Source organism: Tachyglossus aculeatus, chromosome 4 (assembly GCF_015852505.1).
Source record: "Tachyglossus aculeatus isolate mTacAcu1 chromosome 4, mTacAcu1.pri, whole genome shotgun sequence".
In the NCBI taxonomy this organism is placed as follows: Eukaryota; Metazoa; Chordata; class Mammalia; order Monotremata; family Tachyglossidae; genus Tachyglossus; species Tachyglossus aculeatus.
Window position 1 is genome coordinate 127,351,699 of NC_052069.1, and position 72,089 is coordinate 127,423,787.

The following is a 72,089-nucleotide window of genomic DNA, read 5'->3' on the forward strand; positions in this document are numbered from 1 at the left end:
AGCATGAAGTATGGATTGAAGTGGAGAGAGACATGAGGATGGGAGATCAGAGAGAAGGCTAGTGCAGTAGTCCAGACAGGATAGGATGAGAGCTTGAATGAGCAGGGTAGCAGTTTGGATGGAGAGGAAAGGGCGGATCTTGGCAATGTTGCGGAGCTGAGACCGGCAGGTTTTGGTGACGGCTTGGATGTGAGGGGTGAATGAGAGAGCAGAGTCGAGGATGACACCAAGGTTGCGGGCTTGTGAGACGGGAAGGATGGTAGTGCCGTCAACAGAGATGGGAAAGTCAGGGAGAGGACAAGGTTTGGGAGGGAAGACAAGGAGCTCAGTCTTCGACATGTTGAGCTTTAGGTGGCGGGCGGACATCCAGATGGAGATGTCCTGAAGGCAGGAGGAGATGCGAGCCTGGAGAGAGGGGGAGAGAGCAGGGGCAGAGATGTAGATCTGGGTGTCATCAGCGTAGATCTGGGTGTCATCAGCATTAGTTAAGCACTTGCTATGTGCCAGGCACTGTACAAAGCAATAGGGTGGATACAAGATTATCAGGTTGGACAAAGTCCCTGTCCCACATGGGGCACCTGATCTTAATCTCCATTTTACAGATGACGGAACTAGGGCACAGAGAAGTGAAGTGACTTGCCCAAGGTCACACAGCAGATAAGTGGCAGAGCCGGGATTAGAACTCAGGCCCTCCTGACTCCCAGGCCTGTGTTCTATCCACTAGGCTTTCTGGCAGTGTGATAACCTTCAACATTTTGATTTTCAGCTCCCACCCACTCCCAGCTCCTCAACCTTTCAGTACAAATCCTTGTTCTTGGCTGCCTCCCCTACTGTTATTTCTTTTAATGTCTGACTCCCATATCACAGTATAAGCTCCTTGAAGGCATATGCTCAACTGCATGGCTACAAAAGTCTTTCCTTGGTGAAGCAGCTGGAAAACAGTTCAAATTAAAAGAAACCCCAAACTAAATCAAGCTAGCTTCCTTTATACCCCAAGCATAGCTGAAGCACAAGGGATTATATCATCCTTGTCCTCAGAGAATTTGCAGTCTCAATGGAGTGACAGGCAGGCACAAGTTCATTCATTCAATCGTATTTGTTGAGCGCTTACTGTGTGCATAGTACTTGGGAGAGTACAACAGTAAACACAATCCCTGCCCACAGGAGCTTACAGTCTAGAGGGTGGAAGACAGACATTAATATAAATGAATAAATTACAGAATGCACATAAGTGCCTGTAATATATAAATGAATAAATTACGGAATGCACATAAGTGCCTGTAGAGAAACTCCTCACCCTTGGCTTCAAGGCTGTCCATCACCTCGTCCCCTCCTACCTCACTTCCCTTCTCTCCTTCTACAGCCCAGCCTGCACCCTCCGCTCCTCAGCCGCTAATCTCCTCACCGTGCCTCGTTCTCGCCTGTCCCGCCGTCGACCCCTGGCCCACGTCATCCCCCTGGCCTGGAATGCCCTCCCTCCCAACATCCACCAAGCTAGCTCTCTTTCTCCTTTCAAGGCCCTACTGACAGCTCACCTCCTCCAGGAGGCCTTCCCAGATTGAGCCCCCTCCTTCCTCTCCCTCTCCTCCCCCCTCCACCCCCCACCTTTACCCCTTTCCCTTCCTCACAGCACCTGTATATATGTTTGTACGTATTTATTACTCTATATATTTATTTTACTTGTACATATCTATTCTATTTATTTTATTTTGTTAATATGTTTTGTTTTGTTCTCTGTCTCCCCCTTCTAGACTGTGAGCCCACTGTTGGGTAGGGACCATCTCTATATGTTGCCAACTTGTACTTCCCAAGTGCTTAGTACAGTGCTCTGCACACAGTAAGCACTCAATAAATATGATTGATTGATTGATTGATTGATTGGATCCCATCTACCAGCTCTCTTTTGTCATCCTCTCTCAAGTGCTAATACAGTGCCCTTCACACAGTAAGCACTCAATATATACTACTGAATAATCAATTAACTAATTGGGAAGTAGCACAGCCTAGTGGAAAGAGCACTGTCCTGGGAGTCAGACAGATCTGGGTTCTCCTCCTGGCTTCACCACTTGTCTGCTATATGACCTTGGGCAAGTTATTTCACTTCTCTGTGCCTCAGTTCCCTTGTCTACAGAATGGGGATTCAGTAACAGTTCTCTCTCCTACTTAGACTGTGATCCATGATTATCTTATATCTACCCCAGTGCTTACCACAGTGCTTGGCACACAGTAAACACTTAACAAACACAGCAATTATTATTGCTGGTTGATTGGCTCCTGGGTCTCCTGTTCGTTCTGCAGGGAGATGAGCCTCCTTATGTGAGAGCCCCCCCCACCACTTGCTCTCTCTAGTTTCTCCTCCCACCTAGATGTGCCGCTACCTCTAAGGTAGAATATTAGTCCTGAATTCTCCCATATTTGGAGAAATCTACTGAAAGCATGACCTAGTAGAAAGAATGCAGGCCTTATATTCAGGAGATCTGGGTTCTAATCCCAACTATCTGTTGTGTGACCATGGGCAAGTCACTTAATTTCTCTATGACTCAGTTTCCTCATCTGTAAAGTGGAGAATAAATCCTACTTTGACTATGAATCCCAAGTGTGACAGGGATTATGTCCAAGCTGATGAAAGTTTATCTACCCCAGTGCTTAGAACAGTATTTAGTCCATAGTAAGCACTTAACATGTCCCATAATCATCATTATTATCATTATTATATTTGCTGTTGTCACTTCAGTACTTCCATACCTCTCAAACACTTGATTATTCACACCCAACTATGTCCCCTATGTACTTATTTTTATATTCAGGGACTGTCCAGTCTAATGATCTGGTATCTATCCCAGAGCTTAGTACAGTGTCTGGGATATAGTAACCACTAAACATAGCCATAATTAAATTTAAAAAGACACTGGTAAGACCAGGGTGGAATGAGGACAGCAGGCTTTGTGAGACAGAAAGGGAGAAGGAGAGAGAGAGTGATTTTGTGTGTGCGAGTGTGCGTGTGTGTGTATGTGTGTAGTGAAAGAGAGAGAGAGGAGAATGCTGCTTTTAATTTTTGAAGCTAATTTTACCATGAGTGAGATCCTAACCCACTTCTCGAGATCGCACCTGGACAGTCTCTAGTACTCTACCAGTCAAGCAGAGGTTACCCATTCCATTCTTAGCTTGGGCAGTGGGTAGTGAGTGGAAGGCAATCTGCTACAAGTCAAAACTCACCTGTGCTGGGCAGCAGTGGCACAGGAGAGAGTCAAGGGTGGAGACTCAAGTTTACTCTGCAGAAGGAGGCAAAAGTACACCACTTCCGTATTTTTATCAAGAAAACTCTATGGATACACTAACAGAACAACTGCAGATGGAGGTGGGGCGCTTTGGGAGATAGATGTCCGTGGAGTCGCTATGGATCAGAGACAGCTCCACAACATAAGAAAAAGTTTGCTAAGTGCTTACTGTGTGGCAAACAGTGCTCTAAGCACTGTGGTAGATACAAGTTAACCAGGTTGGACACAATCCCTGTCCCACATGGGGCTCACACTCTAAATCCCCATTTTACAAATAAGGGAACTGAGACACAGAGAAGCGAAGTGACTTGGCCAAGGTCACACAGGGGTGTTCTGGGAGAGATGAGTCCATAGTGTCACTAAGGGTCGGAGATGACTCAGTGGCGTAAGACAAGAGACCCTATCAACGTGCACAAGTGTGGCTAAAGGGATCACTGCAAGATAACACTCCCTCTTTGTTGTGTGTACATAAAGATGGAAATCTGCTATGTTGATGGGTTGGTTCCATATTGGTACCCACTTTGTTTTCACATTTGCCCCCCTGGGATCCTGATCTCGGGGAAGCTTTGTTCAATGGAGAGCAATGCTCCTCTTGATTGCTGCCTGCCAAGCTAGTCTTTCTGCTGCCTTGGTGTCTCATCAGGTGGAGATTCCAAGACCAAAGTAGGAAACAACTCGGGTTTAGTCTAAGACTTTCCCAATAGGGATGGAAAGGAGACCAAAAGGGGGCTATGATATGTTCTCTTCACCTATACATTCCTGGTCAATATCCTGTATATTCCAGTAAATTGTATATTGCTGGTGAAAGGGTGATGATGATGATGATGATGTGGATGGTATTTGTTAAGCATGTACTTTGTGCCAAGCAGTGTTCTAAGAGCTAGGGTAGATACAAGGTCATCAGGTTGTCCCATGTGGGGCTCAAAGTCTTAATACCCATTTTACAGATGAGATAACTGAGACCCAGAGAAGTTAAGTGACTTGCCTAAAGTCAGACAGCTGACAAGTGCAGAGCCAGGATTAGAACCCATGACCTCCGACTCTGAAGTCTGTGCTCTTTCCACTAAGCCAAGCTGCTTCTCTAGGGCATTCTAATAGCTACTGAAGCTTGTTGTAGTCAGGAAATGTGTCTATTGTTATATTGTACTCTCCCAAGCACTTAGTACAGTGCCCTGCACAAAGCAAGCGCTCAATAAAGACAATTGAGTGAATGACTGAAACACTAATGTAGGGAAGCACCAGATACTGAAATAAAATTGAGTCTGTCCGAGGAAGAGAAGACTTCATTGAACACAATACAATCAGTAGTGCTGCACAACCCTATGTACAAATTCGGGCAAAATCTATTGGGTTCCAATATCTCAAATTATCTTTCAAATGCTTTGCCAGGTTCACTGTCACATATTTTTGGGTTTTGTAATCCACAGAAATCTTGCTAGCTTTTCAATTATCCAACACATCCTTAATTCATCTTCCTAGACCTTTAATTTTTTTCTCCCCACATAAGCAAGAACTTTGTATTTTCTCAAGAATAAACATTTAGTTCAAGAGGATTAGGTTGGCCTTAAATTAAGAAATCACAAGAATCTGGTGAATTTTAAATGAGACCAAATGTAGTCTCCCAGCCAACTGAATAAAATTGATGCTTTTGTTGTATGACTGTAAGTTCCTTGTCAGCAAGAATCTCTTTTACCAACTCTGCTGCATGGTACTTTCCTAAGCATTTAATACAGTACTCTTCCCACAGTAAGCACTCAGAATAGATTATTGCTTGATTAGTAAGTTCATAATGCAGATCATGCAAGAGTCGTGGATGCAAAGAAAATTGAGCTGTTAATAATAATAATTGCACCATTTGTTAAAAGCTTACAATGTCCTAAGCATTAGGTATTTACAGGATAATTGAATCAGACACAGTTTCTCTCCTACATGGGGCTCACAGTTTCAAAGGAAAGGGAGCAGGAATTTCTTCCCCATTTTTCTAGATGAGGAAACTGAAGCACAGAAAAGTTAAGTCACTCAGCAGGGACATTGAAGAGCCAGGTTTAGAACCCTGGTCTTCTGACTCCCAGGCTCATGCTCCATCCATTAGGCCATGCTGCTTCTATTAAACAAATCCAAAGAAGCTGGCATAGCACATCTCCCATCATGACATATTTCTGACCAAGTATTAGAGTGAAGCCTCTCTCAGGGTCACATGTAGAGGGTACTCTTCAAGTCTCAACTATGGGAGGGAGAGTCAAGCAGAGGCATATCCATTCCATTCCTAGCTTGGGCAGTGGCTAGCAAGTGGAAGGCAATCCGCTACATGTCAAAACTCACCTTTGCTGGGCAGGAGTGGCCTGGGAGAGAATCGAGGGTGGAGACTCAATTTTACTGTATGGAAGGAGGCAATGGTAAACCGCTTTTGTGTTTTTACCAAGAAAACACTATGGATACACTACCAGAATGACTGCAAATCGAAGTGGGGCATTCTGGGAAAGCATGGTTTAGTGGAAAGAGCCCAGGCTCGAGAGTCAGAGGTCATGGGTTCTAATCCCGGCTCCACCACTTGTCAGCTGTGTGACTTTGGGCAAGTCACTTCACTTCTCTGGGCCTCAGGTACCTAATCTGTAAAATGGGAATTAAGACTTTGTGCCCCACCTGGGACAATCTGATAACCTTGTATCTATCCCAGAGCTTAGAAGAATGCTTGGCACAAGTAAGCACTTAACAAATACCATCATCATCATCATCATGTGTCCATGGTGTCACTATGGGTAGGAGACAACTTGACAGCCTGAAGACAACAATTAGAGCCAAGAGAAGTCATGTGGCCCAGTGGATCAAACATGGGTCTGGGAATCAGAAGGACATGGATTCTAATCCTTCCTCTGCCACTAGTCTCCTGTGTGCCCTTGGGCAAGTCATTTCACTTCTCTGCACCTCAGTTACCTCATCTGAAAATGGGGATTGAGACTGGGAGTCCGAAAGGGAACCAGGATTGTATCCAATCTGACTGATTTGTATTTGCCTCAGAGTTTAGTTCAATGCCTGGCACATAGTAAGCACTTAACAAATACCATTAAAAAAAAAACCCAGCAGGGCAGGATTAGAAACCAGATCTTCTGACTCTCAAGCTTGATCTCTTTCCACTAGGCCATACTGCTTCTCTGCCCACCATGCTGCTGTCCTGACCAACTCTTCCCTATTGTCACATATAGGCTCACAAGGCAGGCAGAGGGCCTGGAATGGGCCATGGGGTGCCCAGTCTGGGGGCCCAGGGGGTGGGGGGGCCAGGCCTGGGGGTGGGGTGCAGAGTCTGGTGAGCCCAGGAGGTGGGGGTCGGATCCAGGGGTAGAGAAGCAGTGGGGCTCAGTGGAAAAAGCATGAGCTTGGAGTCAGAGGTCATGGGTTCATATCCCGGCTCCACCACTTGTCAGCTGGGTGACTTTGGGCCAATCACTTAACTTCTCTGGGCCTCAGGTCCCTCATCTGTAGAGTGGTGATCAAGACTGTGAGCCCCAAGTGGGACAACCGCATCACCTTGTGACCTCCCTAGGACTTGGAACAGTGCTTTGCACATAGTAAGCACTTGATAAATGCCATTATTATTATTATTACAGCACCCAATCTGGTGGGCCCAGAGGGCATGCCCGTGAGCCCGGGGCAAGGGGGTGGGTCAGCTCGGGATCTTGGGTGGTTCCCAAGTGTTTCTGGACTGTGAGCCCACTGTTGGGTAGGGACCGTCTCTATATGTTGCCAACTTGTGCTTCCCAAGCGCTTAGTACAGTGCTCTGCACACAGTAAGCGCTCAATAAATATGATTGAATGAATGAATGAATGAATAAGTAGGAGAGAAGGCAGATAATGACTCTCCATTTCACAGATGAGGTAACCGAAGCCCAGAGAAATGAAGTGACTCACATAGCAAAGTGGCAGTGCCAGGATTAGAACCCAGGTCTTCTGACTCCTAGGCCTGTGCTCTTTCTGCTGAGCCACACTGCTACCCGAGGAACTTCAAAGGAATATCGCATCTCTTCCCTCAATCTTACGGGAGGAAAAGCAGAAATGGAATGTCCAGGTAGAACACATTCCAAATTCTGGTTATGTGGACATAGAGGCTGTCATTCTTCAGCACAGGGTTGATTCCATCCTACAGATTATCTCCAAACCTTTGGTCTTTCCTCTCCTGCTCCAATTCCATCCACTCCCAAGCCCTGGAACGGGGAGTTCAGAGTAAAATGATGATACCTTCCAGAGTTGAGGTCATCCCCAGCACTCTATTGAGCTGGTTGGAAGCTCAAAATGTCTGTCGGGAAACTCTGAAATCTGACGGGAAAGGGCAATTGTTTAGTAAGAGTCGCAAAACAGAGTTTTGGGAAAATACTTTTCACTGAGGCTAATTCGTGACAAAAAGTTCCTAAAACCATTTTTCTTCCAGCAATTCTGAATCATTTAGATAGCACTTGGTTTGGCTAATGGTTTTATTAAAGCTGTTCTCAAAGTCATTCCTCAAGCTTTTCGAAGATGCCTTCCTTTGTGATTTCCAGGTCTCCTTTAACCTCTTATGAACCCCTTGAAGGAAAGGGACTGTGTTTAATTCCTATCCATGTATTCTTCCCCAATGCTTAGCACAGTGCTGTGCACACAGTAAAAACCTAATAAATACTACTACTTTTACTTGCAGTTTCTCTGTTTTCCCTACCCACCTGACTTTTTTTTAATAATTTTTGTGGGATTTGTTAAGTGCTTACTCTGTGTTGAGCACTGTTCTAAACTCTGGGGTAGATACAAGTTAATCCCACTGGACACAGTCCCTGCCCCACATGGAGCTCACAGTCTAAGTAGGGGGGAGAACAGGTATGGAATCCCCATTCTGTAGATGAGGAAATTGAAGCACAGAGAAGCTAAGTGATTTGTCCAAAGGTACAGAGCAGGCAAGAAGCAGTGGCAAGAAGCAGCTTAGGCTAGTGGATAGAGCATGGTCCTGGAAGTCTGAAGGACCTGAGCTTTAATCCTGACTCCACCACTGGTCTGCTGTGTGATCTTGGGCAAGTCACTTCACTTCTCTGTGCCTCAGTTACCTCATCTGTAAAATGGAGATTAAGACTGTGAGCCTGACATGGGACAGGGATATGTCAACTTGACTTATTTGTATCTAGCCCAGAGCTTAGTTCAATGCCTGCCACAAAGTAAGCACTTAACAAATACCATAAAAAAAGTGTAAGAGCAAAATTAGAACTCAGGTCCTCTATCATGCCCAATCTTTCCACTAGGCCATAAGACTTCTCTGCCCAGCGATGCTGTTGTCCTGACCAGCTCTCTCTTATTCATTCAATCGTATTTATTGAGCACTTACTGTGTGCAGAGCACTGTACTAAGCACTTGGGAAGTACAAGGTGGCAACATATAGAGACGGTCCATACCCAACAACGGGCTCACAGTCTAGAAGGGGGAGACAGACAGCACAACAAAACATATGGACAGGTGTCAGGTCATCAGAATAAACAAAAATAAAGCTAGATGCACATTATTAACAAAATAAATAGAATAGTAAATATGTACAAGTAAAATAAATAGCATAATAAATCTGTACAAACATATACAGATGCTGTGGGGAGGGGAAGGAGGTAGGATGGGGGGATGGGGAGGAGGAGAGAAAAAAGGGGGCTCAGTCTGGGAAGGCCTCCTGGAGGAGGTGAGCTCTCCGTAGGGCTTTGAAGGGAGGAAGAGAGCTAGCTTGGCGGATGTGCGGAGGGAGGGCATTCCAGGCCAGGGGGAGCACATGGGCCAGCGGTCGACAGCGGGACAGGCGAGAACGAGGTACAGTGAGGAGAACTTTTCTGCTGCTCCTCCTTCAACTGATTCTCCCACCCCAACCACCCTTTCCTAGAGCTGTCACTCCTCTCTCACCCCCTTCCAATCAATCAATTGTATTTATTGAGCCTCACTTGCATGTAGAGCACTGTACTAAGCACTTGAGAGAGTACAATGGAAAAGAGTTGGTAGGTACATTCCCTGCCCATAACTAGTTTACAGTCTGGAAGGGGAGACTCTAAAATTTCAAAATCTCTGCCCTCTTGTAGAATCCATCTTCTCTAGGAGGTCTTCTAGTGTTACTCAGAAGAGAGATGGGGCAATCTGCTCGAGGCTTAATGGAAAGAGCACGGACTTGGAACTCAGAGAATGTGAGTTCTAATCTGCATTATTATTAAAATAATCTAAGTGTTTAACAAATATTATTATTATTATTCATAGAAAGCAACATGGCCTCATGGATAGAGCACACACCTGGGAATCAGAGCGTCATGGGTTCTAGTCTTGTATCTGACACTTGTCTGCTGTGTGACCTTGGACAAACCACTTAACTTCTCTGTGTTTCAGTTACCTAATCTGTAAAATGGGGATTAAGACTGTGAGCCCCACGTGGGACAAACTGATTATCTTGTATCTACCCCAGTGCTTAGAACAGTGCTTGGGACATAGTAAACACTTAAAAAATACCATCATAACAATTATTATTATCCAGAAAACCTTCCCCATCCTATAAAAGATAGACCATGTTTGAAAAATGAAATTCTCCCAAGGCTCAAAACAGATTAGAAAGAGAAGGTTTTCTATTCACCCTCCTATCCTTCAAGTCTGTATACACACTTCCACACAGCTAAACGAAGTGAACATCATCATTCAGGAGACTGGATACCTGAAGGGTAATGTCCATAACTTGTATTTCTTTCTCTATTGTACACCCAGAAGACTCAAATAATGTACCTTAGCCTGCTCTGAGTTTTGGAAAGAAAAGGGAACCCTCCCCTCTCTCCTCCCCCGACATCCTCCCATTATAAACCTGTATCCATTCATCTCTCCAAGAATGGGCTGATTTGAGAAAGCCCATGGAGAATTTAGCCACAACCCACTCATTATAATAATAATGCTGCTGATAATAACAGTAATAACTGTGGTATTTGTTAAGTGCCTGCTATGTGCCAGGCACTGAACTAAGAGCTGGGGTGGATACAAGCAAATCAGGTTGGACACAGTCCCTGTACCATGTGAGGCTCACAATCTCAATCCCTATTTTACAGAGGAGGGAGCAGTAGGCCCAGAGAATTAACAATAATAATAATAATAACAGTATTTGTTAAGTGCTTACTATGTGCCAGGCACTGTACTAAGCACTGGGGGGGAATACAAGCAAATCATGTTGGACACAGTCCCTGTCGCACATTGGGCTCATAGTTTCAACCTCCATTTCACAGATTGGGAGAGTACAAAATATAACAATAGAACAGATACATTCCCTGCCCATTCTCACTTAGACTATGAGCCCTAAGTGGAACAGGGACTGTGACCTAATTAAGTTATATCTGCCCCAGCGCTTAGAACAGTGCTTGACACAAAGTAAGCAATTAACAAATAATATTGTTATTATTGTTATTCATGGAAAGCAACATGGTCTCGTGGATAAAGTACGGACCTGGGAGTCACAAGGTCATGAGTTCTAGTCCAGGCTTTGCCATGTCTACCAAATCTGTTGTATTATGCTTCTCCAAGTTCTTAGTCCAGAGCTTTGCACACAGTAAGCACTCAATAAATACAACTGATTGGTTGATTTCAGAAGACAGTGTTTGTTTTTTTCTCATTGCATTTTGTAGTTATGAGGGGAAGAAAGACAACCGCATTCATTCATTCATTCAATCGTATTTATTGAGTGCTTACTGTGTGCAGAGTAATGTACTAAGCGCTTGGGAAGTACAAGTTGGCAACATATGGTGACGGTCCCTACCCAACAACGGGCTGTATGGTTTATATGGTGAGATGGAATAAAGAAAAGAAACTTCTTTGCCTAAGGATTATCTGCAGTGGGGAGGTAAAGTGGGAGAAGTGTAAGAAAGCATAGAAAAGGAACTTCTAATTACTTTTCATTAGATTTTTTTTATGGCTATAGTGGTTTCAATCTGATTGAAGATTGCTGGGATAACCCCCACCCCATTGCCACCCCCCCCCACACACAGACACACAGACACACAGACACACAGACACACAGACACACACACACACACACACACACACACACACAAAATTACCCAAGAGAAAGCCAAGGGCAGACTCACACGCGATCACTTTCTGTAACACATGCTAAAAGATACTTTAGATGACTAATCTGCGGGTATGATCCTGAAATGGTTAGAAGAACCCAGACGGAAACAAGCAATCAAGGAATCAAGCAATGTGCCTTCTTCTCCAGAAAATGTCAAGGACATCCCACACATGATATAAGCCACAGCTTTCTTCTCTGGAAATGACATGTGGATTGTGAGAGTTTCTTTGCACAGCGTAATCTAGCTATCAATCAATCACATTTACTGAGGGCTGACTACAAGCAGAGCACTGTACTAAGTGCTTGGGAGAGTCCAGTACAACAGAATTAGCAGACACACTCCTTGCCCTTATAGAGCTTATGTTTTGGGGTGGGGGGGGCAGAGATTAGTATGAATAATCAGTCAATCATATTTATTGAGTGTTTATTCATTCAATTGTATTTATTGAGCACTTACTGTGTGCAGAGCACTGTACTAAGCACTTGGGAAGTACAAGTTGGCAACACATAGAGACGGTCCCTACCCAACAGTGGGCTCACAGTCTAGAAGACTGTGTTATTAAGTGCAAAATTTGGGAGAGTACAACAGAATTAGCAGAGATGCTACCCTGCCCACAGTAAGCTTACAGAGCAGAGTGCTGAACTAAGCGCTTGGAAGAATCTAATCCAACAGAATTAACAGTCATTTTCGCTGCCCATAATGATCTTAGCTTTCCTTCTCATTCCGGGGGGTCTGGGGGCTCCTAGCCTAGGCCCTATGAAGCCATACACTTCTGGGTCAATCGTATCCCTGAAAGAAAACAAAGAAAGAAATATCAAGACGGCAGTTGTTTTAGTTAGATTAGGCCGCATAAAGGAGTTTCTGTGACCGCGAATATTCCCGAGTTTATTTATCTAATAAACTTCCCTTGTAAGGCAGGCCCAGATAAAACATGGAGAGTCATGCCAGATGTCTGATGGGGAGGTCTGGCCTGGGAAAGGCCCTTAGAGGCCTCAGACTTAGAGACTGTAGTCACTAGTTACTTACTACGAGTAACTAATTTCCGTATCCTTTGGTGTAGTGTTTCGATTTCCCTTCCAAAACCACAGCACTAAGGGAAAAAATATCCTCAAACCACTGAGAAGGTTGTCTTGATATACGGAGCGCAGTTCATGTCTACTTGCTCAGTTTTTATTTTAAGTTATTTTTTATGGTATTTGTTAAGTACCTAGTACGTGCCAGGCACTGTACTAAATTCTGGGTTAGATGCAAGCAAATTAGGTTGGACACAGTCCGTGTTCCATATGGTGCTCACAGTCTTAATCCCCATTTTACAGATGAGGTCACTGAGGCCAAGAGAAGTGAAGTGACTCTGCCAAGGTCACACAGCAGACAAGTGATGAAGCCATAATTAGAACCCTGGACTTCTGATTTCCAAGCTCATGTTTTGTCCATTAGGCCATGTTGCTACTTCTTGTTGATTCATGCATTCAATAGGATTTATCAAGTACATACTGTATGCAAAGCACTGTACTAAACACTTGGGAAAGTACAATACAACAATATGCAGTGACATTCCCTGCCCATGGGGAGTTTACAGGCTACCTTTCCCCCTGATGCTTTCTCCCTTTCCTTGAATTCTGACACTTGGTGATGTTCTAATGGACTAGTCTGGATTTTGCATTTCTGTATTATTTTTCTTCCAAAGTCATCTTAAAATGCAGCATGGCCTAGTGGACAGGGCAAAGGCCTGGGAGTCAGAGGACCTGTGTTCTAAACCCTGCTTTGTCATTTCTCAGCTGTGTGACCCTGGGCAAGTCACTTCACTGGGCCTCAGTTCCCTCATCTACAAAACGGGGATTTAGACCGTGAGCCCCATGTGAGACATGAATTATTTCCAACCTGATTCACTTGTATCTATGCCACTGTTTAGTACAGTGCCTGGAACATAGAAGTTAACAAGCACCATAAAGAAACAAAAAAAAAAACCATACGAACAAACAAAAAGATCAGTTTTGAGCCCTAGTTAATGTCTGCCTCCCCCTCTAGGCTGTAAGGTCGTTATGGACAGGGAACATGTCTTCTAATTCTGTGGTATTATACTCTCCCAAGTGCTTAGTACAGTGCCCTGCACATAGCACTCAATAAATACCGCTGACTGATAACACTGTATCCACCCCAGCACTTAGCAATAGTATGTACTTAATAAATATTATTCTTCTTCTTATTATTATACATTATTATTAATTAAGAACTAATTTCCCCTATCCACCCTCCTCTCTGCATCAGCAATACCATTTGCTATTTGCCCCTTAAGCACTTGGACATTCAACTCAGCCCCACAGCACTTATCTACAGATCTCTGTATTCTACTACTACTGATAATGGTATTTGTTAAGCACTTACTATGTGCCAGGCACTGTACTAAGCACTTGGGTGTCTACAAGAAAATCCAGTTAGACACAGTCCCTTTCCCACAAAAGGCTCACAGACTCTCTAATTTATTTTAATGTCTGTGTTCCACTGTAGACTGTAACCACCGTGATACCAACTCTATTATACTGTTCTTTTTTTCCCCAAGTGCTCAGTACAGTACCCTGCACATGGTAAATGCTCAATAAATGGCAATATGGATTGATTGCTCAAAGAAGCTCTCCCCAAGGGCAGAGTGCTGTGGGGTGAGCGTGGAGTGACAGGGCAACAGAGGCATGACAAAGGGGTCATAAGTTCTTTTCATATTTTAAAAAGGTAGGAAGTCAGCAGGTGTAGTTATAGCCCTCTTCCAGAGATAGATAAAAGTCCTATTTCTGGCTTTATCTGTCTCCCTGCTCTTAGAGTGCATCATATGGGAAGCAGTGTTGTCTAGTGGACTGAACTTGAGCCTGTGAGTCAGTAGGACCTGGGTTCTAATCCCTTCTCTCCCACTTGTCTGCTGGGTGATGTTGGGCAGGTCACTTCACTTCTCTGTGCCCCAGTTCCCTCATCTGTAAAATGGGGTTGAAGACTATGACCCTAATGGGGAAGAGGGACTGTGCCCAATCCACTTACCTTATATCTACCTACGCGCTTACTATAGTGCTTGGCCCATAGTAAGTACTGAACAAATAACACAATTATTAACACTATATGTGTACAGAGATTATACCTGAACTGAACAGGCTTTCTAAAGCACTCTGCACATAGTAAATGCTCAAAAATGTGATTTAAAAAATCAGCTATCTTTGTGTCTGCCTCATGTTTATCACAGGGCTTGGCACAGAGTAAGTGCTTAATAAATTCCATAACTGATGCATAAAAGTACAATAAAATATGAACAATACATGAATCCACTCATAAATGCAATTATATTTAAAAGTTATTGTACATAAAAGAAATAGATGAATGGGTTTGTCTTGGGATTGGAAGTACAAATGGAATTTGCACTGGGTGTTTAGTCTGGGAAGACTTTATGAAGAAGATTTGATTTGCCTTGTGTTTTGAAGGGATTCCAGAATTCATTTTCACTCATCAAATCTTTTCCATACAAGGAACACTGAAAATAGGTTGCCGCCTACATCCAGGAGATATAATTTCATAAATGAGTGGATACATACAGTTTTTATGTTTTATTATACACTTAAGAGTCAGTTAATATGGGATTTATTAACCACTTACTCTGTGCCAAGCCATATGATAAACATGAATAGATACAAGCATAGCAGTTTTTTTGTGAGGAGGGTTTAATCATATTTATTGAGAGCTTGCTGTAGGCAAAGCACTGAACTAATCTTGTAGAGGTCAAGCACAATCTCCACCCACTTAGGACAGGCACGCTAAGAACAGGGAGACAGACAAAACTGGAAACAGGACTTCTGATGCAACATAAGTCAATTTCTGCTAACTAGGCAGGACTTCATCATCCAATGACTACCAGCTAGGCAAAGAATCACACACAAAAAAAATCTAAAAATTCAGCGTATCTTTCTGCAGGCAATGATTCTAACATCGGATGTCTCAAAAGCTGACGTGGGACGTGTCTGACGTGAACCTTCTACATTGGCTTCGAGCACCATTTCACCCCACCGCCAGCCATCTGCCACACTTACATAAATAGGATCTCCCCCTCAGTAGCATCATCTTTGATTTATGATGGATAAATAAATACATACATATAAACTAGAATCAAATTCGTTAAAAAATACCCCTCTAAGATGCCAAAGGAAATGTCCCCTGTAATCTGTCAGAAAATCATGGAAACACTTTTCCAAGTACCAAGCATCCCAAATCAGAAACTCAACTGAGACCAAATTAAGCATCCTAACCTTATCAGTAAACCTGAATTCAACCAGACTATGCAGAATAATATCTCCTTCTGACCCTTTTCCATGGACTCTATTTCCTCTTTTCCCTGAGATAACAGAATTGCAGAGAATAATCGTTATTTGTATTCAGCTGGTTGAGACCTTGAGTGAAAAAGATCACAAAAAAAACTTGAGTGCAAATTTTGTGTGTGTGTGTTAAGTAGAAGTAGGGCTCCCCAAATCAATACCTACAAAGTCATGTTAAAATCAAATTAAGGAAGGCCTGATGGTTTTCTAACCTGTTCACCTCCAGGAATCCAGAATTGGTGGAAGGAGGCTATCGAAGTTCATCTTTTCATCTCAAGCTGTGAACACTAAAGAGTAAGCATGTTTACACTCTGAATACAGATCTGTTAGTAGGGAAGCAGTGTAGTGGATACAGTATGGACCTGGGAGTCAGAAGGACCTGGGTTCTAATCCCAACTCCAACACTTGTCTGCTGTGTGACCTTGGGCAAGTCACTTTACTTCTCTGTGCCTTAGTTACCTCATCTGAAAAATGGGGATTGATAATAACTGATATTTGTTACGTGCTTACTATGTGCCAGGCACCATATTGAACCCTGAGGAGGATACAAGCACAGTCCCTGTCCCGCCTGGGGTTCACAGTCTTACTCCTCATTTTGCAGATGAGGTAACTGAGGCCTAGAGAAGTGAAGCAATTTACCCAAGGTCATGGAGTAGATAAGTGACAGAGCTGGAATTAGAATCCCCTTCTGAATCCCAGACCTGTCCTCTCTCCACTAGGCCACACTGCTTCTTGATTAAGACTGTGAGCCCCATGTGGGACATGGGCTATGTCCAACCTGATTAGCTTGCACCTACCCCAGTGCTTAGCCTAGCCCCTAGCACATAGTAATTGCTTAACAAATACCATTAAAAAAGTTATACGACTTCTGGTCAACTTTTTCTTGACAGAAAAGGACCAAAACCTGACAAGTGAAGATATTTTGTTAAAGCTTCATTGTCTCTTCAGTTGTAGACTTTACTGGGCTGAGAATAAACTATTCCCCAACTTTATTCTTGGCACTTATGAGGCTTTGATGTGGTTATCAGAGAGCCAGTTGTTGTCAGAGAGTATTGTGTGTATAAAGATCTCACATATCAGAACCCCAGTTTGCAGCTTTTCCATCCCTTATCACTATATGGGAAGTTTTGTGTATTGGAACCCATTTCCTCCTCTTCCTTCATTTTCCTTATTTTTTCCATTGTCCTGAGATTTTCTCCAACGATAATAATAATAATTGCAGTATTTGTTAAGTGCTTACCGTGTGCCAAGAATTCACAATGGTCTTGCGAGTAGACAATTATATCCCATGTCATGCTAACCACTTCCCATTGACTTCTATGCCCATTGATCACACCAGTTGCTTCAGACTTTTAACTCCTTCCTCAATCTCCATGTCCTGCCACCCTCATCTCTTGCCCTTAATGAACTTTTCCAACTACTTTAATGATAAAATTGATTCCTATGATATCCCTAAAATATTCCTTGATCATCTCCCTCTTCCTGCCCCCTCTTCCAACTTTCTAAGCAGTATTTCAAGAGGAGATTTTCTGCCTCCTCAAAAACTCCCCTGTCTACCTGTGCCTCTGACCCCATTATTTCTCATTTCACCAAAACACTCTCCCCATTCCTTCTTCCATTCATTCATTCATTCAATCATATTTATTGATTGCTTACTGTGTGCAAAGCACTGTACTAAGTGCTTGGGAAGTACAAATCAGCCACCTATAGAGACGGTCCCTACCCGACAATGGGCTTACAGTCCATGGCTTACAGTCCATGGGCTTACAGGAGGAGACAAACAAAAAAACAAAACATGTAGACAGGCGTCAATACCATCAGAATAAATAGAATTATAGCTATGTACACATAATTAATAAAATAGAGTAATACATATGTACAAATATACACAAGTGCTGTGGGGAGGGGGAAGGGCAGAGGGAGGGAGGGGGGCAATGGGGAGGGGAGGAGGAGGAGGAGAGGAAAAAGGGTACTCAGTCTGGGAAGGCCTCCTGGAGGAGGTGAGCTCTCAGTAGGGCTTTGAAGGGAGGAAGAGAGCTAGTTTGGTGGATGTGTGGAGGGAGGGCATTCCAGGCCAGAGGAAGGATGGGGGCCGGGGGTTGACAGCAGGACAGGCGAGAACGAGGCAAAGTGAGGTGGTTAGCTGCAGAGGAGCAGAGTGTGTGGGCAGGGCTGTAGAAGGAAAGAAGAGAGGTGAGGCAGGAGGGGGTGGGATGATGGAGAGTTTTGAAACCAAGAGTGAGGAGTTTTTCCTTGATTCAAAGGTTGACAGGCAACCACTGGAGATTATTGAGGACGGGAGTGACGTGCCCAGAGTATTTCTGTACAAAGATAATCCAGGCAGCAGAGTGAAGTATAGACTGAAGTGGGGAGAGACAGGAGGATGGGAGATGAGAAAGGAGGCTGATGCTGTAATCCAGTCGGGATAGGATGAGAGATTGAACCAGCAATGTAGCGGTTTGGATGGAGAGGAAAGGGCAGAGCTTGGCGATGTTGTGGAGGTGAGACTGGCGTGTTTTGGTGACAGATTGGATGTGTGGGGTGAATGAGACAGAGGAGTCAAGAATGACACCAAGGTTGTGGGATTGTGAGACTGGAAGGATGGTAGTGCTGTCTACAGTGATGGGAAAGTCAGGGAGAGAACAGGATTTGGGAGGGAAGATAAGGAGCTCAGTCTTGGACATGTTGAGTTTTAGATGGAGGGCAAGATGGAGGGCAGACATCCAGATGGAGATGTCCTGAAGGCAGGAGGAGATACGAGCCTGGAGGGGAGGGAGAGAGAACAGGGGTGGAGATGTAGATGTAGATTCCCTCATTGGCCTCCATCTTCAGCCTCTCACTTTGCAATAGCTCCTTCCTCACTGCTTTCAAAAGTGCCCATGTATCCCTCAATCTTAAAAAAAACCCTCTTTACCCCACAGTTCCCTCCAGTTATCACTCCATTTTCCTCTTACTATTCCTCTCCACACTCTTTGAGCAAGTTATCTACATCTGTTGCTTCTGTTTCCTCCCCTGTAACTCTCTCCTTGACTTCCTGTGATCTGGCTTCTGCTCCCTTCACTCCACAGAAACTGCTCTCTCTACGGTCACCTATAACTTCCTACTTGCTAAATTCAATGCCCTCTATTCCATTCCAATCCTCCCCAATCTCTCAGCTGCCTTTGATGCTGTTGACCACCCCCTTCTCCCAGAAACATTGCCCAACCTGGGCTTCATGGACACTGCCCTCTCCTGGATCTCCTCATCTCTCTCTGGTCACTCATTCTCAGTCTCTTCCACGGGTTGCTCCACTGCCTCCCACAATCTATTTGTGGGAGACCCTCAGTGCTCAGTTCTCGGTCTCCTGTTCCCCATCTACACCCACTCCCTTCGAGAATTCATTTGCTTCCATGATTTCAGCTATCATCTCTATGGGGATGTTTCGCAAATCGACCTCTCCAGACCTGACCTCACTCCTTCTCTGCACTCTCGCATTTCCTCTTTCCTTGAGGACATCTCTACCTGGATGTCTCACTGACAACTCAATGTTAGCACATCCTTACAGAACTCCTCATCTTCCCACCCAAACTCTGTCTTCCCCTTTACTTCCTCATTACTATAGACAACACCATCCTACTTCCTGTTTCATAAACCCATAACCCTGGGAAACCAGCCCATGCACTTCACTCCTCCAACACCAACCTGTTCACTGTACCTCGATCTCTTCTATCTTGCCACCAACTCCTTGCCCAAATCCTGCCTCTGACCTGGAACTCCCTCCCCATTCTTATTCAACAGACGATCACTCTCCCCACCTTCAAAGCCTTATTAAAAACACATCTTTTCCAAAAGGCCTTCCCTGACTAAACCCTCATTTCCCTGAATTCCTCTCCCTTCTAACATCCCCTATGCCCTTGGATCTGTACTCTTTAAGCGATTAATATTCACCCCACCCTCAGCCCCACAGCACTTATGGACACATCTGTGCTTTATTTTAATGCCTGTAAGCTACTTGTGGGCAGGAAATGAGTATGCCAACTCTGATGTACATTCCCAGTGTCTGCATACAGTAAACGTTTAATAAGTACCATCGATTGATTCATCAGATGAACCAAGCCAGGCCTCTGAAAGGTTCTGACCCCAAAACTAGCCGTGGGAATTTTCTTCAATTTGGTTCCGAATACAGACTTGGTCCCGTCTAATAAGTCAAGAAGCGATGACCTGTGGGAACTTTTCTCCAGTTGTAGCTGCTGAAAGTCTCTTCAGTAAGGGGGTACTGGGGTTGGACTGGAACATGTGGTGACTAGAGCCTTAGACAGGGAAGTGTAAAAATAATAACAACATTTCAATGCCTGGATCTCACTGCTCAAGGGAGCCGTGGGGCCTTTAGGTAAATAGACATAAAACCAAATTCTTAAAGCAAAGCAGCATGCTGCACTATTTTAAGGAAGTGGGATCTGAAGGAAAATCATAATAAACTCATCCCTGTCCTTGCCACCTATGCTACACTAAAGTCACTGGGAATGAAATCAGACCAGCTGAAATGTCAAAGGGTACAGGAAGGGCAGAAGGTGAAGGCAGAGGTGAAGCAAAGAACTCAGTCAAAGGCCGAGGCTTTTTCCTTGAAACTCTTCAGGGTTTTTTTTTTAATGGTATTTGTTTAGTGCTTACCATCTGTCAGGCACTGTACTAAGCACTAGGGTAGATACAGGCTAAGACACTTCACTTCTATGGGCCTCGGTTACCTCATATGCAAAAATGGGCATTGAAAACCTTCATTCTCTTTCCTACATAGATTGTGAGTCCCCTGTGGGACAGGGACTGCATCCAATCTGATGACCTTCTAAATGCTCCAGCCCTTAGAAGTCAGTTAATCAGTTAATGGTATTTATTGAGCACTTACTGTATAAAGAGCACCATACTAAGCACTTGGGAGAGTACAATATAACAGACACATCCCCTGCCACCAACGAGCAATATCCTAGAAGAACAATGTCCTCCATGCTCCAACATAGTTATTCCTCTCACTCTTCTTGTCACATTTCTGGGGTTAGTTGACAAGAATCAGGACTTTGAAGAAACAGGCTGCTTTGGGTTGTGCCTTAAGGGGATGAAATATTACAACTGTTAGTCAGTTGACAATAAGTACGGGGCCCTTATGGTGTGCGGAGCACTGTAATAACATACAATAGAGCTGGAAGATGCAACCCTGACTCATGAAAATAGTTAATCCAATCCTGTTGTGTACAAAATAGAACCTTCCCATGATGCTAGTTGCTGCTAAAGGGTATTCTACTCCTCTCCGATCTTGCTACTAGAGAGCCTGGCTTCTCATCAGTGTTGGCAGGAGGGGAATGCAGAGTTAATCATAATGATTGTGGCATTTGTTAAACACTTCCTGAATGGCAAGCCTCTATTAAGCACTGGGATAGATACAAGATCAACAGGTCTGACAAGGGGATCACAGTTTAAGTAGGAGAGTGAACAGATATCAAATCCTCATTTTACAGATGAGGGAACTGAGGGACTGAGAAGTTAAATAATTTGCCTGAGGCCACACAGCAGACAAGTGGTGAAGCTGGATTAGAACCCAGGTCCTCTGACTTCCATTTTGCAGATGAAGGAACTGAGGCACAGAAAAGTCACATGCCCATGCCCGTGCAACAATCAGTCAATCAATCGTACTTACTGACTGGCTTACTATGACCAGAGCATTGAACTAAGGGCTTGGGAAAGTACAATGCAACAGAATAGCAAACACGTTCCCTTCAAATGGTGGAGGTGGGATTAGAACCCAGGTCCTCAGACTCCCAGTCCCCTTGCTCTACCCACTAAGCCACAGATCCCATACCCTCAAAGGATGGGAGCTTGAGATCTTAAAGCTGCGGCCAGTTTTTGCTGGAACAGTCAGTGTATTTCCTGCAATACTGCATTTTCTCATCCTGAGACTTTTCCTTGGTTTACCCAATGAAACCATTTATAATTAGAACTTATAAAAATCCTCTCACAAGATTTTACAACCTTGAGTAAGCCATCATTTAAAAGATGGATGATATTGGAGGCAGGTAAAGATTGTTTCAAAATGGAAAATAATAAAAAATAAAGATGATATTTATTAGGCACCTACCACATGCCAGGCTATATACTAAACTCTGGCTCTTGTCTGCTGTTTGACCTTCAGCAAGTCACTCCATTTCTCTGTGCCTCAGTTACATCATCTGTAAAATAGGGATGAAGACTGTGAGGCCCACGTGGGACAGAGACTAATCAGGTTAGTCTGGTTAGTTTGTATCCAGCCCAGTTTAGTATAATGGCTCACATATAGTAAGCTCTTAACAAATACCATTAAAAAAATAAAAGTTTAAAAAAAAGCAGTCAAGGCCGGATTCTTCCATCCACTCCCGGGGAGCAATACTTCCGATTTGTGACTCTGGTTGGAGAAAGAGGGATCAGATTGCTTATCCCAAAACTTGTCCTGGAAAATCAGGATTCATCTGGTCAGCTAATCTAGGACCAATTTGCCAAAGCAGAGGCACTGAGGAGTTCATTTATTCATTCAATTGTATTTATTGAGCACTTACTGTGTGCAAAGCACTGTACTAAGCACTTGGTAGAGTCTGTTCTAGAGAACCAGAAACCACAAAAGTTGGAGAAAAATGGAAGATTACAAGATTGAGACTCAGCGCAGACCTGGTTAGGAAGGCATTGAAAATAATAATGATAATAATAGCAATGATGATTATGGTATTTTTTCAGCCCAAAATATGTGCCAGGCACTGTGCTAAACTCTGGGGTAGATATAATAGGTTCAGATCAGACTCAGTTTGACAATGGGGTAAAACCAGAAACAGAGAACAACGCGACAACAGAGAATCACAAGCAACACTGACACAGCAACGTAATGTGTGTTAGAGCCAAAGAGGCCCAAAAATATTCTCAGTGCAATGATGCAACGGTGATCCAGATTAGAGTAGATGTTATGAGGCCATAAAATGACCACCTCCATAATGTGACATAAATGTTAGGGTAGATTTGGGAGGTAGCATGGTCCAATGAGTTGAGCACAGGCTTAGGAGTCAAAAGGACCTGGGTTTTAATCCTGACTCCATCACTTCTCTGTTGTGTGACCTTGGGTGAATCACTTCACTTCTCTGTGGCTCAGTTCCCTCATCTGCAAATTAGGGATTAAGACTGTGATCCCCATGTGGGACAGGGACTGTGTCCCCCTTGGATGTCTTGTATCTATCCCCAGTGTTTAGAAAAGGGCTTGTCACATAGGTCTTTGCAAATTATGTAATCATCATTTGGATGGCCCTGCTTGGTAACCAAGGTGAGATATAATCAATCAATGGTATTAGGTGAACACTTAATGTGTGCAGAGCACTATACTAAACAATTGGGAGAGTACAATATGACAGAGTTGGTAGACATGTTCTCTGCCCACAAGGTGCTTAGAGGTTAGAGGATTGGAGAGGTAGAAAGGAAAGAATTAAGTGAAGTTTATTGCTCGGTGAGGAAGGAAACTGTCTTGTTTTAAACGACCTGAATATGAAGTGGCAGGAACAGAGATTAATCAATCAATTAATCAATAAACCGTAATTATTGAGTGATTACTCTATGCAGAGCACTGTACTAAGCACTTAGGAGCATCCAATATAACAGAATTGCTGATATTTTCCCTGCCCACAAGGGGCTTACAATCTAGAGGGGGATATATAATACGATGTTAACATAAATAAATAATTTATGGATATGTACATAAGTGCTTTGGGACTGAGAGAGGAATGAATAAAGGGAGCAAATCAGGGGGACACAGAAGGGAGTGGGAGAAGAGGAAATGAGGGCTTAGTCAGGGATGGCCTTTTGGAGGAGATGTGTCTTCAGTAAGTGCAAGGATTTTTCAGACAGGTAGGAGATGGATGGGATAGTAGGGGAGACATAGCAGGACTGTAATCTCTAGACTGTGAGCTCCTTGTGGTCAGGGAGCGGGTCGACCAACTCTGTTGAACCCTCCACATTGCTAGTATAGTGCTATGCACACAGTAAGTGTTCTTCATTCATTAATTCATTAACCCCGATTAAGCCCTCTTTTCTCCCACTCCCTCTCATTCATTCATTCATTCATTCATTCAATCATATTTATTGAGCACTTACTGTGTGCAGAGCACTGTACTAAGTGCTTGGGAAGTACAAGTTGGCAACATATAGAGATGGTACCTACCCAACAACGGGCTCACAGTCTAGAAGGAGGAGACAGACAACAAAACATATTAACAAAATAAATAGAACAGTAAATATATACAAGTAAAATAAATAGAGTAATAAATCTGTGCAAACATATATACAGGTGCTGTGGGGAGGGGAAGGAGATAGGGTGGGGGGGATGGGGAGGGGCAGAAGAAGGAGGGAGCTCAGTCTGGGAAGGCCTCCTGGAGGAGGTGAGCTCTCAGTAAGGCTTTGGAGGGAGGAAGAGAGCTAGCTTGACGGATGTGCGGAGGGAGGGCATTCCAGGCCAGGGGAGGACGTGGGCTGGGGGTCTACAGCGGCACAGGCGAGAATGAGGCACAGTGAGGAGCTTAGCAGCAGAGGAGCGGAGGGTTGTAGAAGGAAAGAAGAGGGGTGAGGTAGGAGGGGGCGAGGTGATGGAGAACCTCTAAGCCGAGAGTGAGGAGTTTTTGCCTGATGCATAGGTTGACTGGTAGCCACTGGAGATTTGATTGTAAGCTTGATTGTAAGCTCACTGTGGTCAGGGGTCATGTCTACTAACACTGTTGGATTTTACTCTCCCAATCAATCAATCAATCAATCGTATTTATTGAGCACTTACTGTGTGCAGAGCACTGTACTAAGTGCTTGGGAAGTACAAGCTGGCAACATATAGAGACAGTCCCTACCCAACAGTGGGCTCACAGTCTAGAAGGGGGAGACAGAGAACAAAACCAAACATATTAACAAAATAAATAGAATAGATATGTACAAGTAAAATAGAGTAATAAATATGTACATATATATATATATAGGTGCTGTGGGGAAGGGAAGGAGGTAAGACGGGGGATGGAGAGGGGGACGAGAGGGAGAGGAAGGAAGGGGCTCAGTCTGGGAAGGCCTCCTGGAGGAGGTGAGCTCTCAGTAGGGCCTTGAAGGGAGGAAGAGAGCTAGCTTGGCAGATGGGCAGAGGGAGGGCATTCCGGGCCAGGGGGATGACGTGGGCCGGGGGTCGATGGCAGGACAGGCAAGAACGAGGCACGGTGAGGAGATTAGTGGCAGAGGAGTGGAGGGTGTGCCTGGGCTGTAGAAGGAGAGAAGGGAGGTGAGGTAGGAGGGGGCGAGGTGATGGAGAGCCTTGAAACTGAGGGTGAGGAGTTTCTGCTTGATGCACAGATTGATTGGTAGCCACTGGAGATTTTTGAGGAGGGGAGTAACATGCTCAGAGCGTTTCTGGACAAAGACAATCCAGGCAGCAGCATGAAGTATGGATTGAAGTGGGGAGAGACACGAGGATGGGAGATGAGAGAGAAGGCTGATGCAGTAGTCCAGACGGGATAGGATGAGAGCTTGAATGAGCAGGGTAGCGGTTTGGATGGAGAGGAAAGGGCGGATCTTGGCAATGTTGCAGAGCTGAGACTGGCAGTTTTTGGTGATGGCTTGGATGTGAGGGGTGAATAAGAGAGAGCGGAGTTGAGGATGACACCAAGATTGCGGGCTTGTGCGACAGGAAGGATGGTAGTGCCGTCAACAGTGATGGGAAAGTCAGAGAGAGGGCAGGGTTTGGGAGGGAAGACAAGGAGTTCAGTCTTGGACATGTTGAGTTTGAGGTGGCGGGCAGACATCCAGATGGAGATGTCCTGAAGGCAGGAGGAGATGCGAGCCTGGAGGGAGGGGGAGAGAGCAGGGGCAGAGATGTAGATTTGGGTGTCATCAGCGTAGAGATGATAGTTAAAGCCGTGGGAGTGAATGAGGTCACCAAGGGAGTGAGTGTAGATCGAGAACAGAAGGGGACCAAGAACTGAATCTTGAGGAACCCCCACAGTAAGGGGATGGGAGGGGGAGGAGGAGCCTGCAAAAGAGACTGAGAATGAACGACCGGAGAGATAAGAGGAGAACCAGGAGAGGATGGAGTCTGTGAAGCCAAGCGTTTAGTACAGTGCTCTGCACACAGTAAATGTTCTAGACTGCAAACTCAGTGTGGTCAGGGAACATGTCTACCTAAATGCTCTAGACTGTAAGCTCAGTATGGTCAGGGAACATGTCTATTAGCTCTGTTGTGCTCTTCCAAGTGCTTACTACATTCCTCTGCATAAAATAGGTGCTCAATAAGTACAACTGATTGATTGATTGATTAATCAATCTGGAGTTACTATGTTGCCTCAGAGTCAAGCAGGGTGCTGAGTGGGATGTGGGTGGAGGTTTCTTTCTGTGCTGAATCACTTAAAAAATCCAAGCCTGCATGATTCTTGGTGGAAACAGCTGCCAGAGCCTGTAACTGATGTCAATTATAACAGTAGCAAGAGCAGCTTGGAAATAGTCTCAGGTTCTGCTTGGCAGATTTCTCTGGAGTTTCTCTCTAAACTCTCAGTGATAGAGAGAAACAATGTCACCTAGTGGATGGAGCATGGCCCAAGTGTCAGAAGGATCCGGGTTCTAATTCTGCTTCCTCTACATGTCTCCTGGGTGCCTTGGACAACTCACACAGTGCCCTCACAGTTCTCTCATGTGTAATACCGGGATTAAAACTGTGAGCTCCATTTGGGACATGGACTGTGTCCTTGAGGGCAGGATTGTGTCTACTGACGCTATTGGATTGTACTCTTCCAAGCGCTTACTGCAGTCCTCTGAACACAGTAAGTGCTCCAACACAATCATTGATTGACTAGCCTTTGGCTAACAATAGTTTGAGTCAGAGGTTTCCACAATCAAATTCCCAATTCCATTTTCATCCCTCCTCCCCACACCTCACCATGTTCAATCTGGTTTTGAAATGTTTGTGATTTCCTTAATTTTGGGGTGCTCTGACAGATTGCTCATCTTTATTGCCCCCCTACTGCAGTTACAACTTCCTCCCACTCCATTAATCTCCTGCAACCTTCTTGTATTACTCTTCCCAAGGAGAGAACTCATTTCCTGTGTTTGGAGTATGTTTTCCATTAGAAAGTTCCATTTCCCCTCCCTGTTCCCCTGCTTGGGCTCAGTCTCCCAGTGAACTTTTCATTTCTCTCTTCCTCTCACCAAGTTTGCTTGTTAAAGTATAATGACTTCATCTCATTCCCTCTAATGATGTGACCCCAGTTTCTATCCTGAACCTTATACCTTTAAGGGCGGTGTTATTTATGTTTTCCCTATCACCTTTGTGACACATTCAGATTATTCCCCTCCCCATATGTTGGGGCAAAAAGCAAGCACCGTAATCATTCCAAACTATGGTTTCCCCTACTCCAGCATTCTCTGAAAGCTGAATTTCCTGGCTCAGGATTCACTCACTCTCTTGTATAGGGTTTACTCTGCCAGGCTCTCAGTAGAGCATTGTGGCCTAATGGATAGAGCATGGGTCTGGGAATCAAAGGACCTAGGTTTAATCCCAGATTTGCCACTTGTCTGCTATTTGATCTTGGGCAAATCACTACTTCTCTGTGCCCCAGTTACCTCACCTGTAAAATGGAGATTAAGACTGTGAGCCCCACATGGAACAATCTCATTACCTTATATCTACCCGAACACTTAGAACAGTGCTTGGCACATAGTTAGTGCTTAACAAATGCCATTATTATTATTATTATTATTATTATTATTATTATTATTATTATTATTGTTGTTGTTGTTGTTGTTGTGTGGGACGGGGACTGTATCCGACCTGAACATCTTGTATCTTTCCCAGTGCTCAGAACAGTGTTTGACAATAGTATGTGCTTCACATATACCAAAATTATTACTGTTCTTAGAAATTGAACTTGAAGACTTTAAAGACATGAATGAAGCAGGTGAAGCACAGAAGCTGTCCTAGTATTTAGCACATGGGCCTGAGAGTCAGAGGGCCTGGTTCTGATCCCAGCTCCTCCACTTATCTCCTTTGTGACCCTGGGCAAGTCACAACTTTTCTGTGCCTTAGTTACCTCATCTGTCAAATGGGGATTAAGATTCTGAGCCCTACATGGGATATGGACCATTTCCAACCTAATTACTCTGTGTCTACCTCAACACTTAGTATAGTTCCTGGCCCCTAGTTAGTGCTTAACAAATACTTTCAAAAGGAAAAAAGAAAACAGAGACATACATCTATGAAGCTGTAACGAGAAGTCATATTGGGATCACTCAATTCCATTGTTGAAGGGTCATTCATCATCATCATCAATGGTATTTATTAAATGCTTACTTTGTGCAGAGCACTGTACTAAGCATTTGGGAGAGTACAATACAACAGACTCGGTAGACAAGCTCCATGATCTGATTGAGCTTACAGACTAGAGGAGTCAGACATTAATAATAATAATAACAATAATAACAACTATGATATTTGTTAACTGCTTACTACGTGCCAAGCACTGGGGTAGATAAAAGGTAATCAGGCTGGACAGTCCTGGTCCCACATGGAGCTCACAGTCTGAATCCCCACTTTACAGATGAGGTAACTGAGCCCCAGAGAAGTGAAGTGACTTGCTCAAGGCCACAAAGCAGACACATGGCGGAGATGGGATGAGAATTCAGGTTTTCTGACTCCCAGGCCTGTGCTTTTTCCACTAGGTCATGCTGTTTCCCATTTAATTCTGGGATGGTTTGGGGGTAATCTGAGAGAGGTCAGGGTATTTTGGGAGAGCTCAGGGAATTTGGGGACAGCTCAGGGTATTCTGGGAGTTCCGAAGATATTCTGAGTTGACATGGGCTAATCTGAGAGAGATCAAGGTATTTTAGGAGAACTCAGGGAATTATGGAAGTGCTCAGGGTATTCTGAGAGGATTAGGGGTAATCTGAGAGAGAGCTCTGAGTACACTGGGAGAGTTCAGGATAATCTGAAAGAGCTCTCTTTCTCGATGAAAACAAACCGAGTCTTTGAATCCCTCAGGAAGCATCTCCTCAGGCCCCAACCTTATTTGGACACTCCGCAGAATGTGTTATTTTGACCTCTACTTCTGCTGGAGAGATCTCTCCAAAGTGTCTGATTTCCAATCAGGGTTGCTGCAGGATATAAAGTATGTGCGAGCTGGGAATACGGAGGTTGTTTCACGGATGATGCCTTCACTACTATAGTGTGACCACCTAAGGGACAGGCCAGGCAGGAGTGTTGGCTAGCTGACTCAGGTCTGGGCTCTCCTGCCAGGAGAGAACAATAATTGAATTTGAATTTCAACATCGCCTGGCCCTTTGCCTCTCCCTCCAAGCCCTGACACTTATGGCTGTCTGCGTCCTTTAAACTGTTTATTCATTTGTCTCTTAACCCCAAATTGCCTAGACTCTCCAAGGATAATAAATACATCTGATGGAATGGGTGATTTTTTTTAAAGTCCTCCAATGCCTCACTAAATAATATACACACACAGACACTGAGGCTTTAGCTCTTTGCCCCACGTACAAAGGCCTTCAGCTCAAGACACTGGGCTCCTTGGATTGAAATTTGCTGCTGGAGCACTTGAAGAGATTTAAAGCACTAAATCACCTTGTTCCCTCCCACCTCATTTCACTACTCTCTTACTACATCCTGGCCCACAAACTTGGCTCCTCTAATACCAATCTATTCACTGTACCTCCATCTCGTCTATCTCACTGATGACCTCTCACACTTGTCCTGCCTCTGGCCTGGAACGCCCTCCCTCCTCATATCCGACAAACAATTCCTCTTCCCCCTGCAAAGTCTTATGAAGGCACATCTCCTCCAAGAGGATTTCCCTGACTAAGCCCTCCTTTCCTCTTCTCCCATTCGCTTCTGTGTTGCCCTGACTTGCCCCCTTTATTCATCCCTCAACCTCCAGGCCCACAGAACTTTTGTACATATCTGTGATTTATTTATAAATATTAATGTCTGTCTCCCCCTTTAGACTGTAACCTTGTTGTGGGCAGGGAATGTGACTGTTATATTGTTACACTGTCCTCTCCCAGGCGCTTAGTACTGTGCTCTGCACACAGTAAGTGCTCAATAAATATGATTGACTGACCGACTGACTTTAATCTGCTAGAATCTCATCACTAGGGGGCAGTGAGACACATTTCAAATAGATCCAGAGAAGAAGGAAAGAAACCCTGTTTGAAGCAGTGGGCATCCATACCCAAAAAGAGTGAGCTCAGAATAATGCCCCTTGGGAAGGGAACCAGGGAGAGCACATGACTGACTGAAATCCAAAGCCCATTCCTGTTGCACTCTCCTCCGCCAAACTTCACCCCAGTGCTAGGAACCAGGAACAGAAAGACGGGATCAAATTCAACTTGGTTCTTTTTCCATGCCAGGGTGTCCCAAGAGAGATGCCAAGTGAGTAATGATTGGCCCAAGGAAGACGGAAAGAGGAAACCAGAACATGGAAAAGTTAACCATCAGTCAATCATACTTAGTGGGCTCTTACGGTGTGCATGGCACTGTACTAAGCAGTTGGGAGAGTTCAATACAACAATGTAGCAGATACATTCCCTGACCACAACAAGCTTACGGTCTAGAGAGGGAGAAACACTGGGCAAACAGTTCCACTTTGCCAACCTGTTCTTCCCTATGCCACCCCACAGGGGCAAGGTTTGGCATTATTTATTTATTTGCTGTCTTAATTGCATTTGTTAAGTACTTACCACGTGCCAAACGCTGGAGTGAATGTGAACAATCAGGTTGGACACAGTCCCTGTCCCCCGTGGGGCTCACAGTCTTAATCCACATTTTACAGATGAGGTAACTGAGGCCCAGAGAAGTTCAGTGCCTTGTCCAAGGTCACATAGCAGACGAATGGTGGAGCTGGGATTAGTACTCAGTTCCTCTGACTCCTAGGCCTGTGCTCTTTCCATTGGGCTACTCATTCTATTGGCCTGTGCTCATTCCATTTCCTACTGAGAGCTCACCTCCTCCAGGAGGCCTTCTCAGACTGAGCCCCCTTTTTCCTCTCCCCCTCCCCATCCCCCTGCCCTCCCTCCTTCCTCTCCCCACAGCACCTGTATATATGTTTGTACAGATTTATTACTCTAATTATTTTACTTGTACATATTTACTATTCTATTTATTTTGTAAATGATGTGCATCTAGCTTTACTTCTATTTATTCTGATGACTTGACACCTGATCACATATTTTGTTTTGTTGTCTGTCTCCCCCTTCTAGACTGTGAGACCATTGTTGAGTAGGGACTGTTTCTATATGTTGCCAACTTGTACTTCCGAAGCACTTAGTACAGTACTCTGCACATAGTAAGCGCTCAATAAATACGATTGAATGAATGAATGAATGAATTGGGCTACACTGCTTCTCAGCATGCTATTGCTCTACTTCACAGCAAATGACAGTGAGCTACCTGAGCTTTATGAATAGGCACTTGGGTCACTAAGCAGACTCAACAAGCTTTTGCTCTAGTTAGCTCATTGTGGGAGGAGAACATGCCTACCAACTCTGTTATATTGGACTCTCCCAAGCGCAGAGTACAGTACAGTACTGTATCAGCCTCCTCTCTGATCGCCCATCCTCCTGTCTCTCCCAACTTCAGTCTATACTTCACGCTGCTGCCTGGATCATCTTTGTGCAGCAACGCTCTGGGCATGTTATGCCCCTCCTCAAAAATCTCCAGTGGCTGCCTGTCAACCTATGCATCAAGCACAAACTCCTCACTCTCGGATTCAAGGCTCTCCATCACCTTGCCCCCTCCTACCTCACCTCCCTTCTCTCCTTCTACAGCCCAGCCCATACCCTCCACTCCTCTGCCGCTAACCTCCTCACTGTACCTCGTTCTAGCCTATCCCGCCATCGGCCCCTGGCCCATGTCCTCCCCCTGGCCTGGAGTGCCCTCCCTCCACACATCCGCCAAGCCAGCTCTCTTCCTTCTTTCAAAGTCCTACTGAGAGCTCACCTCCTCCAAGAGGCCTTCCCAGACTGAGCCCCCTTTTTCCTCTCCTCCTTCCCATCCCCCCACTCTGCCTCCTTCCCCTCCCCACAACACCTGTATATATGTTTGTACAGATTTATTACTCTATTTATTTTACTTGTACATATTTACTATTCTATTTATTTTAATAATGTGCTTTTAGCTTTAATTCTACTTGTTCTGATGACTCATTCATTCATTCAATCATATTTATTGAGCACTTACTGTGTGCAGGGTACTGTACTAAGTGCTTGGAAAGTACAAGTTGGCAACATATAGAGATGGTCCCTACCCAACAGCGGGCTCACAGTCTAGAAGGGGGAGACAGACAACAAAACAAAACATATTAACAAAATGAAATAAATAGAATAAATATGTACAAATAAAGTAATAAATACGTACGAACATATATACATATATACAGGTGCTGTGGGGAGGGGAAGGAGGTAACGCGGGGGGAATGGGGAGGGGGAGGAGGGGGAGAGGAAGGAGAGGGCTCAGTCTGGGAAGGCCTCCTGGAGGAGGTGAGCTCTCAGTAGGGCCTTGAAGGGAGGAAGAGAGCTAGCTTGGCAGATGTGCAGAGGGAGGGCATTCCAGGCCAGGGGAAGGACGTGGGCCAGGGGCCGAAGGCGGGACAGGTGAGAACGAGGCACAGTGAGGAGGTTAGTGGCAGAGGAGCGGAGGGTGCAGGCTGGGCTGTAGAAGGAAAGAAGGGAGGTGAGGTAGGAGGGGGCGAGGTGATGGAGAGCCTTGAAGCCGAGAGTGAGGAGTTTTTGCCTGATGAGTAGGTTGATTGTGGCCACTGGAGATTTTTGAGGAGGGGAGTAACATGCCCAGAGCGTTTCTGCACAAAGATGATCCTGGCAGCGGCATGAAGTATGGATTGAAGTGGAGAGAGACAGGAGGATGGGAGATCAGAGAGGAGGCTGATGCTGTAATCCAGTCGGGATAGGATGAGCGATTGGACAACTTGACACCTGTCCACATGTTTTGCTCTGTTGTCTGTCTCCCCCTTCTAGACTGTGAGCCCGTTGTTAAGTAGGGACCGTCTCTATATGTTGCCAACTTGTACTTCCCAAGTGCTTAGTATAATGTTCTGCACACAGTAGGCGCTCAATAAATATGATTGAATGAATGAATGCTCTGCACACGGTAAGCGCTCAATAAATGCAGTTGACTGAATGACTTGCTGTGAGGTAGAGCAGTAACATGCAGAGAAGCAAATGGCAATAAGCTACCAGAGCTTTCTAAATTGGAACTAGGCTCACTCCTCTCAATGGTTTTTGGAAAGTAGGGGTTATTTTTTGTTGTTTTTTGTTTGTTTATTTTGGGTTTTTTATGGTATTTGTTTCGCATTGCTATGTGTTAAACACTGTTCAAAGCAACGGGGTAAATATGAGCTAATCAGGGCAGACACAGTCCATGTCCAGCTCGATGCTCACAGTCTAAGTAGTAGGGTGAACAAGTATTGAATCCCCATTTTACACTTGAGGAAACTGAGGCTCAGAGAAGTGAAGTGACTTGCCCAAAGTCACCCAGCAAGCAACAGGAAGATCTGGGATTAGATCCCAGGTCCTCTGGCTCCCAGGGCTGTGCTCTTTCCACTAAGCCATGCTGCTTCCATATCCTGCTTTATTGAGGATAATATTCATTCATTCAATCAATCATATTTATTGAGCACTTGTGTGCAGAGCACTGTACTAAGCTCTTGGAAAGTACAATTCAGCAATAGAGAGAGACTATCCCTGCCCATACTGGTCTTACAGTTCGGAAGGGGGGAGACAGACATCAAAACAAGTAAGCAAACCACTTAGTAGCCACTTAATAAGTGGTAAAAGAGCTTTGAGGTTTGTTTTTGTTTGTTGTTTATTTTTATGTTATTTGTTAATCAATCAATCAATCAATCGTATTTATTGAGTGCTTACTGTGTGCAGAGCACTGTACTAAGCACTTGGGAAGTACTTACGCTTGTTAAGTGCTTACTATATGCCAGGCACTGTACTAAGCACTGGGGTAGATTCAAGATGATCAGGTTGGACACAGCCCCTGTCCGACAAGGTGCTCAAAGTCTTAATCTCCTTTTTACAGATGAGGGAACTGAGGCACAGAGAAGTCATGCTACTTGTCTGCAGCGGCATAGCTGACACATGGCAGAGTTGGGATTAGAACTGAGGTCCTTCTGACTCCCAGGGCCGAGCTCTCTGGGAGTTCATAGGAAGGAGGATATTACACAAATTCAAGGTAGCAAAGTAGTGACCAGGGCTAATAAGCTGAACTCCTGATGGGCTGGCTCGGAGAAAACCTAGAGAGCAGGTTTGCCAAGGCTCTCAAACTGGGAAAGAAAACACTTCCAAACACACAGGCAGCCTGCTTCTAGACATATGGAGATAGTTAAACACCCAGGGAAGGGCAAATCAAAAATCAAGCCACTGAGCAGTCAGGCGGCCCAAAGCTTTTCTTTTTTTTAAATGGTATTTGTTAAGTGCTTACTAAGTGCCAGGCACTGTACTAAGTGGTGGTATAAACACAAGCTAATCAGGTCGGATACAGGTCTTGACCCACATGGGGCTCAATCTTCACCCCCATTTTACAGATGAGATCACGGAGGCCCAAAGAGGTGAAGTGAGTTACCAAAGGTCATGCAGCAGACAAGCGGTGGAGACAGGATCAGAACCCAGGTCCTTCTGATTCTCAGGCCTGTGCTCTATTCTCTAGACCATACTGCTTCTCAGAGCTTCAGAAGGATTCAAGTGCATGAGGTGACTGATGCTGAAATCCCCTGATGGGATATTTTCTGCCTGTGCGTTGGAAGTTTGCTCTGGCCCTGCTAGCCTTTGGGCTGGAGTCTGGAAGGGAAGGGGGGAGGGAAAGGGCAGTGTATGCATGGGATATCAGCTCGGGGGCGGGGGGGGGAGAAAATCAAGGGGGGGGGGGGCATGATAGGATGGTTGAAAATTCTGGGAAAGGTTAGGGGGTATGGTCCTTTCTTTATGCTGCCAAGGCATGCCTCCTTCTATATAAAGATGGTGGAGTTTCCTGATTGGTAGGGGAGGAATGCAAAGGGAATGAGGAATGCAATTATAAATATCATTACTATCATCATCATCACCACCATCACCATCACTATTTACTGAGCATATACTGAGCGGAGTACACTGTATTAGATGCTTCTCAGTGTTACTTCATTCAGTTCGCCTATCTGTAGTTTCATTTTAATGCCTTTAACTTCCCGGTCAGTTGTAAGCTCCCTGAGGACAGGGGGTGGTCTATTGCACTGTCCTCTCCGGAGTGCTTAGAACAATGCTCTGAAGGTGATAGGTTCCAGACAATCAAAAGGAAACACCTCTTCCCTAAGCAAGCCTGAGCAAGGGTAAACACATGGACTTTGTTACTAAGGAAGTTGGGCAGGCTGAAAATATCAGCTTGTTCGGAAGGAGCTGGGATCAAATTACCCATCAGAAGTTCATAATGAGTTACTGGAGGGAAAGTCTGAAGGGATATGGGTATTGGATAACCCATCCTTAAACATTAGGCTGAGGAGGGGACCCATGCCACAGTTCCTACACAAGTCATCTTACCGAGATTAGAAGCAGTAATGGCATTGTTTATGTTCTTATATTTAATTCTCATCCAAGTAATTAGGGCTCCCTCAAGTTCCTTTCCCAGTACAGACTTTTTGCAGCACGTGTCCCTATCCCTCTTCACGTTCTAAAGACATTTCTGGCCCTTCTGTCAAAATTCCATTCAGATCCAATGCATAATCTATGGATTATCTTCATACCCCAGCATTTAGAACAGTGTTTGGCACATTATAATAATAATGATGATAATAATAATGTTGATAACTGTTTAAGCACATACCGTGTACCAAGCACTGTGCTAAACACTGGGGTGCATACAAGCTAATCTGATTGAACACAGTCCTTGTCCCACATTGGGCTCACAGTCTTAATCCCCATTTTACAGATGAAGCAACTGAGGCACAGAGAATTGAAGTAACTTGCTTAAGGTCACACAGCAGGGAAGTGGCGGAGACAGGATTAGAACCCAGGTCCTTCTGATTCTCGGGCCCAAGCTCTATCCAGTAGGCCACACTGCAACACATAGGTGGTACTTAGTAAATACAATCATTATTACTATTATCATCATGAGAAGCAGTGTGGCTAGTGCAGCATGACTCAGTGGAAAGGGCACAGGTTTTGGAGTCAGAGGTCATGGGTTCAAATCCCAGCTCCACCAACTGTCAGCTCTGTGACTTTGGGCAAGTCACTTAACTTCTCTAGGCCTCAGTTACCTCATCTGTAAAATGGGGATTAAGACTGTGAGCCTCCCGTGGGACAATCTGATCACCCTGTAACCTCCCCAGAGCTTAGAACAGTGCTTTCCACATAGTAAGCACTTAATAAATGCCATCATTATTATTATTATTAGTGGACAGTGCACATGCCTGGGAGTCAGAAGGATGTAGGTTCTAATCCTGGCTCTGCCACTCATTTTCTGTATGACCTTGGGCAAGCCACTTAACTTCTCTGTGCCTCGGTTCCCTCATCTGGAAAATGGGGATTAAGCTGGTGAACCCATGTGGAACAAGGACTAATGCCTAATGTGATCAGCTTCTATCTAGCCTAGGGCTTAGTACAGTGCCTGGCATGTAGTAAGCACTTAACATAAAAAAATTATAATCATAACCTAGAGCAACTCCTGTCCACTAATCTGTGTAGGAAAAGATGCCCATGAATGATTTCATTCATGAATCAATGAATCAACAAGATGCGCTCGATCACATCTTCTCTCGCCACTGCACAATCTCTACCCTTACTGACTCTGAAATCCCTCTATCTGACCATAAACTCTCTACTTGCCTTCTCTCTCACACTCCTCCTCCCCATAAATCTGTACAGTTCCCCCCACAGACCCCTGATTTTTTGACCTCATCCAATTTTCTCAACTTATCATGCCCCACTTAGTCTCCATACCCAAACTTCCTTCCCTTGATGGCCAAATTGAAGCTCTCAACACCACCCTCTCTTCTGAACTCAACTCACTCAATCTCATCAGTCTCGTACCACTAACCCACAGCCCTGGATCACTTCCGCAGTCCACCACCTTTGCTCTTGTGCAGGACCAGCAGAGCTCTGCTGGCAGAAATCTAGCTAACAGACCAACTTCATATACTTCAAGTTTATCCTTGCGTGCTTTAACTCTGCCCTCTACTCTGTCCGACAAGATTATGTATCCACTCTTATTGACACCCATGCCCAATGCCCTCACCAGTTGTTCTGGATATTTAACTCCCTCCTCAAATCACCTTTGTCCCTCCACCTCCTCCATCCCTCACCCCCAGTGACCAGGCCACCTACTTTATTAAGAAAATTGACATTATCAGGCATGATCTCCTGAAAATTTCCCCTGCCCCTCCAGAGTCCATCCCTCCTCCTCCTGCTTCTTTAACTCTCCCATCTTTCCCAGTACTATCTCTAGAGGAGAGCTCCTGCCCCCTCTCAAAATCTATCCCCTCCACCTGTGGATCCAAACCCATTCCTTCACACTTTACTGAAATGCTTTCCCCCTCCATTTTTCACTCCCTAACTGCCATCTTCAACTGTTCACTCTCTGATGGTTTCTTCACCACTGCTTTCAAACATGCCCATGTCTCCCTTATCCTAAAAAAAACCCTCCCTCGACCCCACAGCTCCCTCCAGTTATCATCTTTTCTCCCTTCTACTCCTTCAGCAAGTCATCTACACCCACTGCCTCAAATTCATCTCCTCCAATTCTATCCTTGATCCCCTCTGATCTGGCTTCTGTCCCCTTTACTCCACAGAAACCACCTTCTCAAAGGTCACCAATGAGCTCCTTGCCATATCCAATGGCTTTTACTCCATCCTAATCCTCCTCAACCTCTCAGCTGTCTTCAACACTGTAGACCATCCCTTTCTCCTGGAAACATTATCTACCCTTGGCTTCAATGACGCTGTCCTCTCCTAGTTCACCTCTTATCTCTCTGGCCACTCATTCTCAGTCTCTTTCCCAGGATCCTCATCTGCTTCCCACACTTTAACTGTGGGGGTCCTTTAAGGTTCAGTTTTGAGTCCCCTTCTATTCTCTAGCTAAATAATAATAAAAATAATGATATTTGTTAAGTGCTTTCTATGTGCAAAGCACTGTTCTAAGTGCTGGGAGGATACAAGGTGATCAGGTTGTCCCATGTGGGGCTCACAATCTAATCCCCATTTTACAGAAGAGGTAACTGAGGCACAGATAAGTGAAGTGACTTGTCCAAAGTCACACAGCTGGCAAGTGTCGGAGCTGGGAGTAGAGCCCATGATCGCTGACTCCCAAGCCCGTACTCTTTCCCCTGAGCCATGCTGCTTCTCTATTTAACTCACTGTCTTGGAGAACTCATTTGCTCATGTGGCTTCAACTACCACTTCTATGCTGATGATAACCAAATCTACGTCTCCAGCCCTGATCCTTCTCCCTCTTTGCAGTCTTGCATTTCCTCCTGCCTTCAAGACATCTCTACTTGAATAATAATAATAATGATGGCATTTGTTAAGCACTTCCTATGTGCCAAGCACTGCTCTAAGCACTGAATGTTCTGCCTTCACATCAAGCTAAACATACCCCAAACTGAACTCCTTTATCTTCCCACTTAAACCCTGTGCTCCCCCTGACTTTCCTGTCACTGTAGACAGCACCACTATCTATCCTGCCTCAAGCACTTACTGGTTGCCAGGCACTGTATTAAGTGCTGGGGTGGATACAAGCTTATTAGGTTGGACACAGTCCATGTCCTACATGGGGCTCACAATCTTAATCCCCATTTGACATCTGAGGTAACTGAGACCCAAAGAAGTGAAGTGACTTGTTCAAGATCATACAGCAGACATGTGGAGGACCCAGGATTAGAATCCAGCTAGACAGTAAATTTGCTGCAGGCAGGGAATGTGTCTGTTTATATTGTTGCATTGTACTTTCTCAAGTGCTTAGTCCAGTGCTCTGCACACAGTAAGCAGTCAGTAAGTACCACTGATTGATTTAACTCAGGTCCTGTGCAGAGAGAGGACTGTACTAAGCACTTGGGAGAGTATTCTACAACAGAGTTGTTAGACAAGTCCCCTGCCCACAGTGAGCTGACAGTCTAGAGAACAAAGAAAGCTGATCATAGTTCTTGGGAAATCATGTACCTTTTGCTAGTATAAACACGTCCTTTCTCCCTAATCTGGACCTCACTCTTGAACCCCGAATCTGTGCCAAAATGTCGATTGGTGGAGAAAAGGCTTGGGACCCTATTTTAATTAAAAGCACAACTGGAAGCTGGAGGAATGTGAATTGTTAGATGTGGCTTTGACCACAACACCAACTTGGAAATAATCTAGAGCAAACGTTGCAGAGGATTTCCAGAGAGGAGCTATCTAAAACTTTGTGTTAACGCAAACCCATGTCTTGGATAACAGATACATACAATAGCATGGACTGTTGGCTCTCCCAGTCTGCACATGCCTGATTTCCAGGAAGGATCTTGGATGCTAATCAAATGGGAATGAGCCAAAAGGACAAAAATCTCCCTGGTATCTTGAGCTCTAAGTTGTTTTCTAGGAAATATAGATGGTCGTTGGCCTAAAGCCCATTGAAACTGCAAATAAATCAGTGGGGGAAGTAGTAGAACTCTTTGGATATTTCAGTGCCTGACAGCAGCAGGAGAGGCAGTGTGGCATAATGGATAGAGCACGGTTCTGGGAGTCAGAAGGACCTGGGTATTGAACTCAGCTCTGCCATTTGTCTGGTGTGTGACCCTTGGGCAAGTCACTTCAGTTCTCTGTGCCTCAGTTCCCTCATTTGTAAAATGGGGATTAAGAGTGTGAGCCCCATGTGGGACAGGGACTGTGTACAACCTTATTAAGCTGTATCTATGGTAGTGCTTAGAGCAGTGCATGTCACATAGTAAGCACTCAGCCAGTCTCGTTTTGTCTTATGCTTTCGAGTCGTCTCCAACCCATAGCAACTCCATGGACACATCTCTCCCAAAATGCCCTACCTCCACCTGCAATCATTCTGGTAGTGAAAACATTGAGTTTTCTTGGTAAAAATATGGAAGGGGTTTACCACTGCCTCCTTCTGCACAGTCAACTTGAGTCTCTGCTCTCGACTCTCTCTTGTGCTGCTGCTGCCCAGCACAGGCAAGTTTTGACTTGTAGAGGATTGTCTTCCACTAGCTAGCCACTGCCCAAGCTTGGAATGGAATGGGTATGCCTCTGCTTGACTCTCCTTCCCATAGCCAAGACTGGTAGCATACTGGAAACTCTTTAGGTGCCATTCTGAGAGGGGGTTTAGCAACCCCTGATTTAGTCTCAGGCCACAATGAGACAGTATAACCCCTTCCCTTTCCACCCTCAGTGATGGATTGAGAAACTCTCATCATATCCCAACCAGATTACTGCATCAGCCTCCTTTCTGATCTCCCATCCTCTTGTCTCTCCTTGCTTTAGTCTATACTTCAATCTGCTGCCTGGATTATCTTTCTACAGATATGCTCTGGGCATGTCTCCCCCCACCTCAAAAATCTCCTGTGGTTGCCTATCAACCTTCACATGAAGCAAAAACTCCTCACTATTGGCTTCAAAGCTCTCCATCACCTTGCCCCCTCCTACCTCACCTCCCTTCTCTCCTTCTACAGTCAAGCCCACACACTCCACTCCTCTGCTGCTAACCTCCTCACTGTGCCTCGTTCTCGCCTATCCCACTGTCGACCCCTGGTCCATGTCCTACCTCTGGCCTGGAATGCCCTCCCTCCTAACATCTGCCAAACTAGCTCTCTTCCCCCTTTTAAAGCCCTACTGAAAGCTCACCTCCTCCAGGAGGCCTTCCCAAACTGAGCCCCTCTTTTCCTCTGCTCCTCCTTGCCTCCCCATCACCCCATTCCCTCCCTCTGTTCTACCCCCTTCCCCGCTCCACAGCACTTGTGTATATTTGTACATATCTATTATTCTGTTAATTTTATTAATGATGTGTATATAACTATAACTCTATCTATTTTGATGCTATTGATGCCTGTCTACTTGTTTTGTTTTGTTGTCTGTCTCCCCCCTTCTAGACTGTGAGCCCATCGTTGGGGAGGGATTATCTCTATCTGTTGCCAAATTGTATTTTCCAAGTACTCAGTACAGTGCTCTGCACACAGTAAGCGCTCAACAAACATGACTGAATGAATAAATGAAACTGCACCCACTGGGGTCCTGGAGAAGCACTAGCAATCATCCTAATGGTTAAGACAATGGGAAGGATGCAGTGAACTGAATCAAGGGAAGCAATGTGGACCAGTGGTTAAAACACAGGCCTGGAAGACAGAAGGACCTGGGTTCTAATTCCTGCTTGCCAGGTGTCTGCTGTGTGACCTTGGGCAAGTCACTTCACTTTTCTGTGCTTCAGGTACCTCATCTGGAAAATGGGGATTACGACTGAGAGTCCTATGTGGGTCAGGGACTGTGTCCAACCTGATTAGCTTGTATATACCCCAGTGCTTGGTACAGTGCCTGGCACATAATAAGCATTTAACAAATACTATTTGAGGAACGAACGAACAAAAAACTGGGAAGGTCAATTCCGGAGGAGGGAGGAGCCAAAGCTCTGCTTCCTTCAGAATGGTTGGCCATAGCTTGCACTGGGATTGGTGCTGTGGAATTGTTACCTTTGCAGACTAGGCCCAGTGCCCCTGCCCTTGTTTATCATTTTTCGTCCAACTCCTAATTTCTATGGTGAGTTCCCTAGAAGTCAGAAACATGACTGACTCATCATCTTTGTCCTGTAGATAATAATAATCATATTAATAACAATAATAATAATGATATTTGTTAAGCATTTACTATGTGCTAGGCTGGGCAGATACAAGCAAACTGGGATGGACATAGGTACCCATCCCATGGGAGACTCACAGAATCGACCCCCATTTTACAGATGTGAGGCACAAAGAAGCCAAATGATTTGTCCAAGGTCACATAGCAGACAAGTGTGGAGCCGGGATTAGAACCAATGACCTTCTGATTCCCAGGCCTGTGCCCTATCCACTATACCATGCTGTCTTCTAGACTGCAAACTCCTTTTTTGTTTTAAGGCATTTTTGAAGTGCTTACTATGTCAGGCACTGTACCAAACTCTGTTTTAAGATACAAGCTAATAGGTTGGACACAGTCCCTGTCCCACATGGGGCTTACACTCATCCCCATTTTACAGATGAGGTAACTGAGGCACAGAGAAGTGAAGTGACTTACTAAAGGTTACAGTACAGACAAGTGCCAGAGCCAAGATTAAAACCCAGTGGTCTGACTCCCAGGCCAGTGCTCTATCCACTAGGCCATGCTGCTTCCTTGTGTGCAGGGAACATGTCTATCAACTCTGTAGTATTGTACTCTCCCAAGTGCTTAGTACAATGCTCTCTATACAGTAAGTGCTCAATGAATACCATTAATTAATCCTCACACCTTTATCTAGAACTCAGCAGTTCAGTGCTCACCCCAAAGTCAGCACTTAAACACCATTCCCACCACTACTACTGCTATGAATTACAACAAATACTTCTACTACCACCATTACTACTACTTCTCTTATTAGGTTTGGCTGCCAGAGAAGTCTGTTAAGGGCCTGAAACTATTCCACAATGATCTGAATGAACCTGTCAGAAAGGGAAGAGATTTATCAGATCCCTTCCCCATCTACCACATGACTTTATGGTCCGTGAGAGCAGGGATCACATCTGCCAACATTAGTACTCTCCCAATTGCTTAACTTGGTGTTCTGGTGCTCCTACAGTGCTCTAGACTGTGAGCTCCTTGTGGGCAGGGAAGGTTCCTGCCAACTCTGTTATAGTGAGAAGGAGCATGGCTTAGTGGAAAGAGCACAGGCTTGGGAGTCAAAGGACGTGGGTTCTAATTCCTACTCTGCCACTCGTCTGCTGTGTGACCTTGGACAAGCCACTTCCCTATGCCTCAGTTACCTCATCTGTAAAATGGGGATTAAGACTGTGAGCCCATGTGGGACAACCTGATTTACCTTGTATCTACCACAGAGCTTAGAACAGAGCTTGGCACATAGTAAGAGGGTAACAAATACCATTATTATTATTATAGTGGACTCTCCCAACTGCTTGTACACAGTAAGTGCTCAGTGACTATCACTGATTGATCTTTGTGCCTAGAGTTCAGCAGTTTGATGCCTAGGCCATAGTAAGCACTTAAAAGCCAATTCCTAAAACTCCAACTACTACTATTACTTCTACTTACTACTAGACCTCCTTCTCCTACTCTAATAAGGTTTCGATTCCAGAGAAGTCTCTTAAGAGCCTAAAACTATTCCACGATATGACTGAATCTGTCAGAAGGGGAGGAGATTTTTCATATCCTCTCCTCACCTTCCAGATTACTATAAATTCCTTGAGGGCAAGGATTGTGTCTACCAACACTATTGTATTGTACTCTCCAAAGTGCTTAATTTGGTGCTCTTCTAGTTCTCTAGACTGTTAGCTTGAAGTGGGCAGGGAATGTGTTTACCAACTCTGTTATTCTGGACTCTCCCAAGAGATTAAGTATGATGCTCTGCACCCATTAAGGGCTCAGTAAATATCACTGAGTGATTGGTTGATTGGAGCTGAGCAATTTAGGCACTGGATCCAGTCTGTTCAACATATTCTTTGCATCCAGGCTGTAGAATGCAAAAAGGAGGTTTCTTCTGGGGAAATATTTAAGATCAAGCTAAGAGCATTCCAGAAAGTCCCGAATAAGCTGATTCCGAGTTCTGGAAGCACCATGATAACAAGAAATAAATACCTAGTCTTTTTTTTTTCTTTATGGTATTTGTTGAATCCTTACTGTGTGCTAGGCACTGTACTGAGCACCGGAGTAGATGCAATATAATCGAATTGGACACAGTTCCTGCCCCACATAGGACTGATAGCCTTAATCCCCAATTTACAGATGAAGAAAATGAGGCACAGAGAAGTCAAGTGACTTGGCCAAGGTTATACTGCAGTTTTGTGGCAGAACCAGGCTTAGAACCCAAGTCCTTCTGACCCCCAGGCCCCGGCTGTATCCACTAGGCCATGATACTTCTTAAACTTGGCAGAGAAGAGGAATGTCAGAGACCATGGCAGTAGAAAAGCCAGTTTAGCAGGCAGCAATCAATCAGTTAATCAGTGACATTTATTGAGCACTTACTGTGTGCAGAGCAGTGTACTAAATGCTTGGGAGAGGCAAATATAACAGTGTTGGTCGACATATTCCTTGCCCACAATGAGCTTGCTGTCTAGAGGGGGATATAGATATTTATGGCCAAGCAATCAATTGTATTAAGTGCTTACTGTGTTCAGAACACTGTATGTAGTGCTTGAGAGAGTAGTACAATGTAATAGAGTCGGTAGAAATGTTCTCTGTCCTCCACAGTGAGCTTACAGTCTATAGGGGAAGACAAACATCAATAATGAGTCAATCAACGATATTTACTAAGTGCTGAAGTCAGATGAGTAGCAGCTTCAGGAAAATTGTGTTTCTCATGAGGCACTCTAGTTAACCCCCAAGATGTGTCTCTTTGGAGCCAGGCAAGGAGATCTTTCTGAAAATCAATCAATCATATTTATTGAGCACTAACTATGTGCAGAGCACTCTATTAAGCACCTGCGAAAGTACAGTGTAGAGACGGAAAACACAATCCCTGTATACACCAGTTTACGTAATTATGTCCAATGTCACCAAAGAATTTGGAATCCACCATCAGCCTTTAAGCACTGTGGGAAGACCCGATGATTTAATCCCATGACACTTCAGAGGAGTCATTAAACATGTCTGTAGGGTGTCATATGATTCCTTCTGGGCTAAAGTTTTGTCTTCTGCTGTGTTTCATCAGTGAGCTCTAGACTGTAAACTCCATGTGAGCAGAGATTGTGTCTACCAACTCTATTATCTCTCCCAGGTGCTTAATACACTGCTAGTTTGGAATTGACTAGGTGCCCCTAAGCACTGTGGGAAGACCCAATAGCTTAATTCCATAACACTTTCTAAGGGTCATTGAACACGTGAGAAGCAGCATGGCCTAGTGGCAAGAACATGGGCTCGGGAGTCAGAGAACGTGGGTTCTAACCCTGGATCTGTCACTTGTCTGCTGTGTGACCTTGGGCAAATCACTTAACTTCTCTGTGCCTCAGTTACTCCAACTGTAAAATGGGCATTAAGACTACAAGCCCCACATGGGACACCCTGATTACCTTGTGTCTACCCAGGTGCTTAGAATAGTGCTTGGCACATAATAAGCACTTAACAAATACTGTTATTATTATTATTATTATCTGAATCCTTCTGGGCTAAAGTTTGATCTTCTGCTGTGTTTCATCTGTGAGCTCTAGACTTTAAGCTCCACATGGGCAGCGATGGTATCTACCAACTCTATTGTATTGTGCTTATTGTGAGCAGGGAATGTGTCTGTTTATTGTTATAGTGTACTCTCCCAAGTGCTAAGTACAGTGCTCTGCAGTAAGCGCTCAGTCTATATGGTTCACTGATTGTTATATCTCCCAGGTGCTTAATACAGTGCTTTGCACACCATGAGCACTTAAATAGCCCTCCGTGATTGGTTGATTGACCTCCAGCCTGGAGGGTAGAAAGTTTAACCACTCTTTAAGCCAAAGGCCCAAAGGTTCTGCATCCTGTTTCAGTATTACTCAATGATCATTTGTTTAAAGTTCACAATTGCCAAACGTTTTCTGGTAACCACAAACTCCAAACAGTTACAATTAGTTGCTGCACATAATACTAACTGAATATGGAAAGAGTGGGAGACACACAATGTGAGCCAGTGCCAGAGGTAGCAAATCCAATAGCCAGCATCTTGTACCAGGCTTAAAGCCTGGAATTTTCCACTCCTCCCTTCCTCCCCAACCCAACCACCCCTGCTCTCTCTGGGGATAAAGCTCTGTTCTCTCAGTCTCAGTTCTAGAAAGGGGCAGCAGGGAGAGGAAGGCCCTACTAAATGTAGATGAGTCAATTAACTAACCAAAGGTATTTACTGAGCACTTACTGTGTGCAGAGAATGCAGTGTGATTCTGTGGCCAGAGTAACTTTTGCGTGCATAATGGATTGGGAAAATAATTTGCTTTTTCCAAACATCAGTTTCTAAAAGAACATGATGAAATATTTAATAAGATATGAAGCTTCACTAGTGAAAATTCAGTCAACCAGAGGGAGTTGGATTTTAAAGGGCCAAGACACTAAACAACTAGCTCCCCAGTGGATGTGGGCTATTGAAATGTCACTTTCTGTTTATTCATTGGTGTAATAAGGAGAGGTTTCATCTGGGCATGTCTGGATCCCAAACCGTTATGCATAAATGGAAAGGGCTAAGGCTCTTTGTAACATCTTAGATTTTTTTTCTATCCTCAATGTTGGATCACTAATTCAGTGTGTCACACCATGAAATTGTAAAGCAACGATTAGCTCTAAAGGATAGAGCAGGCTGTAGTTTGATAGTAAAACCACATTCAGGTCCCCACATCAGTGGTCACATCTGGCTTGGGTGCATTTGGTAAACCTGATGTTGTGTTTATTCAATGAGGGGTGAAGCTTCCACAGAGGATTTATCAAGAGCAGGTGTTTTTTTAGAGAATTATCTGGATAAAGGTGTGGTGTGCTGACATTTGCAATCTGCATCTGACTATAGAATTGTTTGCAAGCTAGGAAAGCCCCATCTAGGATCTAGGTGTGTTAAGTCGTTGGAAAACTGATATTTTCATGAATGTATCACTAACTGGAAAACCCAATCAACTCAATGGAAATTAAGCCCTTTAGATTTTTGTGAGTTTGGCCATTAGGCTTAATATGAAAAAAATATAAAGAGAAGCAGAGTTTGGAGGCCTATTTTTTAATCAATAAGGGCTGCCTATTTAGACCAAATTTACTGGATGATTACTAAATAATAATAATAATAATGGCATTTGTTAAGTGTTTACTGTGAATCAATCAATGGTAATTATTGAACACTTACTCTCTGCAGAGCACTGTGTTCTCTTGAAGATCACTCAGCAGGCAGGTGGCAGAGCTGGGATCAGAACCCAGAATTTAGCAGCAGCAGCTACTGCTGTATTAGGTAACAGTGACCTGCTACTTGATTATGAAGCACTGATGAAAAGCAACATTGCATGAATGAGGAAATGTTTAAGTTTCTTTATTAAATTTGTTAAGCGCTTACTATATGCCTGTCACTATACTAAGTGGATACAACCTCAATAGGTTGGACACTGGCCCTGGCCCTCATGGGGCTCATAGTCTTAATCCTCATTTTACAGATGAGGGAACTGAGGCACAGAGAAGTGAAGTGACTTGCCCACAGTCACAGAGCAGACAAGTGGAGGAGGCAGGATTAGAACCCAAGTCCTTCTGACTCCCAGGCCTGGACTCAATGGGACTTGTAAGATAAAATTCAATCTCTGATGAGTTTGGCCTGTCAAATTCAGATGTCCTCCTATGTTACTCCAGTAGTTGGAGTTAATGTAGCTGCTGCTATTGCTGAGACCAGAGTTCAAATCCCTGCTCCTCCACTTGTCTGCTGGGTGACCTTCACCAATGTACTTAACTTCTCAGGGCCTCAATTTCCTCATCTGTAAAAATCAGGGTGGTGGTTGTCTTAGGCTGTTGATTCATGTCCGACCCCTAGCAGTACCATGGACACATCTCTCCCAGATCGCCCCACTTTCATCTACAATTGTTCTTGTAGTGGGTCCATAGAGATTTCTTGGTAAAATCATGGAAGTGGTTTACCATTGCCTCCTTCTGTGCAGTAACCTTGAGTCTCTGACCTCAACTCCCTCCCATGCCATTGCTGCCCAGCACAGGTGAGTTTTGACTTGTAGCAGATTGCCTTCTGCTTGCTAGCCACTGCCCACGCTAGGAATGGAATGGGTAGGCCTCTGCTTGACTTTCCCTCCTCTGCTTGACTTTCCCTTCTGTAGTCGAGACTGGTAGAGTACTGGAAACCTTCCAGGTGCTACCCTGAGAGGGGGAAAATCAGGGTAATAGACCAAAAATGGAGCTCTTAGACTGTGCGTTCCACGAGGGATAGGGACTGTCCCACATCTGATTATTCTAGACTGTGAGCCCGTTGTTGGGTAGGGACTATCTCTATATGTTGCCAACTTGTACTTCCCAAGCATTTAGTACAGTGCTCTGCATACTGTAAGCACTCAATAAATATGATTGAATGAATGATTTTGAACCTACCTGTCGCTTTGTAGATAGTAAGTGTTTAATAAATAGCATAACTATTGCTTTAAGCAGTGTGGCTTAATGGATAGAGCATGAGCCTGGGAGTTAGAAGACCCTGGGTTCTAATCCCAGCTCCATCAGTTGTCTGCCAGGGGATCTTGCGTAAGGCACTGCACTGCACTTCTCCAAGCCTCTGTTACCTCATCTCTGAGCCCCATTTGGGACATGGACTGTGTTCAAAATGATTAGCTTTTTGTCTACTCAGTGTTAGTACAGCATCTAATACATAGTAAGTGCTAAACTAATACCATAAAAAAGGTCTGGGATTTAGATGATTTCATGCTCTGACTAATGATAGTGATAATATTAGTGGTGTTTGTTTAGCATTTACTATGTGCTAGGAGTTATAATAACAGTAATTATGGTATTTGTTAAGCACTTACTATGTACCAGACACTGTTCAAAACGATACAAGAAAATTGGGTTGGACACAGTCTCTGTCCCACATAGGGCTCACAGTCTTAATCCTCATTTTACAAGTGAGGGAACTGAAGCACAGAGAAGTTAAGTCACTTGCTCAATGTCATATGGCAGACAAGTGGCAGAGCTGGGATTAGAACCCATGACCTTCTGACTCCCAGGCCTTTCTCTATCCACTAGGCCATTCTGTATGAAGTTCCAGGGTAGATACAAAATAATCAGATTGGACAATCCCTGCCCCATGTGGGACAAACAGTCTAAAGGGGAGGGAAGAGAACAGTTCATCAGTTTAAAGAAAAGGAAACTGAGGTACAGAGAAGTTAAGTTATTTGCCAAGGTCACACAGCAAGCATGTGGCAGAGCTGGGATTAGAATACAGGTCCCCTTACTCCCAGACCCATCCTCTTAACAATAGGCATCACTGCTGGGGGTGGGGCACAGAAGGGAAATCTCATCTCCTCCAAAAAGCCTTCTCTAAGCCTTCACTTTTTTCCTACTCCCTTCTGTGTCATCCTTGCACTTGGATTTGCTCCCTTTGCCACTCCCTCTAGCTCATTGTAGGCAGGGCCCCTGTCTACCAACTCATATACTTTCTCAAATGCTTAGAATAGTACTTCACAGACATTAAGCGCTCAATAAATATGATTGATTGAACTGATTGATACAACCATCTTTGGACAGAACCCTAATGGTCAAATATCCTTCTTTCTCTAGACTGGAAGCTCATCGTGGGCAGAGAATGTGTCTGTTAGTTCTGTTGTATTGTGCTCTCCCAAATGCTTATTACAATGCTCTGCTCCTAGTAAACCCTCAATAAATGTGATTGATGGATTCTACCTCCCCTTGTTGTAAAATTTCAGAAACCAACTCAGATGAAAAGCAAATGCTGGAAAGGGGAAAAAAAAATTTGACAGCTTCTAAGTTCCTGGAAAGAAAACCAACATTTTGGCCTGGATTTGTGTGCCCTGTGATATAATTACCATGAGGCTCAATGAAATTAGCTCTTCTACAAATTGGGGTCTTTCAGTGTGGCAGCCAGATGGAACTTTAAAAAGAACAAGCATTTCTTTCTTTTCATCCTCCTCTGAAAGGCTGCAAGAGAGATATGGATGGACTCACAAAACCCATGAGAAATAGTGTTGCCTAGGAGTCAGAAGGTGGGTACTAATCCCAGCTCCACCACTTGCCTGCTGTGTGATTGAGGGTAAGACACTTCACTTATCTGGGCCTAATTCCCTTATCCATAAAGTGGAGGATTAAGACTGAGCCCCATATGGGACATAGAGTGTCCAAACTGATTATCTTGTATCTACCCCAACGATTTGTACAGTGCTTGGCACATAGTAAGTGCTTAATCAATACCATGGAAAAAAAATGCCACACCTCATTTTCCACACCATTTACAACATACTGGGGAAATGGCAAGTGTTTAAAGGGTCCTCATCAACCTGGTCAAACAAAGGAGAGAAATGAAAAAGCAAGTTTCACATACTGTGTGTTTACAAAGGTGAGAAAGTGAAAGGGGGCAAAAGAATCACAAGCCATGGTCAAAGTTGATTTTCCTCTTGCTTCGTGTTGTACCACATCCCCTTAACATCTTGGATAAAAATATTTTGTTGACCCTTTGAGACTGGGGTACTCAGTATGGAGGAGAAAATATATTGAGAAATTGGGTGAAGGAGGTTGTGGGGAAGTGTGCCATATTATCTTTAAATAATTTCTGCTTCTTAAAAACTAATATCTCATGCTTCATGGAATTTCCTGCAGTAATCATGAAGCTTGCTTCATTGTAGGGTTTGGAGGTGAGAGGGCAAGTCATTGTTTTTGTCAGACAGTCAAATCATTAAAGAGAATAGAGTGCTAGGTGACTGTCATGGGGCTGAAGTTTTAAGTGGAGTTTGGGACTGGCTCAATTAATCAACCAATTGTCTTTGTTGCTCACCTGCTGTGTGCAGAGCACTGTACTAAGTGCTAGGGAGAGCACAATGTAACAGAGTTGGTAGACATATTCCCCACTCACAATGAACCATTCTGTGCCTCAGTTTCTCTATCCTTGAAGTGGGGATAATATAAATCTGTCCCTGATCACTGTCCAGAGATGTTTAATAGTCATTTAAGTTAAGATTCACCAAAGGGATTTGAGATCTTGCTGCAGGAGGTAATAACTGTGGTATTTGTTAAGAGCTTACCATGTGTCAAGCACTATAATAAGTGTTGGGGTAGAAGCCTGATACTCAGGCCAGCCACCATCCCTGTCCCAAATGGGGCTCATGGTCTAAATAGGATCAGGGGGAGCAGACTTTGAATCCCTGTTTTATAGATGAGGTAGCTGAGGCATAGAGAAATTGAGTCACTTGCCCAGGGTCACCCAGCAGGCAAGTGGCAGAACCAATATTAGAATTCAGGTCCTCTAACTCCCAAGGTCAGGCTCTTTCCTCTAGGTCATGCCGCTTCCTATATAAGCCCCAACTACAGGGGAGGAATAATGATAATGAGGTTCAAAAAACACCTTCACTTTTGGTTTGTGTTTGGGGTTGGGGGCGGGGCGGGGGAGGGAGGAGGAGCAGTGGTGATAGTAGAGTGGTCTCTGGGACTCAGAAGGGACTTCACATTTTCACCCAATCTTGCTCTTTTTTATTTTTTTAATGATATTTAAGCACTTACTGTGCGCCAGGCACACTAAGCACTGAAGCAAATACCAGCTAATCAGGTTGGACACAGTTCATGTCCTAAATAATGCTCAGTCTTAATCCCCATTTTACAGGTAACAGAACTCAGAGAAATGGAGTGACTTTATTAAACAGTAATCAAGCTTTTACTGTGTGCCCTGCAATGTACCTTAGTACTGGGGTAGATACACGTTAATCAGGTTGGACACATTATGTCCTGTTTGGGGCTCCCAGTCTTCATCCCAATTTTACAAGTGAGGGAACTGAGGCACAGAGAGGTGAAGTGACTTTTTATAATGGTGTTTGTTAAGTGCTCACTATGTGCCAGGCACCATACTAAGCACAGGGATAGATGCAAGCTATTCAGGTTGGACACAGTCCATGTCCCACATTAGACTGCGTTTCTCCCTATAAGGAAGAGAGGGAGGGAGGGAGGCAGGCAATGCGGAAGGGCTAGAACCAGCCATAGCACGGTGGGGTTGGCTTCTGTGGGGCTGGGATGATGGACTGAATCCAACGATTTCTCTTCCATCTTGGCCTAGCCCAGTTAACTGTTGGGTATTTTAAGGTCTCCGTCCTACCCCTCCCTGCCTTCAGCTCTTGCTGCTGCTGGGGACCAAGTCACCTAATAATAACAACTGTTGTATTTGTTAAGCACTTAATTTGTGCCAGGCACTGTACTAAGTGCTGGGGTGAATACAAGTTAATCGGGTTGGACACAGTCCCTGTCCCACAGGGGGCTCAGTCTTGGGGCCTGGGAGTCAGAAGGACCTGAGTTCTAACTCCAGCTCCATCTCTTGTCTGTGTGACCTTGGCCAAGTCACTTCATTTCTCAAAGTATTCAACTGCATAATGGGAATTCAGTACTTGTCCTCCAAGCCCCAAGGGGGACAGGAACTGCATCTTACTTGACTGACTTGTATCAACCCCAGTGCTTAGAACAGTGCTTGACACATAATATGTACTTAAAGGCCATTAAAAAGAAAATCATTATACAGATGAGGGAATGGAGGACCAGAGAAGTGAAGTGACTTGCACAAGGTCATATAGCAGACAAGTGGAGGAGGTAGGATTAGAACCCAGGTCCTTCTGATTCCCAGGCCCAGGCTCTGTCCATTAGGTAATCCTGCTTTAAGCCTTCTTTTCCTCTCAGTCACTGTCCGGGTCCAGGTAGAGTCAGAAACCATATGTGGGGCCCAGTTTGTAGCTATTATTCAACCCATCAGCCAATGTTATTTATTGAGCGCTTACTGTGTACATAGCACTCTGCTAAGCACTTGGGAGAGTACGATACAACAGAGGTGGTAGACTTGTTCCCTGCCCACAGCCAGCTTGCTATCTTGGAGGACAGTCTCAAGTCAATCCACCTATCTATGGTATTTGAAGGTTTAGTGAGTACAGAGCACTATACTAATACTTGAGAGAGTACAGCCTGGCCTTGTGAGATGCAGCATGGCCTAGAGGAAAGAGCATGTGTCCGTGTCAGAGGACCTGGGTTCTAATCCCAGCTCTACCAATTGCTTGCTACATGACCTTTACCTGAGTCACTTAACTTTTCTATGACTTGGTTTCCTCAACTGTAAAATGGGAATTCAAGTACAATAAGAATGATAATGATAGAATACAACAGAGTTGGTGGATATGATCCCTGTCCAAAGGGAGCTCCAAATAACAGCACACTGAGGGTGAATTGCCTACTGTTCCTGGGTCAGAGTGACCACTATACTTTTGAAAGCCAGGAAATTTATCAACACAATCCCAGGTGCTCAACTGCTTACTGAAGTTAATAGAGCACAAGCCTCAAAGTCAAAAGGACCTGGGTTCTAATTCCAGCTCTGCCACTTCTCTGTTGTGTGACCTTGGACAAGCCACTTAACTTCCCCATGCCTTAGGCACCTCACGTGTAAAATGGGGCTCAAGACTGTGAGCCCCATGTGGGACAGGGACTGTGTCCACTCTGATTATCTTAAATCTTCCCCAGCACTTAGTAGAGTGCCTGGCACCTAGTAAGAACATAGATACCATAAAAAGGGTCCTGTTAGATCTCAGCAATAACAGGTGGAGTGAACAAGTACCTCCACCACTTCTCTGCCATTTTTACAGATGAAGAAATCGAGGCACTGAGTGGGTAAGTGATTCAACAAGAGACAGGGAATGAATCTTTGCAGTTACATTTCCCATGATGAACACTGTATGTCAGAGCTATGACATGACTGGTGATTACCTATCTAGGAAGGATTAAAAAAAAATCCTATCTCCTCTCCACTCTCCCAGGCCCCAAGAAAAGAGTATAGGATCTTCGACAAGTTGCTCACCCTCTCTGAGCCTCAGATTCCTCCTTTGTAAAATGAATGGAAAATTCCTCTTCTCCCTCCCTCAGACTACGAGCCACCATGTGTGACTGGGGACTGTGTTGCATCTGATTATCTTGGGGCCTATGCTAACACTTAGCACAGTGCTTGACACATACTAAGCACTTAATAGATGTTATCTTTAGTAAGACAAATATGGTCAATAGTATGAGCTAGTGGAAATAACACAGGCCTGAGAATCGGAGGACCTGGGTTCTAATCCAGGCTCCATCACCTACCTGAAGTATGACCTTGGGAAAATCTCTTAAAATATCTCTGCCTCAGTTCCTTCATCTGCAAAATGGGGTTTCAATACCTGTCCTTCCTCCAAAGAATGAGCCCCCTATAGGACTTAATTACCTTGTATCTACCCCATCACTTCGTACAGTATTTGGCAGATAAGTGTTTAGGAAATACAATAATACCCCAGAGGCCTTCCATTGGTTTCTTGATAAGATGTCTCCAGATTAATGTGCTTCCAGAATATATTGTAATACTTAAACACTTACTGTGTGCCAAGAACTGTTCTAAGCACTTAGGTAGGCACAAGTTAATCAGTTTGGATACAGTACCTGTCCCACATGGGGCTCACACTCTTAATCCACATTTTACAGATGAGCTAACTGAGATCCAGATAACTTAAATGACTTGCCCAAGGCCACATAGCAGACAAGAGACAGAGCCCTGTTTAGAACCCAGGTCCTTCTGACTCCCAGGACCGTGCTCTATCCACTCAGAATATGGGGTGCATTCTTTTGTTGCAGTCCCTCTGAGCTGTATAAAGCACTGTATTACCAGCACTAAATTGAAAGCTCCTGGAGGGGAGGGATAATGCCTACCAACTCAATTGTATTGGACTCACCCAAGGGCTTAGTACAGTGCTCTACAACTTAGTCTCATAACTCACCTCACTGCACTTCTACTACAACGTTGCCTGCACATTTGGTTCTTCTGGTGCCTACATAGTCTCTGTACCTCTATCTTTTCTACTTCATTGCTGACCTCTTGCGCACATCCTGCCTCTAGCCTGGAATGCCCTCCCTCTCCATTTTCAACAAATGATCACTCCCCACTTTCAAAGTCTTATTAAAGACACTTCTCTTCCAAGACGCCTTCCCTAAGTCCTCCCTTCCTCTTCTGCCACTCCCTTTTTGCGTCACCTTGATTTGCTCCCTTTATTCAACCCCTCCTTCAGCCCCACAGCACTTATGTCCATATCTGTCATTTATGTTAATGTCTGTCTCCCCCTCTAGAGTGTAAGCTCATCGTAGGCAGGCAAAGTGTCTGCCAACTCTGTACTACTGTCCTCTTCCAAGGGCTTAGTATAGTGCTCCTCACACAGTAAGTGCTCAGTAAATACAGTTGATGTATTGAGTTAAGCACTCCATAAATATCATTTATTGATTCAGTGGTGTTGGCATTCAGCTCAGTTCCCAGGGTTAAGACCCAACCCAGCTTTAACCCTCAAGGGAGGGGCAGAGATCAAAAACTATGACTGATAGAAACAACTGCAATATTTGTTAAGCATCTATGTGCCAGGCACTGTACTAAGTGCTGGGGTAGATAAAAGAAAACTGCATTGCACACAGTCCCTGCCCCAACTAGGGCTCCCAATCTCAATTCCCATTTTACAGATGAGTTAACTGAGGCTTAGAGAAGTGAAGTGACTTGCCAAAGGTCACCCAGCAGACAAATGTCAGTCAGGATTGGAACCCAGGTCCTTCTGACTCCCAAGCCCATATTGTATCTAGTAGGCCACGCTGCTTCTCTGGATAGGAGCACTGGCTGGGGTATAGCTGAGTCTGTCCCAGGTTTCTCTTTCCTTATTCTCTCTTGCACATCTTTATCCTTCCTCCCTCCCTGCCACCCCTTTGACAATACCCCTTCCCTTCCCTCCCAGCCACTTCTTTCCCTGTCCCTGCTCCCCATATTATCTATCCAAGAACTCCAAACTCCAACCAATATCCTCCTGGTCCTCTACCCTGAGACAGCTTGTATATTTTTTTAAATGGTATTTGTTAAGTGCTAACTAGGTGTCAAGCACTGATCTAAGCTTGGGGGTAGATACAAGTGTTAGCATGTTGGATGCAGTTCCTATACCACATGAGGCTCATCAAGTAGGAGGAAGTAGGATTTCATCTCCATTTTACAGTTTATGAACTGTGGTACAGAAGTGAAGTCACTTGCCCAAGGTCACACAACAGACAAATGGCAGAGCAAGAATTGGAACCCAGGTCCTCTGACTCTCAGGCCTGTGCTCTTTCCATTAGGCCACCCTGCTGCTTCTCTTGTCTCTGCCCTCGCCTCTTCAGGGCCCTGTCCACAGCCTTCTCGCCCATTCGCCTCTCCTCTACCGATTCTTCCCGTGTCCTTGAATTGAGCCTCATCTTTGCTCGATCCCTTCTGCTTGGCTTGCTCAACTTTGTGTGGTCAAATGGAAATGTGGCTAGCTTGGAAATCTAAGGACCTGGGTTCTAATCTAGGCTTTGTCTTTTGCCTGCTGTGTGACCTTGAGCAAGTTACTTAACCTAACTGTGCTTCATTTTCCTGATCTGGAAAAGGGGGATTCAATACCTGTTGTCCATCCCGTCTACAAAACGGGGATTGAGACTGTGAACCCAATGTGGGACAGGGACTGTGTCCAACCCAATTTGCTTCTGTCCACTCCATCGCTTACTTTGGTTCATTCATTGAATCGTATTTTTTGAGCACTTACTGTGTGCAAAGCACTGTACTGAGTGCTTGGGAGAGTACAATATAACAACAGACATGCTCTGCCCATAATGAGTTCCTGGCACATGGTAAGTGCTCAAAAAATACCACAATTATGATTATTTTTTTCTGCTTCAGTTCTCTTGCACTCCCTTCTACTTAGACTGTGAGCTCCATGCGAGACAGGTACAATGGCCAACCTAATTCACTTGTACCTACCCCAACACTTAGCAAAGTGTTGGACAATAGTTAGCACTTAGATACCATTAAAAACAAGAGCTGAATTGAGCTGCAGAGATGGGAGAGTAGGCCATATCAAAGAGCATCTCAAAGTCACTTCAATTTACTTTGAAAGATATATCCTGACTGTGGTCTAAAGGATTGTGAACATCTGGAGAGGATATTAACAGCAATGCTTCTGGGATGAAAGACAAAAAAAACCCATATGTATTAATAAAGTTCCAAAAAGTTATTAAATGTCCAGCTGCTATGAATGCCAGCCAGGACAAAGGGCTAATCCGAGAACCTAGAGAGCTATCAGTGGTATTTGTTGAGTATTTATGCCCTGTACTGTGTGCTTGGGAGTGTCCAATACAACAGAGTGGGTAGACATGTTACCTACCCACAATGAGCTAACGGTCTGTGACAGGGGGACGGGAGATATTAAAGTGGCCAGGCCGATTAGGAGCAGAATCAATGGCATCTGAGGCTGACTGTGTGCAGAGCACTGCACTAAGTGCTTGGGAAAGTACAATACAACAGAGCAAGTAGAAACATTCCCTGTAGAGCTCACAGTTTAGGGGAGGGGAATCGAAATGGGTTTGACAGATCAATTTCACTTCCTCGACCAAACCAGTGAAGAGCAGAATCAACCAATTCATTGAGCACTTACTAGGTGCAGAGCACTGTACTACAAATATGTTGTACAAAATAAATGTATGCTGTTACAATAATAATAAGAATAATTCTGGTGTTTAAGTGCTTACTGTGTGCCAGGCACTGTACTAAGCGCTGGAGTGGTTATAAGCAGTTTAAGAGTGTAAGAACAGAAGCTCCATCGCCCTGCAGGAGGAGCTGGGACAGACGCTAGCACAGATCTATGCACCTGTGGTCCCTCCTAAGATGGGGAGATCCACAGACTCAGCAAGGGAGGTCCAGCACAACTGCACAAGTCAACTTTTACTACCAAGCATCACTACTCTGCTCCTCATAACCCACACCCCTGATGACTTGTTCTCTGATGGGAGTCTGCAAAGCTCTGCTTCTTGGAGATGCATGGAGTGGACACATTGCTCTCACCCTGTCCTGTTTGTGACATTAGACTCCCAAAAGCCAGCGCTGTGAGACACAGAAGGGGATTCACCAGTACTGAGGATGTGAAGGTTGACTCTGCAAAAAGGATTGTAGACACAGAGATACTGGACCTGTCTAGAAAATTAAGGGCCCTAGTTCTTCCAGGTCCTGCAGTTGAGTCCAACAGAACCAGTCCTCTGCACAGGGCCTCAGCTTCCAGAACCAGCTTTGGTACCAAGAGTGGTAGCCCCCACCTCACTATCCTATTGCAAAAGCTAACGCCAACTCTCTCTCTCACGTGCACACACACAATAAACAAACAAAAAACCCTTCCCTTTGGGGTTTCTCCAGTGGTGGGGGAAATCTGAGAACTGATTTGACTGCATCCACACTGCAAGGGGATGGTCCTCAAGGCCAGGGAGAGGTGTTGAGCAACTACTGTTTGAAGAGTAATCACCATCAGATTCTCCCTCAAATCATCCTACCTAGAGTTGTGGACTGCAGGGGATTGGCACTGCAGGACACCAGCCTGCATCCAAGTCGACGGAACACAGACCTGGTAGTGGTGGGAAAGGGGTCTTGATACTCACTATGAAGGCTTCCTCTGGCTAGGAGGCAGTAGAGCCTGAAGCATGGGTCTGATGGAAGCAAAGTGTCACTGGAGGTTCTCCACCAGTCCTAGATGAAACCCATCTGGAGTTGTGGAAGCTGGACCTAAGACACATGTGGAATAGTGAACTTAAGTATCCTTTTTCCCCTACCCTGACCTCTGAGGTCCATCTCTGTGGCTAAGCCCTTCAGTGTCCAGCAGACTCAGTTGTCTCAAAGCTGTAGAGAGAGTGGCAGGAGTTTGTAGACAACTTTTTTTTTTCTTTTTTTGCAAACACTTCCTCCTGCCCCCCCAACATCATCCATCAATCCAAAAATTGTATTTGAGTGCTTACTGAGTTCAGAACACTGTACAAAGTGCTTGCGAGAGTATAATATAGCAATATATCAGACATTCCCTGCCCACAATGAGCTTACAGTCTAGAGGGGGAGACCAACGTTAATCGAAATAAATTGCATTCATTCATTCAATCGTAGTTATTGAATGCTTACTGTGTGCAAAGCACTGTACTAAGTGCTTGGAAAGTACAAGTCAGCAACATATAGAGACGGTCCCTACCCAACAATGGACTCACAATCTAGAAGGGACTGTGATATGCAGTGACTGCAGATATGCATATAAGTGCTATGGGCTGGGAATGGGTAATGAATAAAGGGAGCAAGTCAGGGTGACTCAAAAGGGAGTGGGAGAAGAGGGAAGGGCAGTTTAATCAGGGAAGTCCTTTTGGAAGAGATGTGTCTTCAATAAGGATTTGAACGGTGGGGTTGGTGGGGGTTGAGAGTCAATGTCATATGAGGAAGGAGGATGTTGCACACCAGAGGTAGGACATTGGTGAGAGGTCACTGGTGAAATAGAGATCAAGGTTAGCATTAGAGAGTAAAGTGTGTGGGCTGGGTTGTAGTATGACAGTAGTGAGGTGATGTAGGAGGGCGCATGGTGGTGGAGTGCTTTAAAGTCAATGGAGAGGAGGTTTTGCTTCATGTCCTAGTGGATGGGCAACCACTGGAGATTTTTGATAAATGGGCAAACAAGACCTGAATGGTTTTTGTAGAAAAATGATCTGACAGCAGAGTGAAATATGGACTGAAGTGGGGAGAGAGAGGAGGCTGGGAGGTCAGTAAGGAGGCTGATACAGTAATCAAGGCAGGATCGGTGATTGGATTAACAAGGTAGCAGTTTGGACAGATAGGAAAGGGAGGATTTTAGTGATGTTGTGAAGGTCAAATCAATGGGATTAAGTGATGAATTGAATATGTGGCTTGAATGAGAGAGAGGAGGCGAGATTAATGGCAAGGTTACAGGTTTGTGGGATAGGAAAGATGGTGATGCCATCTGCAGTGATGGGAAAGTCACAGAGAAGAGAGGATTTGGGTGGGAAGATAAGAAGTTCTGTTTTAAACATGCTGAGTTTAAGTTGATGGGAGGACAATCAAGTGGAGATGTCTTGAAGGCAGGAGGAAATGCAAGACTGCAGAGAGGGAGAGGGTTCGGGACTCAAGAACCTCCAGTTGTTGCCCATCCACACCCGCATCAAACAGAAACTCCTTACTATTAGCTTTCAAGCATGCAATCAGCTTGCCCCCTCCTACCTCACCTTCTAAATTCCAGCCCATACCCCTGGCTCCTGTACTGCCAACCTACTCACTGTACCTCCATCTCGTGTCTCTTGCCACCAACCTCTCGCCCATATGCTGCCTCTGGCCTGGGACGCCTCTGCCTTCTATCCTATGGGCAATTACTCTCCCCAGCATCCATAGCCTTATTGAAGGTACATCTCTTCCAAGAGGCCTTCCCTGACTAAGCCCTCTTTCCCTTTTTTTCCATTCCCTTCTGCATCACCCAGACTTTATCTGCTCCCTTCTCCTCCCCAATCCTCCCGGCCCCACAGCACTTACATACATAGCAACAATTTAAATTAATGTTTGTCTCCCTTCCCCTAGAAAATAAACACCTTATGTGCAGGGAATGTGACTCTGAGTACTGTGCTCTGCACACACTAAGTGCACAGTAAATACAGTTGATTGATTGGAAGATAACTGGATTAGTTACCAGAAGGCCCTAGTCTTCTCACCCTATCCTCTGTCAGAAGGTGAGAACCCCATCTATTAGAGAGATGAGTCTCCAGGAGAAATTTTTGTTTAAAGAAAAGGGAGAGTGAATAGGTTGCAAGCCATGTACTTTTGCAAACTAGAGTCTCCGCCAAAACATGGATAGCCTAAGAAGCAGCATGGTTCATTGGAAAGGGCCTGAGCTTGGGAGTCAGAGGTCATGTGTTCTAATTCCGGCTCTTCCACTTATCAGCTGTATGACTTTGGACAAGTCACTTAACTTCTCTGTGCCTCAGTTCCCTCATCTGTAAAATGGAGATTAAGACTGTGAACCCCATGTGGGACAACCTTGATTACCTTGTATCCCCCCAGCGTTTAGAACAGTGCTCGGCACATAGTACACACTTAACAAATACCAACATTATCATTATTATTAAGACAGGTGAAGTTTACGGACACAGCTAAGCAGACTGCTACATTCTGCACTTCTAACCTTTAACCCCTTCTTCAAATCCCCAACTCAGTCCAGTAGGGGTTCATTTTCCAGGGACTGGAGGCCCAATATAGCCACAGACTGGACAAAATTCAGCCTTTCTGTTCCATCCCACCAGCACCCCCGCTGTATTACTCTCAGACTCAAGCCCACACAGCTCTGCTTCTCAGAGAGGATTAAGATGGGCATAGTAATGCCACCCTGCCCTACTCCAGACACTAGAAGCCCAGAAGCCACCCCCCGTTCAGGCCCAGAAGGGTCCCTTCTCTGGGGACTGAGGCTGTACAGGGTGACCCCGCAGACAGGATTATCGTCACAGGATGGCTTGACCCATCTCTAGAATTAAGGGTCCTGGGTCTTCTCGATCCCACAGGCAAGTGTCAAACAGAACCAGTGCCCTGCTCAGAGCCTCAGCTTCCAGAACCAACCCTCTGTGCTGAGACTGGTGGTCTTCTCATCACTGTTCTCCCCCATATGCTAAAGCCTCTCCTCCCCTCCTCCCCCCACCCCACACATACATACCCCTTTCCCTTTTGGGTGGGATATCATGACTCCATCTTGACATGCAAGACATCTCTGGCAACTGGCTTGAGTCCACATTACAGAGAGATAGTCCACAGGACAAGCAAGATGCATTGAGGTGCTTCTGTAAAGAGAATAACAGCCAGGTCAGATTCTCTCCTTGGCCATCCCATTCCGAGCTGTGCACTGCCAGGACTGAGCCAACATGCTACCGGGAGACTTGGGGCTCACTATTAAGGCCTTCTCTGGGTATGGTGCAGAACAACCCCAATTCGATGGAGTGGGGTGTAGCAATCACTCACCCTTCCCTGCCTGGATTACTGCCTTCTGTCTATCCCCACTCCAGTCCAGACTTCAATCTGCTGCCCAGGTCATTTTTCTTCAAAAATATTCAGGACATGTTTCCCCACTCCTCAAAAAATTTCAGTGGTTGCCCATTCACCTCAGCAAATGAGAATTCCTCACCATTGGCTTCAAAGCACTCAATCATCTTGCCCCCTCCTTCCTCACCTCACTACTGACCCTGTACAACCCAGCCCACACACTTTGCTCCTCTAATGCTAAGCTTCTCTTTGTAACTCCATCTCATCTCTCTACCAACCACTCGCCCATATCCTTCCTCTGGCCTGGAATGACCTCCCTCCCCAATTCCAACAGAGAATTAGTCTCCCCCACCTCAAAGCCTTACTGAAGGTACATCTCCTCCAAGAAACCTTCCCTAAATAAGCCCCTCTTTCCTCCTCTCCCTCACCCTTCTGCATCACCCTAACTTGTTCACTTTGTTCTTCCCCCTGCCACCCAGCCCCAGAGCACTTATGTACATATCTATATTTATATTAATATATGTCTCCCCACCCTTTACTGCAAGCTCATTGTGGGCAGGGAATGTGTCTGTTTATTGTTATATTGTACTCTCCAAGCACTTAGTACATTGCTCTGCACACAGTAAGCACACAGATACAATTGAATGAATGAACAATGGAGCACTTCAAATGACATCCATCTGGAGCTGTGGAACCTGGTTTTGAAAGCCACACCTGAATTAGTATTGCTGAGGGTGCGGATGTTTCTATCCTGCTCTCTATCAACAGCCATTGGTCTCAGCTGAAAAGGAATGGTGAAGGTTTGCAAGCTACTTACTTTTCTTGCAAGCCCTCCACCCCCACCACAACACACTGGCTCTAACATGGAGGAGAGGTGCAGAGACAGACCATGTTTACCCAGGCTGCTTCATGCTATCCCAAACAATTGCCAACCTGTGCCTCAGATCTAACTGTGTTACTCCAGAAATGGCTCAAGAGACTGGAAGTCCAGCAGCTATGCATGGGGTAATTCACTTTACAATACAATACCTGCTTTGTCCTCCCCAACCACATTCCTGGTGACTCATGTGGAGGCCACACAACTCTTCTCAGAGGGAAATGGAGTGGACACACTGATGGAAACTATCTTCCACCTAGCACTCAGAGAAGGGTTCCTTCTCAGGGAGAATAGGATGGACAGTGACCTTAACACACATGCACTTTTTCCTTCCAGCTCACCCATGTACTTAATCCCACCCATTAAGCAGTGGAATATTCATCCCATAGCAATTAGGCATATGCCCTTATACTCAGATACTTCCCTTATTTCTGTCATCTGGGTCCTCCCCATTAAACTGATGCTGGACCTCTAAGATTCAAAGTAGACTATGTTAAAATATGGATAACAAGCATATCTGAAAAGGTAAGGGAAGGAGAAACCATAATGAGAGCAGATAAGTGGAGACAGATGTGTTGAGGTGGTGAGTCAGGACTGCAGAGAGCATGCTAATTGTTGCATTGTAATTGAAGCACTTAATACCTTTGATTGACTGACTGCAGGAAGGAAGTGTCTCTTAGAACTTCCACAACCACAGAAAGAAGCTGGAGAACAGAGGCAGGTTGAGTAGCCAGGAAACTTGCTGAGATGCCAGGTTAGGGCCTTCACCCCCGACCTCCAAGGAGGGCATGAATGGTGTCAGGTGAGGGATGATACCCCCACATAACAGCCCTGCAGGGAAGCCCTTGGGGAAATTACCCAGCCTAGAAGAGCTCCCACCTCACAAGCCAGAAAGTACCTAGCCAACTACACTCAATGCAAGATACCCCCTACCCCAACTCCCTCAGAGGTAGCTACAGAGGGGCTAAGGATGTAAAGGGTGACCCTGAGGGCAGGACTGTGGGTTCAGGGAGGACTGACCCACCAACAGAATTAAAGGCCCTGGGTCTTCTCAGTCTCCCAGGCAACTCAAACCAGTTCTCTCCACAGAGCCTTAGCCCAGGTTAGAGAACCAGCCACAGTGCTGAGAATGACAGGCCCCTCTACTCACTGCCAGCTCCTCCTCCTGTGCTAACCCCTAATCATCCACACATGCCCCCATCACCTTCCCTTAGAGATAAAAGCTCAGCTCCTGAATCTACCTCTCCTTGGAAATCAGTTGCTGTGGGTCCTCACTGACAGGCGAACAGGACTCGTGACCAGAAAGTGTGGTGAGAAGCTTCTGAGAGGGGAAGTGAACTGGTATGTCTCTTCCCATCATCAGGACGCTTTGGAAATCTATCTCCAGATGGCTCTGAGCTGAGAGTCCCTGAAAGATCCAGGCTGTTCAGTGTGCCTCACTTGGACCACATCCACCCTCAACTCATCCCACAAACCCTCCTGCCTGGAATTTCCCCATCTCCCCCCTCAACCACATAGTGGACATACCAGCAATCTCCCAAAACTTTAAAAGCCCTGCTAAAATAGTTTCCTCTACAAAAAGTCTTCCCTGACCAAAGCCCTCATATCTCCTCCCCACCACACACATACACACACTTTATTTTTCCCTTCCTGCTCACCCCATGCACTTTGTCCCACCCACTAAGCACTTAAGTATTTACCCCACAGCAATTAGGTATACATCCTTATACTCAGATCTTTCCCTTGCCTGTACTGCATCATCTGGGTACCCCACCCATTCAATTGCTGCTGGACCTATAAGATTTAAAGTGGACTCTGTTAGAATATAGAAGACAAGCACATCCAAAGGGGTAAGGGAAGGAGACCCCATTATGAGAGTAGATAAGTGGGGATAGGGGTGTTTGGTGAGTGAGGGCTGCAGGGAGCATACCTCAATTCTGTTGTACTGTACTCTCCGAAGCACTTAATCCAGTGCTCTGAACACAGTAAGCACTCAATAGATACCATTGATTGCAGGAGGGGAAGCATCTCTTAGAGCTTCCACAGCCATAGGGAGAGGCTGGAGAGCAAAAAAGCAGCTTGAGTGGGCAGGAAGCCTTCTGAAATGAAGTGTTAGGGCCTTCACCCCACTACCCACCCCCAAATAGGGCATGAATGAAGTCAGCATAGGGAAGGGATGATACCCCCACAACCTCAGAACAGGCCTGCAGGGAGCCCCTTGGAGAAGATACCTGCTCTAGAAAAACTCCCAGGTAGCAAGCCAGAAAACAGATGCAAGGCTCCCCCAAATCTCAACCCCTCCTCTTCCAACCCCCTTCTTCTTCTAAACTCACCAGCCTGAGCAATTACATGCACTGAAACACACTCACTTTCAAACAAAATGAGGCCCTGGAGGTTTATATAGGGGAGTGGGGGTGGGGCCAGCAGTCACTGACCGCCCCACCTCCCCCGCGAATGGAAGCAGAAATCAGGTGCTCCTGGAGGAAGCCCCAGAGGTGCCTTTGGAGGAGGGGGTGTCTGTAGGAAGGACAGGAGAAAAGAGGATAGAATACAATCTCTAGAATATAGGGTTTTTCCTGAGAAACACAAATTCCCAAAGAGCTCTCCAGTAGGTCTTATCTCCAGCCCGACCCTCACCCTGCCCCATCCTGTCTCAGTTCCCTCCTCACAGTCCCCAAGTCTGGGCCGCTGACACTGGACCCAAAGAACAACCAATACAGCCTGGCTCTTCAAATCAGACAGACCACCACTGTCCCCACTTTCAGAGCCTCCTTAAATCATATCTCCTTCAAGGGGTCTTCCCCAACTAAGCTCTCATTTACTATATTTGCTCTCCCCTCTAAGTGGCTTATGCACTTTTCATTCATTCATTCATTCAATCGTATTTATTGAGCGCTTACTGTGTGCAGAGTACTGTATTAAGACCTTGGGAAGTACAAATCAGCAACATGTAGAGACGGTCCCAACCCAACAGTGGGCTCACAGTCTAGAAGGGGGAGACAGACAACAAAACAGAACATGTAGACAGGTGTCAAAATAATCAGAATAAATACAATTATAGCTATATGCACATCATTAGCAAAATAAATAGAATGGTCAATATGTACAAGTAAAATAAAGAGTAATAAATCTGTACAAATATAAACAAGTGCCATGGGGAGGAGAAGGAGGTAGGGTGGGGGGGATGAGGAGGAGGAGAGGAAAAAGGGGGCTCAGTCTGGGAAGGCCTCTTGGAGGAGGTGAGCTCTCAATAGGGCTTTGAATGGGGGAAGAGAGCTAGTTTGGCAGATATGTGGAGGGAGGGCATTCCAGGCCAGGGGAAGGACGTGGGCCAGGGGTCAATGGTGGGACAGGTGAGAACGAGGCACAGTGAGGAGGTTAGTGGTAGAGGAGTGGAGGGTGCGAGCTGGGCTGTAGAAGGAGAGAAGGGAGGTGAGGGAGGAGGGGGCAAGGTGATGGAGAGCCTTGAAGCCGAGAGTGAGAAGTTATTGCTTGATTCGTAGGTTGACAGGCAACCACTGGAGATTTTTGAGGAGGGGTGTAACATGCCCAGGGCTTTGCTGCACAAAGATGATCCAGGCAGCAGCATGAAGTATAGACTGAAGTGGGGAGAGACAGGAGGATGGGAGATCAGAGAGGAGGCTGATGCGTAATCCAGTCGGGATAGGATGAGAGATTAAACCAGCAAGGTAACAGTTTGGATGGAGAGGAAAGGGCAGATCTTGGTGATGTTGTGGAGGTGAGACCAGCAGGTTTTGGTGATGGATTGGATGTGAGGGGTGAATGAGAAAGCAGAGTTGAGGATGACACCAAGGTTGCAGGCTTGTGACATGGGAAGGATGGTAGTGCCGTCTACAGTGACGGGAAAGTCAGGGAGAGGGCAGGGTTTGGGAGGGAAGATAAGGTGTTCAGTCTTGGACATATTGAGTTTTAGATGGTGGGCAGACATCCAGATGGAGATGTCCTGAAGGCAGGAGGAGATACAAGCCTGGAGGGAGGGAGAGAGAGCAGGGGCAGAGATGCAGATTTGGGTGTCATCAGCGTAGAGATGGTAGTTGAAGCCGTGGGAGCGAATGAGTTCACCAAGGGAGTGTGTGTAGATAGAGAACAGAAGGGGACAAAGAACTGACCCTTGAAGAACCCCTACAGTAAGGGGATAGGACGGGGAGGATGGCCAGCACCCCTCTAAGCACTTGCCATTTCTCATCTCTGTAATTTATTTTAGTGTCTTTCTTCCCCTATAGACTGTAAGTACCTTACGGGCAGGGATTATGTCTACCAACTCTATTGCACTGTACTTTCCCAAGCACTCAATACTGTGCGCTGCACACAGTAAATGTGAAATAAATATGATTGATTGATGACTGACTGATTGATTGATCTGGGGGCTGATTGTCTCTCTGACTGTGGGCTCAGGTTTCTAGAATATGGAACTACCAAGATCTGAACTGAGCTTCCAGTTCAGCCTCCAACTTGCTGATGCCCAAGCCGAGCCTGGCAGAGGCACTTCCCAGTGGAGTGGAATTGAGAAGTCATGAGCACGATGCCCATCCCAGCACCTCCCGGCCCAAACAGGGAAGAGAGCAGACAAAGGAGGAGACTGATACCACCACTGAGGCGAGACCTGGGTCGGGGCTGGGGAGTACAGGGTAGCAGGAATTTTTGGCCATGGAGAGAACTCTGGGAAGTTATGGGGAGAGGGCCAAGGCCCCAGACAGATCTGTAATTAGGAAATTCAGATCCCTGGAGCCGAGCTCCCGGAGCAGGATGGAACTGGAGGAGAGCTGAGCTCGTGATTGCCTGGAGACAAAATCTAAGATCACAGGGGCAGGCATATGTGCATTAATGAGCCTGCTGGGCTGGTTTCTTCCACCCTGCCCTCTGAGGTGCACCTCTGTGGCCTAACCCTTATTACAAATTACAGATACTAAGCACTTCAGAGAATACAACAGAGTTGGTACACATGATCCCTACCCACAAGGAGCAGACAGTCCAGTGAGTAAGGAAGACAGTAGCGTAGCTTACAGTTACAGAAAATTGTCCAATATCAATACAGCCTGATTGTCTCCTGCCGAACCAACGGGGATCAGAATTCCCCTTCCCCCCGCAGGAAACTTCAGAGCCCATGGAAGGTCAGGAAGGCCTCAGAGGATTGAAGTCACTGAGAGGATTTTCCTCTCCAAGGACAGTGTTGAGCGAGTGTGTTTCATACTGCTGTCTTGCAATGTTAGTTTCGGTATGCGTTGTTTTTTAAGTCTCCACCATTGTTGCATGAACTTGTTTGCACCCAGCAACACTGTGAACCCATGTGGGACAGGAACCGTGTCAGATCTGGTGACCCCTCGTCCACGTCCTGCCTCTGGCCTGGAGCGCCCTCCCCGTTCGTAACCGACAGGCGATCATCCTCCCCACCTTCCAAGCATTATTAAAGGCACATCTCCAAGGGGCCTTCCAATCAATTAATTGATCGTGTTTACTGAGCACTTACGATGGGCAGGGTACTGTAGTTGTACACAACTACATAACAATAAGCCCTCATTTCCTCTACTCCCTCTTCCTTCTGCGTTGTCCTTGCACTTGAATCTGTATCCTTTGTGCACCCGACCTTCAGCTCTGCAGCACTTACATATATTTCCCCTCTAGACTGTAAGCTTATTGTGTGCAGGGAACATGTCTTTTAACTCTGTTCTATAGTACTCTCCCAAGTGCTTAGTACAGTGCTCTGCACATGGTAGGCACTCAATAAATAGGACTATCCTTGAGTTAAACCCAGGGCTCAAAACAGACCTTGACATATAATAATAACATTAATAATAATAATAATAATAATGATAGCATTTGTTAAGCGCTTCCTTTGTGCCAGGCACTGTACTAAGTGCTGGGGATCATACAAGCAAATGAAGTTGGACACAGGCCCTGTCCCATGTGGGGCTCACAGTCTCAATCCCCATTTTAGAGATGAGGTAGCAGACACAGAGAAGTGAGATGACTTGCCCAAGGTCACACGGCAGACTGGTGGTGGAGGTGGACTAGAACCCAGGTCCTTCTGAATCCCAGGCCCATGCTCTATCCATTAGTGCTTAGCAAATACCACTACAAATTAATGGAGTAAACTTCGCAGGAAAAGCTCACCCCTCTTTCCTTTTGTCTGTTCCCCCAAACCTCACTGTCCCCCAAAACAAAAAAGCCTCATTCTATCTTTCAATGCATGGGAGTGAGGCAGGCCCAGCAACTGGGGAAGCAGTTTCCTTGGGATGAAAGTATTGCAGAAGGTCCAGTCAGTCAGTTAATCGTATATACTGAGTGTTTGTGTGCAGAGCACTGTACTAACCACTTGTGAGAGTCCAATGGAACAATATAACAGACACATTCCCAGTCCACAACGAGCTTACAGTCTAGAGGAGGAGACAGACATTCATATAAATAAGTAAATTGCAAATATGTCCATAAGTGCTGTGAGGCTGGGAGGGGCGGGTGAGTCAAAGGAGCCAGTCAGGGTGATACAGAAGGGAGTGGGAGAAGAGGAAAGGAAGGCTTAGTCAGGGAAGGCCTCTTGGAGGAGATGTGCCTTCAATAAGGCTTTGAAGCGGAAGAAAATAATTGCCTGTCAGATATGAGGAGGGAGGACCTGAGAAGTTCTGGTGCCAGCAATGCATCTGTTTATTTTTCTAGTGGACTCTCCCAAACAGTACAGTGCTCTGGACACAGTAAGTGCTCAACAAATATGATTGAATGAATGAATGATCATTCAGTCAACACTGCTCCTGTCATTCCTTGGCCCCAACACCCTTTGAGGGGGCACCCACATGAGCAGACTGACCCCTCTGCTCCTCCCTTCCCTTTTTTTAATGGTATTTTTTAAGCGATTACTATGTGCCATGCACCATAGTAAACGCTAGTGTAGATACAAGCTAATCAAGGTGGACACAGTACATTTCCTACACAATACAACTAAAAAAAGGCAAGCAAAAATTACTAAAACAATAAATATATGGAATAAATAAACCTAAATTCCCATGAGTGTTAAGGGGATGACATGATCAGAAAAGAGGAGATAAATTAGGGAAAGCCTGCAGGAACTGGCTACTTTTAAATAGGGATCAAAATACAGTCAGTTCTCCAACATGGGTGCTATATTCCTGATGAACCAGTGTGGCTTAGTGGAAAGAGCATGGTTCTGGGAGTCAGAGGACATGGGTTCTAATTCCAACTCCACCACTTGTCTGCTATGTGAACTTGGGCAAGTTACTTCACTTCTCTGGGCCTCAACTCCCTCATTTGGAAAATGCGAATTAAGACTGTGAGCCCTGTGTGTCCAACCTGATCACCTTGTCTCTACCCCAGAGCTTAGAACAGTGTCTAGCACATAGTAAGTGCTTTAACAAATATCATATGAAAAGGAAAAGTGAGGAAACTGAGCCTTAGAGAATTGAAGTGACTTGACCAAGGTCACATAGCAAACAAGTTGCAGAGCCAGGATAAGAATCTAGATTCTTCTGATACCCGGGTCCAGGCCCTAGCCACTTAACCACGCTGCTGCTCTATTCAGGCTTAGACGTAACCGGTGAGCCCCATCTGTGACTGGGATGGTAGGCGATCTGATTATGTCATATCTACCCTAGCATTTTAGTACTACACTCCCCACATAGTATTGCTTGACAAATACCGCACTTGTCATTATTGTTATCATCATTATTATCATAATTGTAATGATTGATAACTTGGAAGTGTGCTTTCCATCTAGCATACTAAATCAAAGGTACTGCCCACTAAAAACATGCTCTTGATTAAGGGAGTAAAAGGCTTGATATATGCAGTATAAAGTTTGAAAGAGGAATCGCTTGTCTATATGAATAATGGGAGGGGAAATTAACACTCAATAAATATTAAGCAGGTGAAAACGTTAAGAAGGCCAAGAGTGATTTAATGCAGCACAAATGAGTAAAACTAGGAGCCTTGAGGTTAAATGAGGGAAGGAAATGTTTAGATTGAATATCTCAAGGAGAGTCCAGAACTAAGTTTGCAAAGAGCACAAACCCCAGAATACCCCGTTGAAGAGTCATTCATTGGAACCACGAGAGTGGATTAAGACTGTGAGCCCCACGTGGTATGACCTGATTACCTTGTATCTACCCCAGTGCTTAGAACAGTGCTCGGCACATAGTAAGCGCCTAACAAATACCATAATAATAATAATAGTAATGAACACTGGGTTCTAAAATGGACTGCCTGTTACGTGACTTTGGGCAAATCACTCCACTTCAATGAGCCTCGGTTATCTTATCTGTAAATGCCCCATGTGGGACAGGGACTGTGTCCAACCTGATTATCTGGTATCTACCCCAGCCTGGCTCACAGTTAATGCTAAACAATTACCATTAAAAAAAAAAAAAGTTTGAACTCTAAACTGGTCCTGATGACTCAATAGGTTGATTTTTTTTTCTCTCTTTGCTAGGACTCTGTGATTCTGAGAATCTCTAAAAATGTTAGAAAGCATGCCAAAATATGAAACAGCTGCAAGACTCCAGTTGTTTTCTTTTTGCCTAATGCATTGAATGTAATGTGCCTAGAATCTCTGACCTAATTGTGTCAAGTCACAGAACATATGTATCACAGAAGATACACTACGGAATATTCTTCTGAGCTACATAAATATACTCCATATTGCCATATATATATATATATAAATATGAATACTTATATGTGATTCTCAGTCTTCCTCTCTGTAGCACTGGAGTTATTAATACCATATGGTTTGCCATGTGTCTTCAGTTCCCTGGGTTCACAAAACGAAAAAAATTGGAATCATATTGGGCACCAACGACTGATGAAATAATGATATGTAAAATAAGAAAAGCCAAACCAAAGGAGAATATTCTTCTCCACTACTGCTGTACAGCAATACAAGAACAAACACCAGAAAGCTTTATGAAGTTAACTCATTAAGAGAAAGAAAGTTTTTAGTGTGTGGGAAACTTCAAAGACTCCCAGAATGCCTTGTGCTGAGCTCTGGTTCAGTGTGGCCTAGTGGGTAGAGCCCGGGCCTGGGAGTCAAAAGGCCCTGGGTTCCAATCCCAGCTCCGCTCCACCACTTGTCTGCTTGGGTGACCTTGGACAAGTCACTTCACTTCTCTGGGCCTCAGTTCCTTCATCTGTAAAATGGGGATTAAGACTGTGAGGCTCACGTGGGAGATGGACTGAGCCCAACATGATTATCTTGCATCTACTCCAGCACTTACAGTACAGCTCCTGGCAGATAGCAAGCACTTAACAGGTACTATAAAAATAAAAAAAAAAACAACTAGGGCACACTAAAACTCCTCCCCCCTCCTTACTTCTGATTCACAAAATTTTCTCAGCCCAGGGTCCCTTTCAGCTATGATGCATTCCTGCTACCCAGATCGAAGCATCCATCTCAGGGATATTTGTCAAAACGCGTCTGCAGGTTCTGTGTACAAAACGCTGTACTAAGCACTTGGGAAAGTACAATATAACAATATAACGGACACATTACCTGCCCCCAACAAGCTTACAGTTTAGAGGGGTGGACAGACATTAACAATGAGCATTTACTATGTGTAGAGCACTGTACTAAGCACAATGGGAGACTACAAGACAACATAATTAGCAGATATGATCCCTGCTCATACATAACAAGCTTACAGTCTGGGAGGGAGACAGACATTAATGGGAATTAATAATTTATAAAATATAATTTAAACATATATACATAAGTGCTGTGGGGTGGGG